We start from the raw sequence: 72,089 nt of genomic DNA on the forward strand, positions 1-72,089 counted from the left end.
CCATTCTACCCTAGGTGAAGGAGGACAGTAAAGAGCTGCGGAAAGCACCATTTCCAACATTCACCATCTCTAGACATTGTTAGCACACACCTGACCTTGCCTCCCTTACTGTCTACGCTTCAGGAAGGAGAACTGTAAGGAGCCTCAGAAAGCACCATTTCCAACATTCACCATCTGTAGACATTACTAGCGCATAGCTGTACATGTCTCCCATCCTTTCTACCCAAGGTGAATGAGGACTGTAAGGAGCTGCGGAAAGCACCATTTCCAACATTCACCATCTCTAGACATAGTTAGGGCACACCTGACCCTGCCTCCCTTACTTTCTACGCTCGATGAAGAAGAACAGGAAGGAGCCTCAGAAAGCACCATTTCCAAAATTCACCATCTGTAGACATTACTAGCGCACAGCTGTACATGTCACCCTTCCTTTCTACCCTAGGTGAAGGAGGACTGTAAGGAGCCTCAGAAAGCACAATTTCCAACATTCACAATCTGTAGACATTACTAGCGCAAAGCTGTGCATGTCTCCCTTCCTTTCTACCCTAAGTGAAGGTGGACTGTAAGGAGCCTCAGCAAGCACCATTTCCAACATTCACAATCTCTAGGCATAGTTAGTGCACACCTGACCTTGCCTCCCTTACCTTCTACGTTTGATGAAGAAGAACTGTAAGGAGCCTCAGAAAGCACTATTTCCAACATTCACCCTCTGTAGACATTACTAGCGCACAGATGTACATGTCTCCCTTCCTTTCTACCCTAGGTGAAGGAGGACTGTAAGGAGCCTCAGAAAGCACCATTTCCAACATTCACCATATGTAGACATTACTAGCACACAGCTGTAATGTCTCCCTTCCTTTCTACCCTAGGTGAAGGAGGACTGTAAGGAGCTTCAGAAAGCACCATTTCCAACATTCACTATCTGTAGACATTACTAACGCACAGCTGTACATGTCTCCCTTCCTTTCTACCCTAGGTGAACGAGGACTGTAAGGAGCCTCAGAAAGCACCAATTCCTACATTCACAATCTGTAGACATTACTAGCGCACAGCTGTACATGTCTCCCTTCCTTTCTACCCTAGGTGAAGGAGGACTGTAAGGAGCCTCAGGAAGCACCATTCCCAACATTCACCATCTTTAGACATTACTAGTGCACAGCTGTACATGTGTCCCTTCCTTTCTACCCTAGGTGAAGGAGGACTGTAAGGAGCCTCAGAAAGCACCATTTCCAACATTCACCATATGTAGACATTACTAGCACACAGCTGTAATGTCTCCCTTCCTTTCTACCCTAGGTGAAGGAGGACTGAAAAGAGCTGCGGAAAGCACCATTTCCAACATTCACCATCTCTAGGCATAGTTAGAGCACACCTGACCTTGCCTCCCTTACCTTCTACGCTTGATGAAGAAGAACTGTAAGGAACCTCAGAAAGCACCATTTCCTACATTCACCATCTGCAGACATAGTTAGCGCACACCTGACCTTCCCTCCCTGACTTTCTATGCTTGATGAAGAAGAACTGTAAGGAGCCTCAGAAAGCACCATTTCCAACAATCACCATGTGTAGACATTACTAGTGCACAGCTGTACATGTCACCCTTCCTTTCTACCCTAGGTGAAGGAGGACTGTAGGGAGCCTCAGAAGCACCTATTCCAACATTCACCATCTTTAGACATTACTAGTGCACAGCTGTACATTTCTCCCTTCCTTTCTACCCTAGGTGCAGGAGGACTGTAGATAGCCTCAGAAAGCACCACTTCCTACATTCACCTTCTCTAGGCATAGTTAGTGCACACCTCACCTTGCCTCCATTACTTCCTACGCTTTATTAAGAGAACTGTAAGGAGCCTCAGAAAGCACCATTTCCAACATTCACCATCTGCAGACATTACTAGTGCACAGCTGTACATGTCTCCCTTCCTTTCTACCCTAGGTGAAGGAGGACTGTAAGGAGCTGCGGAAAGCATCGTTTCCAACATTCACCATCTGTAGACATAGGTAGCGCACACCTGACCTTGCCTCTCTTACTTTCTACGCTTGATGAAGAAGAACTGTTATGAGCCTCAGAGAGCACCATTTTCAACATTCACCATCTGTAGACATTACTAGCACACAGCTGTACATGTCTCCCTTCCTTTATACCCTAGGTGAAGGAGGACTGTAAGGAGACTCAGAAAGCACTATTTCCAACATTCACCATCTGTAGACATTACTAGCACACAGCTGTACATGTCTCCATTACTTTCTACCCTAGGTGAAGGAGGTCTGTAAGGAACTGTGGAAAGCACCATTTCCAACATTCACCATCTGTAGACATAGTTAGCGCACACCTGACCTTCCTTCCCTTAGTTTCTACGCTTGATGAAGAAGAACTGTAAGGAGCCTCAGAAAGCACCATTTCCAACATTCACCATCTGTAGACATTACTAGCGCACAGCTGTACATGTCTCCCTTCCTTTCTACCCTAGGTGAAGAAGAACTGTAAGGAGCCTCAGAAAGAACCATTTCCAACATTCACCATCTGTAGACATAGTTAGCGCACACTTGACCTTGCCGCCCTTACTTTCTACGCTTGATGAAGAAGAACTGTAAAGAGCCTCAGAATGCACCATTTCCAACATTCACCATCTTTAGACATTACTAGCCCACACCTGACCATGCCTCCCTTACTTTCTACGCTTGATGAAGAAGAACTGTAAGGAGCCTCAGAAAGCACCATTTCCAACATTCACCTTCTGTAGACATAGTTAGCACACACCTGACCTTGCCTCCCTTACTTTCTACGCTTGATGTAGAAGAACTGTAAGGAGCCTCAGAAAGCACCATTTCCAACATTCACCATCTGTAGACATTACTAGCGCACAGCTGTACATGTCTCCCTTCCTTTCTACCCTAGGTGAAGGAGGACTGTAAGGAGCTGCGTAAAGCACCATTTGCAACATTCACCATGTCTAGACATAGTTAGCGCACACCTGACCTCGCCTCCCTTACTTTCTACGCTTGATGAAGAAGATCTGTAAGGAGCTTAAGAAGGCACCATTTGCAACATTCACCATCTGTAGACATTACTAGCGCACAGCTGTACATGTCTCCCTTCCTTTCTACCCTAGGTGAAGGAGGACTGTAAGGAGCTGCAGAAAGCACCATTTCCAACATTCACCATCTTTAGACATTACTAGCCCACACCTGAGCATGCCTCCCTTACTTTCTACGCTTGATGAAGAAGAACTGTAAGGAGCCTCAGAAAGCACCATTTCCAACATCCACCATCTTTAGACATTACTAGCGCACAGCTATACATGTCTCCCTTCCTTTTTTACCCTAGGTGAAGGAGGACTGTAAGGAGCTACAGAAAGCACCATTTACAACATTCACCATCTGTAGACATAGTTAGCGCACACCTGACCATGCGTCCCTTTCTTTCTATGCTTGATGAAGAAGAACTGTAAGGAGCCTCAGAAAGCACCATTTCCAATATTCACCATCTGTAGACATTACTAGCGCACAGATGTACATGTCTCCCTTCCTTTCTACCCTTGGAGAAGGAGGACTGTAAGGAGCTGCGGAAAGCACCATTTCCAACATTCACCATGTCTAGACATATTTAGCGCACACCTGACCTTGCCTCCCTTACTTTCTACGCTTGATGAGGAATAACAAAAGAGCCTCAGAAAGCACCATTTCCAACATTCACCATCTGTAGACATTACAAGCGCACAGCTGTACATGTCTCCCATCCTTTCTACCCTAGTTGAAGGAGGACAGTAAGGAGCTGCGGAAAGCACCATTTCCAACATTCTCCATCTGTAGACATAGTTAGCGCACACCTGACCTTGCCTCCCTTACTTTCTACGCTTGATGAAGAAGAGCTGTAAGGAGCCTCAGAAAGCACCATTTCCAACATTCACCATCTGTAGACATTACTAGCGCACAGCTGTACATGTCTCCCTTACTTTCTACCCTAGGTGAAGGAGGACTGTAAGGAGCCTCAGAAAGCATCATTTCCTACATTCACCCTCTCTAGACATAGTTAGCGCACACCTGACCTTGCCGCCCATACTTTCTACGTTTGATGAAGAAGAGCTGTAAGGAGCCTCAGAAAGCACCATTTCCAACATTCACCATCTGTAGACATTACTAGCGCACAGCTGTACTTGTCTCCCTTACATTCTACCCTATGCGAAGGAGGACTGTAAGGAGCCTCAGATAGCACCATTTCCTACATTCACCTTAACTAGACATAGTTTGCGCACACCTGACCTATCCACTCTTACTTTCTGTGCTTGATGAAGAAGAACTGTAAGGAGCCTCAGAAAGCATCCCTTCCAACATTCACCATCTGTAGGTAGTTCTAGCGCACAGCTGTACATGTCTCCCTTCCTTTCTACCCTAGGTGAAGGAGGACTGTATGGAGCCTCAGAAAGCACCATTTCCAACATTCACCATCTGTGGGCATTACTAGCGCACAGCTGTACATGTCTCTCTTCCTTTCTACCCTAGGTGAAGGAGGACTGTAAGGAGCCTCAGAATGCACCATTTCCAACATTCACCATCTGTAGACATTACTAGTGCTCAGCCGTACACTTCTCCCTTCCTTTCTACCCTAGGTGAAGGAGGACTCTAAGGAACCTCAGAAAGCACCATTTCCAACTTTCACCATCTGTAGGCATTACTAGCGCACAGCTGTACATGTCTACCTTCCTTTCTACCCTAGGTGAAGGAGGACTGTATGGAGCCTTAGAAAGCACCATTTCCTACATTCACCTTCTCTAGACATAGTTAGGGTACACCTGACCTTGCCTCCATTACTTTCTACGCTTGATGAAGAAGAACTGTAGGGAGCCTCAGAAAGCACCATTTCCAACATTCACTATCAGTAGACATTACTAGCATACAGTTCTACATGTCTCCCTTCCTTTCTACGCTAGGTGAAGGATGACTGTAAGGAGCCTCAGAAAGCACCATCTCCAACATTCACCACCTGTAGACATTACTAGCGCACAGCTGTACATGTCTCCCTTCCTTTCTACCCTAGGTGAAGGAGGACTGTAAGGAGCTGCGGAATGCACCATTTATAACATTCACCATCTGTAGACATAGTTAGCGCACACCTGACCTTCCCTCCCTTACTTTCTACGCTTGATGAAGAAGAACTGTAAGGAGCCTCAGAAAGCACCATTTCCAACATTCACCATCTGTAGACATTACTAGCGCACAGCTGTACATGTCTCCCTTCCTTTCTACCCTAGGTGAAGAAGAACTGTAAGGAGCCTCAGAAAGAACCATTTCCAACATTCACCATCTGTAGACATAGTTAGCGCACACTTGACCTTGCCGCCCTTACTTTCTACGCTTGATGAAGAAGAACTGTAAGGAGCCTCAGAAAGCACCATTTCCAACATTCACCATCCGTAGACATTACTAGCGCACAGCTGTACATGTCTCCCTTCCTTTCTACCCTAGGTGAAGGAGGACTGTAAGTAGCCTCAGAAGGAACCATTTCCTAAATTCACCTTCTCTAGACATGGTTAGCGCACACCTGAACTTGCCTCCCTTACTTTCTACGCTTGATGAAGAAGAACTGTAAGGAGCCTCAGAAAGCACCATTTCCAACATTCACTATCTGTAGACATTACTAGCGCACAGCTGTACATGTCTCCCTTCCTTTCTACCCTAGGTGAAGGAGGACTGTAAGGAGCTGCGTAAAGCACCATTTGCAACATTCACCATGTCTAGACATAGTTAGCGCACACCTGACCTCGCCTCCCTTACTTTCTACGCTTGATGAAGAAGATCTGTAAGGAGCTTAAGAAGGCACCATTTGCAACATTCACCATCTGGAGACATTACTAGCGCACAGCTGTACATGTCTCCCTTCCTTTCTACCCTACGTGAAGGAGGACTGTAAGGAGCTGCAGAAAGCACCATTTCCAACATTCACCATCTTTAGACATTACTAGCCCACACCTGAGCATGCCTCCCTTACTTTCTACGCTTGATGAAGAAGAACTGTAAGGAGCCTCAGAAAGCACCATTTCCAACATCCACCATCTTTAGACATTACTAGCGCACAGCTATACATGTCTCCATTCCTTTTTTACCCTAGGTGAAGGAGGACTGTAAGGAGCTACAGAAAGCACCATTTAGAACATTCACCATCTGTAGACATAGTTAGCGCACACCTGACCATGCGTCCCTTTCTTTCTATGCTTGATGAAGAAGAACTGTAAGGAGCCTCAGAAAGCACCATTTCCAATATTCACCATCTGTAGACATCACTAGCGCACAGCTGTACATGTCTCGCTTCCTTTCTACCCTAGGTGAAGGAGGACTGTAATGAGCTGCGGAAAGCACCATATCCAACATTCACCATCTGTAGACATAGTTAGCGCAAACCAGACCTTGCATCCCTTACTTTCTACGCTTGATGTTGAAGAACTGTAAGGAGCCTCAGAAAGCACCATTTCCTACATTCACCTTCTCTAGACATAGTTAGCGCACACCTGACCTTGCCTCCCTCTCTTCCTACGCTTGATGAAGAAGAACTGTATGGATCCTCAGAAAGCACCATTTCCAATATTCAACATCTGTAGACATTACTAGCGCACAGCTGTACATGTCTCCCTTCCGTTCTACCCTTGGTGAAGGAGGACTGTAAGGAGCTGCGGAAAGCACCATTTCCAACATTCACCATGTCTAGACATAGTTAGCGCACACCTGACCTTGCATCCCTTACTTTCTACGCTTGATGAAGAAGATCTGTAAGGAGCTTAAGAAAGCACCATTTGCAACATTCACCATTTGTAGACATTACTAGCGCACAGCTGTAAATGTCTCCCTTCATTTCTACCCTAGGTGACAGAGGACTATAAGGAGCTGCAGAAACCACCATTTTCAACATTCACCATCTTTAGACATTACTGGCCCACACCTGACCATGCCTCCCTTACTTTCTACGCTTGATGAAGAAGAACTGTATGGAGCCTCAGAAAGCACCATTTCCAATATTCACCTTCTGTCGACATTACTAGCGCACAGCTGTACATGTCTCCCTTGCTCTGCCTCAGAAAGCAACATATCTTACATTCACCTTCTCTAGACATAGTTAGCGCACACCTGACCTTGCCTCCCTTACTTTCTACGCTTGATGAGGAATAACAAAAGAGCCTCAGAAAGCATCATTTCCAACATTCACCATCTGTAGACATTACAAGCGCACAGCTGTAAATGTCTCCCTTCCTTTCTACCCTAGTTGAAGGAGGACAGTAAGGAGCTGCGGATAGCACCATTTCCAACATTCTCCATCTGTAGACATAGTTAGCGCACACCTGACCTTACCGCCCATACTTTCTACGTTTGATGAAGAAGAGCTGTAAGGAGCCTCAGAAAGCACCATTTCCAACATTCACCATCTGAAGACATTACTAGCGCACAGCTGTACATGTCTCCCTTACTTTCTACCCTAGGTGAAGGAGGACTGTAAGGAGCCTCAGAAAGCATCATTTCCTACATTCACCCTCTCTAGACATAGTTAGCGCACACCTGACCTTACCGCCCATACTTTCTACGTTTGATGAAGAAGAGCTGTAAGGAGCCTCAGAAAGCACCATTTCCAACATTCACCATCTGTAGACATTACTAGTGCTCAGCCGTACACTTCTCCCTTCCTTTCTACCCTAGGTGAAGGAGGACTGTAAGGAACCTCAGAAAGCACCATTTCAAACATTCACCATCTGTAGACATTACTAGCGCACAGCTGTACATGTCTACCTTCCTTTCTACCCTAGGTGAAGGAGGACTGTATGGAGCCTCAGAAAGCACCATTTCCTACATTCACCTTCTCTAGACATAGTTAGGGTACACCTGACCTTGCCTCCATTACTTTCTACGCTTGATGAAGAAGAACTGTAAGGAGCCTCAGAAAGCACCATTTCCAACATTCACTATCAGTAGACATTACTAGCATACAGTTCTACATGTCTCCCTTCCTTTCTACGCTAGGTGAAGGATGACTGTAAGGAGCCTCAGAAAGCACCATCTCCAACATTCACCACCTGTAGACATTACTAGCGCACAGCTGTACATGTCTCCCTTCCTTTCTACCCTAGGTGAAGGAGGACTGTAAGGAGCTGCGGAATGCACCATTTATAACATTTACCACCTGTAGACATAGTTAGTGCACACCTGACTTCGCCTCCCTTACTTTCAACGCTTGATGAAGACGAACTGTAAGGAGCCTCAGAAAGCACCATTTCCAACATTCACCATCTGTAGACATTACTAGCGCACAGCTGTACATGTCTAGCTTCCTTTCTACCCTAGGTGGAGGAGGACTGTAAGGAGCCTCAGAAAGCACCATTTCCCTCATTCACCTTCTCTAGGCATAATTAGCGCACACCTGACCTTGCCTCCCTTACTTTCTACGCTTGTTGAAGATCAACTGTAAGGAGCCTCAGAAAGCACAATTTTCAACATTCACCATCAGTAGACCATACTAGCGCACAGCTGTACATGTCTCGCTTCCTTTCTACCCTAGGTGAAGGAGGACTGCAAGGAGCCTCAGAAAGCACGATTTCCTACATTCACCTTCCCTAGACATAGTTAGCGCACATCTGACTTTACCTCCCTTACTCTCTACGCTTGATGAAGAAGAACTGTAAGGAGCCTCTGAAAGCACCATTTCTAACATTCACCATCTGTAGACAATACTAGCGCACAGTTGTACATGTATCCCTTCCTTTCTACCCTAGGTGAAGGAGGACTGTAAGGAGCAGCGGAAAGCACCATTTCCAACATTCACCATCTCTAGACATAGTTGGCACACACCTGACATTGCCTCCCTTACATTCTACGCTTGATGAAGAAGAACTGTTAGGAGCCTCAGAAAGCACAATTTTCAACATTCACCATCTGTAGGCATTACTAGCGCACAGCTGTACATGTCTCCCTTCCTTTCTACCCTTGGTGAAGGAGGACTGTAAGGAGCCTCAGAAAGCACCATTTCCTACATTCACCTTCTCTAGACATACTTAGCGCACACCTGACCTTGCCTCACTTACTTTCTACGCTTGATGAAGAAGAACTGTAACGAGCCTCAGTAAGCACCATTTCCAACATTCACCATCTCTAGACATAGTTAGCTTACACCTGACATTGCCTCCCTTACTTTCTACGCTTGATGAAGAACAACTGTAAGGAGCCTCAGAAAGCACCATTTCCAACATTCGCCATTTGTAGACATTACTAGCGCACAGATGTACATGTCTCCCTTCCTTTCTACCCTAGGTGAAGGAGGACAGTAAAGAGCTGTGGAAAGCACCATTTCCAACATTCACCATCTCTAGACATAGTTAGGGCACACCTGACCTTGCTTCCCCTACTTTCTACACTTGATGAAGAAGAACTGTAAGGAGCCTCAGAAAGCACCATTTCCAACATTCACCACCTGTAGGCTTTACTCGCGCGCAGCTGTACATGTCTCCCTTCCGTTCTACCCTATGTGAAGGAGGACTGAAAAGAGCTGCGGAAAGCACCATTTCCAACATTCACCATCTCTAGGCATAGTTAGCGCACACCTGACCTTGACTCCCTTACCTTCTACGCTTGATGAAGAAGAACTGTAAGGAACCTCAGAAAGCACCATATCCAACATTCACCATCTGTAGACATTACTAGTGCACAGCTGCACACGTCGCCCTTCTTTTCTACCCTAGGTGAAGGAGGACTGTAAGAAGCTGCGGGAAGCACCATTTCCAACATTCACCATCTCTAGACATAGTTAGCGCACACCACACTTTGCCTCCATTACTTGCTACGCTTTATTAAGAGAACTGTAGGAAGCCTCAGAAAGCACCATTTCCTACATTCACCATCTGCAGACATAGTTAGCGCACACCTGACCTTTCCTCCCTGACTTTCTATGCTTGATGAAGAAGAACTGTAAGGAGCCTCAGATAGCACCATTTCCAACAATCACCATCTGTAGACATTACTAGCGCACAGCTGTACATGTCACCCTTCCTTTCTACCCTAGGTGAAGGAGGACTGTAGGGAGCCTCAGAAGCACCATTTCCAACATTCACCATCTTTAGACATTACTAGTGCACAGCTGTACATTTCTCCCTTCCTTTCTACCCTAGGTGCAGGAGGACTGTAGATAGCCTCAGAAAGCACCATTTCCTACATTCACCTTCTCTAGGCATAGTTAGCGCACACCTCACCTTGCGTCCATTACTTCCTACGCTTTATTAAGAGAACTGTAAGGAGCCTCAGAAAGCACCATTTCCAACATTCACCATCTGCAGACATTACTAGTGCACAGCTGTACATGTCTCCCTTCCTTTCTACCCTAGGTGAAGGAGGACTCTAAGGAGCTGCGGAAAGCATCATTTCCAACATTCACCATCTCTAGACATAGTTAGCGCACATCACACTTTGCCTCCATTACTTTCTACGCTTTATTAAGAGAACAGTAGGAAGCCTCAGAAAGCACCATTTCCTACATTCACCATCTGTAGACATAGTTGGCGCACACCTGACCTTCCCTCCCTTACTTTCTACGCTTGATGAAGAAGAACTGTAAGGAGCCTCAGAAAGCACCATTTCCAACATTCACCATCTGTAGACATTACTAGCGCACAGCTGTACATGTCTCCCTTCCTTTCTACCCTAGGTGAAGGAGGACTGTAAGGAGCCTCAGAAAGCACCATTTCCAACATTCACCATCTGTAGACATAGTTAGTACACACTTGACCTTGCCGCCCTTACCTTCTACGCTTGATGAAGAAGAACTGTAAGGAGACTCAGAATGCACCATTTCCAACATTCACCATCTGTAGACATTACTAGCGCACAGCTGTACATGTCTCCCTTCCTTTCTACCCTAGGTGATGGAGGACTGTAAGAAGCCTCAGAAAGCACCATTTCCAACTTTCACCATCTGTAGACATTACTAGCGCACAGCTGAACATGTCTCAGTTCCTTTAAACCCTAGGTGAAGGAGGACTGTAAGGAGCTGCGGAAAGCACCATTTACAACATTCACCATCTCTAGACATAGCGCACACCTGACCTTGCCTCCCTTACTTTCTACGCTTGATGAAGAAGAACTCTAAGGAGCCTCAGAAACCACAATTAGCAACATTCACCATCTGTAGACATTACTAGCACACATCTGTACATGTCTCCCTTCCGTTCTAAAATAGTTGGAGGAGGACTGTAAGGTGCCTCAGAAAGCACCATTTCCTACATTCACCTTCTCTAGACATACTTAGCGCACACCTGACCTTGCCTCACTTACTTTCTACGCTTGATGAAGAAGAACTGTAACGAGCCTCAGTAAGCACCATTTCCAACATTCACCATCTCTAGACATAGTTAGCTTACACCTGACATTGCCTCCCTTACTTTCTACGCTTGATGAAGAACAACTGTAAGGAGCCTCAGAAAGCACCATTTCCAACATTCGCCATTTGTAGACATTACTAGCGCACAGATGTACATGTCTCCCTTCCTTTCTACCCTAGGTGAAGGAGGACAGTAAAGAGCTGTGGAAAGCACCACTTCCAACATTCACCATCTCTAGACATAGTTAGGGCACACCTGACCTTGCTTCCCCTACTTTCTACACTTGATGAAGAAGAACTGTAAGGAGCCTCAGAAAGCACCATGTCCAACATTCACCATCTGCAGACATAGTTAGCGCACATGTGACCATGTCTCCCTTACTTTCTACCCTAGTTGAAGGAGAGCAGTAAGGAGCTCAGAAGGTACCATTTCCAACATTCACCATCTGTAGACATAGTTAGCGCACACCTGACCATGCGTCCCATTCTTTCTATGCTTGATGAAGAAGAACTGTAAGGAGCCTCAGAAAGCACCATTTCCAATATTCACCATCGGTAGATATTACTAGCGCACAGCTGTACATGTCTCGCTTCCTTTCTACCCTACGTGAAGGAGGACTGTAATGAGCTGCGGAAAGCACCATATCCAACATTCACCATCTGTAGACAAAGTTGACGCAAACCAGACCTTGCATCCCTTACTTTCTACGCTTGATGTTGAAGAACTGTAAGGAGCCTCAGAAAGCACCATTTCCAACATTCACGATCTGTAGACATTCCTAGCGAACAGCTGTACATGTCTCCCTTCCTTTCTACCCTAGGTCAAGGAGGACTGTAAGGAGACTCAGAAAGCACCATTTCCTACATCCACCTTCTCTAGACATAGTTAGCGCACACCTGACCTTGCCTCCCTCTCTTCCTACGCTTGATGAAGAAGAACTGCATGGATCCTCAGAAAGCACCATTTCCAATATTCAACATCTGTAGACATTACTAGCGCACAGCTGTACATGTCTCCCTTCCTTTCTACCCTAGGTGAAGGAGGACTGTAAGGAGCTGCGGAAAGCACCATTTTCAACATTCACCATCTTTAGACATTACTAGCCCACACCTGACCATGCCTCCCTTACTTTCTACGCTTGATGAAGAAGACCTGTAAGGAGCCTCAGAAAGCACCATTTCCAATATTCACCATCTGCACACAATACTAGCGCACAGCTGTAGATGTCTCCCTTCCTTTCTACCCTACGTGAAGGAGGACTGTAAGAACCCTCAGAAAACACCATTTCCTACATTCACATTCTCTAGACATAGTTAGCGCACACCTGCCCTCTCCTCCCTTACTTTCTACGCTTGACGAAGAAGAACTATAAGGAGCCTCAGGAAGCACCATTTCCAATATTCACCACCTGTAGACATTACTAGCGCACAGCTGTAGATGTCTCCCTTCCTTTCTACCCTACGTGAAGGAGGACTGTAAGAACCCTCAGAAAACACCATTTCCTACATTCACATTCTCTAGACATAGTTAGCGCACACCTGCCCTCTCCTCCCTTACTTTCTACGCTTGATGAAGAAGAACTATAAGGAGCCTCAGAAAGCACCATTTCCAACATTCACCTTCTCTAGCCATAGTTAACGCCCACTTGACCTTGCCTCCCTAACATTCTACACTTGATGAAGAAGAACTGTAAGGAGCCTTAGAAAGCACCATATCCAACATTCACCATGTGTACACATTACTAGCGCACAGGTGTACATGTCTCCATTCCTTTTTTACCCTTGGTGAAGGAGGACTGTAAGGAGCTGCAGAAAGCACCATTTACAACATTCACCATCTGTAGACATAGTTAGCGCACACCTGACCATGCGTCCCTTTCTTTCTATGCTTGATGAAAAAGAACTGTAAGGAGCCTCAGAAAGCACCATTTCCAATATTCACCTTCTGTAGAAATTACTAGCGCACAGCTGTACATGTCTCCCTTGCTCAGCCTCAGAAAGCAACATATCTTACATTCACCTTCTCTAGACATAGTTAGCGCACACCTAGCCTTGCCTCCCTTACTTTCTACACTTGATGAAAAGGAACTGTAAGGGGCCTCAGAAAGCAACATATCCAACATTCACCATCTGGAGACATTTTAGTGCACAGCTGTACATGTCTCCCTTCCTTTCTACCCTAGGTGGAGGAGGACTGTAAGGAGCCTCAGAAAGCACCATTTCCAACCTTCACCATCTGTAGACATAGTTAGCGCACACCTGACCTTGCCTCCCTTACTTTCTACGCTTGATGAGGAATAACAAAAGAGCCTCAGAAAGCACCATTTCCAACATTCACCATCTGTAGACATTACAAGCGCACAGCTGTACATGTCTCCCTTCCTTTCTACCCTAGTTGAAGGAGGACAGTAAGGAGCTGCGGAAAGCACCATTTCCAACATTCACCATCTGTAGACATAGTTAGCGCACACCTGACCTTGCCTCCCTTACTTTCTACGCTTGATGAAGAAGAGCTGTAAGGAGCCTCAGAAAGCACCATTTCCAACATTCAGCATCTGTAGACATTACTAGCGCACAGCTGTACATGTCTCCCTTACTTTCTACCCTAGGTGAAGGAGGACTGTAAGGAGCCTCAGAAAGCATCATTTCCTACATTCACCCTCTCTAGACATAGTTAGCGCACACCTGACCTTACCGCCCATACTTTCTACGTTTGATGAAGAAGAGCTGTAAGGAGCCTCAGAAAGCACCATTTCCAACATTCACCATCTGTAGACATTACTAGCGCACAGCTGTACTTGTCTCCCTTACATTCTACCCTATGTGAAGGAGGACTGTAAGGAGCCTCAGATAGCACCATTTCCTACATTCACCTTAACTAGACATAGTTTGCGCACACCTGACCTATCCACTCTTACTTTCTATGCTTGATGAAGAAGAACTGTAAGGAGCCTCAGAAAGCATCCTTTCCAACATTCACCATCTGTAGGCAGTTCTAGCGCACAGCTGTACATGTCTCCCTTCCTTTCTACCCTAGGTGAAGGAGGACTGTGTGGAGCCTCAGAAAGCACCATTTCCAACATTCCTCATCTGTGGACATTACTAGCGCACAGCTGTACATGTCTCCCTTCCTTTCTACCCTAGGTGAAGGAGGACTGTAAGGAGCCTCAGAATGCACCATTTCCAACATTCACCATCTGTAGACATTACTAGTGCTCAGCCGTACACTTCTCCCTTCCTTTCTACCCTAGGTGAAAGAGGACTGTAAGGAACCTCAGAAAGCACCATTTCCAACATTCACCATCTGTAGACATTACTAGCGCACAGCTGTACATGTCTACCTTCCTTTCTACCCTAGGTGAAGGAGGACTGTATGAAGCCTCAGAAAGCACCATTTCCTACATTCACCTTCTCTAGACATAGTTAGCGCACACGTGCCCTCGCCTCCCTCACTTTCTACTCTTGATGAAGAAGAACTGTAAGGAGCTTCAGAAAGCACCATTTCCAAAATTCGCCATCTGTAGACATAGTTAGCGCACACCTGACCTTGCCACCCTTACTTTCTACGCTTGATAAAGAAGAACTGTAAGGAGCCTCAGAATGCACCTTTTCCAACATTCACCATCTGTAGAAATTACTAGCGCACAGCTGTACGTGTCTCCCTTCCTCTCTACCCTACGTGAAGGAGGACTGTAAGGAGCCTCAGAAAGCACGATTTTCTACATTTACCTTCTCTAGACATAGTTAGGGTACACCTGACCTTGCCTCCATTACTTTCTACGCTTGATGGAAAAGAACTGTAAGGAGCCTCAGAAAGCACCATTTCCAACATTCACTATCAGTAGACAGTACTAGCACCCAGTTCTACATGTCTCCCTTCCTTTCTACGCTAGGTGAAGGATGACTGTAAGGAGCCTCAGAAAGCACCATCTCCAACATTCACCATTAGACATTACTAGCGCACAGCTGTACATGTCTCCCTTCCTTTCTACCCTAGGTGAAGGAGGACTGTAAGGAGCTTCAGAAAGCACCATTTCCAACATTCACCATCTGTAGACATTACTAGCGCACAGCTGTACATGTCTAGCTTCCTTTCTACCCTAGGTGGAGGAGGACTGTAAGGAGCCTCAGAAAGCACCATTTCCCTCATTCACCTTCTCTAGGCATAATTAGCGCACACCTGACCTTGCCTCCCTTACTTTCTACGCTTGATGAAGATCAACCGTAAGGAGCCTCAGAAAGCACAATTTTCAACATTCACCATCAGTAGACCATACTAGCGCACAGCTGTACATGTCTCACTTCCTTTCTACCCTAGGTGAAGGAGGACTGCAAGGAGCTTCAGAAAGCACGATTTCCTACATTCACCTTCTCTAGACATAGTTAGCGCACACCTGACTTTACCTCCCTTACTCTCTACGCTTGATGAAGAAGAACTGTAAGGAGCCTCTGAAAGCACCATTTCTAACATTCACCATCTGTAGACAAGACTAGCGCCAGTTGTACATGTATCCCTTCCTTTCCACCCTAGGTGAATGAGGACTGTAAGGAGCTGCGGAAAGCACCATTTCCAACATTCGCCATCTCTAGACATAGTTAGGGCACACCTGACCTTGCTTCCCCTACTTTCTACACTTGATGAAGATGAACTGTAAGGAGCCTCAGAAAGCACCATTTCCAACATTCACCATCTGTAGACATTACTCGCGCACAGCTGTACATGTCTCCCTTCCCTTCTACCCTATGTGAAGGAGGACTGTAAGGAGCTGCGGAAAGTGCCATTTCCAACATTCACCTTCTGTAGACATAGTTAGCGCACGCCTGACCTTGCCTCCCTTACTTTCTACGCTCGATGAAGAAGAACAGGAAGGAGCCTCAGAAAGCACCATTTCCAAAATTCACCATCTGTAGACATTACTAGCGCACAGCTGTACATGTCACCCTTCCTTTCTACCCTAGGTGAAGGAGGACTGTAAGGAGCCTCAGCAAGCACCATTTCCAACATTCACAATCTCTAGGCATAGTTAGCGCACACCTGACCTTGCCTCCCTTACCTTCTACGTTTGATGAAGAAGAACTGTAAGGAGCCTCAGAAAGCACTATTTCCAACATTCACCCTCTGTAGACATTACTAGTGCACAGATGTACATGTCTCCCTTCCTTTCTACCCTAGGTGAAGGAGGACTGTAAGGAGCCTCAGAAAGCACCATTTCCAACATTCACCATATGTAGACATTACTAGCACACAGCTGTAATGTCTCCCTTCCTTTCTACCCTAGGTGAAGGAGGACTGTAAGGAGCTTCAGAAAGCACCATTTCCAACATTCACTATCTGTAGACATTACTAACGCACAGCTGTACATGTCTCCCTTCCTTTCTACCCTAGGTGAACGAGGACTGTAAGGAGCCTCAGAAAGCACCAATTCCTACATTCACAATCTGTAGACATTACTAGCGCACAGCTGTACATGTCTCCCTTCCTTTCTACCCTAGGTGAAGGAGGACTGTAAGGAGCCTCAGAAAGCACCATTTCCAACATTCACCATACGTAGACATTACTAGCACACAGCTGTAATGTCTCCCTTCCTTTCTACCCTAGGTGAAGGAGGACTGAAAAGAGCTGCGGAAAGCACCATTTCTAACATTCACCATCTCTAGGCATAGTTAGCGCACACCTGACCTTGCCTCCCTTACCTTCTACGCTTGATGAAGAAGAACTTTAAGGAACCTCAGAAAGCACCATATCCAACATTCACCATCTGTAGACATTACTAGTGCACAGCTGCACACGTCGCCCTTCTTTTCTACCCTAGGTGAAGGAGGACTGTAAGAAGCTGCGGGAAGCACCATTTCCAACATTCACCATCTCTAGACATAGTTAGCGCACACCACACTTTGCCTCCATTACTTTCTACGCTTTATTAAGAGAACTGTAGGAAGCCTCAGAAAGCACCATTTCCTACATTCACCATCTGCAGACATAGTTAGCGCACACCTGACCTTCCCTCCCTGACTTTCTATGCTTGATGAAGAAGAACTGTAAGGAGCCACAGAAAACACCATTTCCAACAATCACCATCTGTAGACATTACTAGCGCACAGCTGTACATGTCACCCTTCCTTTCTACCCTAGGTGAAGGAGGACTGTAGGGAGCCTCAGAAGCACCATTTCCAACATTCACCATCTTTAGACATTACTAGTGCACAGCTGTACATTTCTCCCTTCCTTTCTACCCTAGGTGCAGGAGGACTGTAGATAGCCTCAGAAAGCACCATTTCCTACATTCACCTTCTCTAGGCATATTTAGCGCACACCTCACCTTGCCTCCATTACTTCCTACGCTTTATTAAGAGAACTGTAAGGAGCCTCAGAAACCACCATTTCCAACATTCACCATCTGCAGACATTACTAGTGCACAGCTGTACATGTCTCCCTTACTTTCTACCCTAGGTGAAGGAGGACTGTAAGGAACTGTGGAAAGCACCATTTCCAACATTCACCATCTGTAGACATAGTTAGCGCACACCTGACCTTCCCTCCCTTACTTTCTACGCTTGATGAAGAAGAACTGTAAGGAGCCTCAGAAAGCACCATTTCCAACATTCAAAATCTGTAGACATTACCAGCGCACAGCTGTACATGTCTCCCTTCCTTTCTACCCTAGGTGAAGAAGAACTGTAAGGAGCCTCAGAAAGAACCATTTCCTACATTCACCATCTGTAGACATAGTTAGCGCACACTTGACCTTGCCGCCCTTACTCTCTACGCTTGATGAAGAAGAACTGTAAGGAGCCTCAGAAAGCACCATTTCCAACATTCACCATCTGTAGACATTACTAGCGCACAGCTGTACATGTCTCCCTTCCCTTCTACCCTAGGTGAAGGAGGACTGTAAGGAGCCTCAGAAAGCACCATTTCCAACATTCACCATCTGTAGACATAGTTAGCACACACTTGACCTTGCCGCCATTACCTTCTACGCTTGATGAAGAAGAACTGTAAGGAGACTCAGAATGCACCATTTCCAACATTCACCATCTGTAGATATTACTAGCGCACAGCTGTACATGTCTCCCTTCCTTTCTCCCCTTGGTGAAGGAGGACTGTAAGGAGCCTCAGAAAGCACCATTTCCAACATTCACCTTCTGTAGACATAGTTAGCACACACCTGACCTTGCCTCCCTTACTTTCTACGCTTGATGACGAAGAACTGTAAGGAGCCTCAGAAAGCACCATTTCAAACATTCACCATCTGTAGACACAGCTGTACATATCTGGCTTCCTGACTACCAAAGGTGGAGGAGGACTGTAAGGAGCTGCGGAAAGCACCATTTCCAACATTCACCTACTGTAGACATAGTTAGTCCACTCCTGACCCTGCCTCCCTTACTTTCTACGCTTGATGAAGAAGAACTGTAAGGAGCCTCAGAAACGACAATTAGCAACATTCACCATCTGTAGACATTACTAGCACACAGCTGTACATGTCTCCCTTCCGTTCTAACCTAGTTGAAGGAGGACTGTAAGGTGCCTCTGAAAGCACCATTTCCTCCAATCACCATCTCTAGGCATAATTAGCGCACACCTGACCATGCCTCCCTTACTTTCTATGCTTGATGAAGAAGAACAGTAAGGAGCCTCAGAAAGCACCATGTCCAACATTCACCATCTGCAGACATTACTAGCGCACAGCCGTACATGTCTCCCTTCCTGGTTACCCTAGGTGAAGGAGGACTGTAAGGAGCTGCGGAAAGCACCATTTCCAACATTCACCATATGTAGACATAGTTAGCGCACATCTGACCATGTCTCCCTTACTTTCTACCCGTGATGAAAAAGAACTGTAAGGAGCCTCAGAAAGCACCATTTCCAACATTCACCATATGTAGACATAGTTAGCGCACATTTGACCATGTCTCCCTTACTATCTACCCATGATGAAGAAGAACTGTAAGGAGCCTCAGAAAGCTCCATTTCTAACATTCACCATCTGGAGACATAGTTAGTGCACATGTGACCATATCTCCCTTACTTTCTACCCTAGGTGAAGGAGAGCAGTAAGGAGCTCAGAAGGTACCATTTCCAATATTCACCATCTGTAGACATAGTTACCGCACAGCTGTACATGTCTCCCTTACTTTCTACCCGTGATGAAAAAGAACTGTAAGGAGCCTCACAAACCACCATTTCCTACATTCACCATCTGTAGACATATTTGGCGTACAGCTGTACACGTCTCCCTTACTCTCTACCCGAGGTGAAGGAGAACAGTAAGGAGCTCAGAAGGCACCATTTCCAACATCCACCATCTGTGGACATAAATAGCACACATCTGACCATGTCTCCCTTACTTTCTACCCTTGATGAAGAAGAACTGTAAGGAGCCTCAGAAAGCACCATTACCAACATTCACCATCTGTAGACATTACTAGCGCACAGCTGTACATGTCTCCCTTTCTTGTTACCCCAGGTGAAGGAGGACTGTAAGGAGCCTCAGAAAGCACCATTTCCAACATTCACCATCTGTAGACATTACTAGCACTCAGCTGTACATGTCTCCCTTACTTTCTACTCTAGGTGAAGGAGGACTGTAAGGAGCTGCGGAAAGCACCATTTCCAACATTCACCACCTGTAGACATAGTTAGCGCACACCTGACCTTCCCTCCCTTACTTTCTACGCTTGATGAAGAAGAACTGTAAGGAGCCTCAGAAAGCACCATTTCCAACATTCACCATCTGTAGACATTACTAGCGCACAGTTGTACATGTCGCCCTTCCTTTCTACCCTAGGTGAAGAAGAACTGTAAGGAGCCTCAGAAAGCACCATTTTCAACATTCACCATCTGTAGACATAGTTAGCACACACCTGACCTTGCCTCCCTTACTTTCTACGCTTGATGTAGAAGAACTGTAAGGGGCCTCAGAGAGCACCATTTCCAACATTCACCATCTGTAGACATTACTAGCGCACAGCTGAACATGTCTCCCTTCCTTTCTACCCTAGGTGAAGGAGGACTGTAAGGACCTGCGGAAAGCACCATTTCCAACATTCACCATCCGTAGACATTACTAGCGCACACCTGACCTTGCCTCCCTTACTTTCTATGCTTGATAAAGAAGAACTGTAAGGAGTCTCAGAAAGCACCATTGCCATTATGCACCATCTGTAGACATTACTAGCGCACAGCTGTACATGTCTCCCTTCCTTTCTACCCTAGGTGAAGGAGGACTGTAAGGAGCTGCGGAAAGCACCATTTACAACATTCACCATCTCTAGACATAGCGCACACCTGACCTTGCCTCCCTTACTTTCTACGCTTGATGAATAAGAACTGTAAGGAGCCTCAGAAACCACAATTAGCAACATTCACCATCTGTAGACATTACTAGCACACAGCTGTACATGTCTCCCTTCCTTTCTACCCTAGTTGAAGGAGGACTGTAAGGTGCCTCAGGAAGCACCATTTCCTACATTCACCATCCCTAGGCATAGTTAGCGCACACCTGACCATGCCTCCCTTACTTTCTATGCTTGTTGAAGAAGAACAGTAAGGTGCCTCAGAAAGCACCATGTCCAACATTCACTATCTGTAGACATTACTAGCACACAGCTGTACATGTCTCCCTTACTTTCTACCCTAGGTGAAGGAGGACTGTATGGAGCTGCGGAAAGCACCATTTCCAACATTCAACATCTGTAGACATAGTTAGCGCACAACTGTACACGTCTCCCTTACTCTACACTATAGGTGAAGGAGAACAGTAAGGAGCTCAGAAGGCACCATTTCCAATATTCACCATCTGTAGACATAGTTAGCGGACATCTGACCCTGTCTCCCTTACTTTCTTGCCTTGATGAAGAAGAACAGTAAGGAGCCTCAGAAAGCACCATTTCCAACATTCACCATCTGTAGACATAGTTAGCACACATCTGATCGTGTGTCCCTTACTTTCTACCCTTGATGAAGGCGAACTGTAAGGAGCCTCAGAAAGCACCATTTCCAACATTCACCATCTGTAGACATTACTAGCGCACATCTGACCATGTCTCCCTTACTCTTTACCCTTGATGAAGAAGAACTGTAAGAAGCCTCAGAAAGCATCATTTCCAACATTCACCATCTGTAGACATAGTTAGCGCACATCTAACCATGTCTCCCTTACTTTCTACCCTTGATGAAGAAGAACTGTAAGGACCCTCAGAAAGCACCATTTCCAACATTCACCATCTGTAGACATAGTTAGCGTACAGCTGTACATGTCTCCTTTACTCTCTACCCTCGGTGAAGGAAAATTGTAGGGAGCTGCAGAAAGCACCATTTTCTACATTCACCATCTTTAGACGTAGTTGGCGCACACCTGGCCTTGCCTCCCTTACTTTCTACCCTCGGTGAAGGAGGACTATAAGGAGCTGTGGAAAGCACCATTTCCAACTTTCACCATCTCTAGACATAGTTAGCACACACCTGACCTTGCCTCCTTTAGTTGCTACGCTTGATGAAGAAGAACTGTAAAGAGCCTCAGAAAGCACCATTTAAAATAATCACCATCTGTAGACATAGTTAGCGCACAGCTGTACATGTCTCCCTTGTCTTCTACCCTAGGTTAAGGAGGACTGTAAGGAGCTGCAGAAAGCACCATTTCCAACATTCACCATCTGTAGACATAGTTAGCGCACAGCTGTAGATGTCACTCTTACTTTATACCCTCGGTGAAGGAGAACTGTAGGGAGCTGCAGAAAGCACCATTTCCTACATTCGCCATCTTTAGACATAGTTAGTGCACACCTGACCTTGCCTACCTTCCATTCTACCCTTGATGAAGAAGAACTGTAAGGAGCCTCAGAAAACACCATTTCCAGCATTCACCATCTGTAGACATAGTTAGTGCACATCTGACCGTGTGTCCCTTACATTCTACCCTTGATGAAGAAGAACTGTAAGGAGCCACAGAAAACACCATTTCCAACATTCACCATATGTAGACATAGTTAGCGCACACCTGACCTTGCCTCCCTTACTTTCTACGCTTGATGAAGAAGAACTGTAAGGAGCCTTAGGAAGCACCATTTCCAACATTCACCATCTGTAGGAATTACTAGCGCACAGCTGTACATGTCTCCCTTCATTTCTACCCTAGGTGAAGGAGGACTGTAAGGAGCTGCGGAAAGCACCTTTTCCTACATTCACCATCTGTAGACATAGTTTGCGCACATCTGACCGTGTCTCCCATACTTTCTACCCTTGGTGAAGCAGAACTGTAAGGAGCCTCAGAAAGCACCATTTCCAACATTCACCATCTGTAGACATAGTTAGCGCACATCTGTCCATGTCTCCCATACTTTCTACCCTTGATGAAGAAGAACTGTAAGGATCCTCAGAAAGCACCATTTCCAACATTCACCATCTGTAGACACAGTTAGCGCACGCTGTACATGTCTCCCTTACTTTCTACCCTCGGTGAAGGAGAACTGTAGGGAGCTGCAGAAAGCACCATTTCCAACATTCACCATCAGTAGACATTACTAGCGCACAGCTGAACATGTCTCCCTTCCTTTCAACCCTAGGTGAAGGAGGACTGTAAGGAGTTGTGGAAAGCACTATTTCCAACATTCACCATCTGCAGACATAGTTAGCGTACAGCTGTACACATCTCCCTTACTCTCTACCCTAGGTAAAGGAGAACAGTAAGGAGCTCAGAAGGCACCATTTCCTACATTCAACATCTTTAGACATAGATGGCGTACAGCTGTGCACGTCTCCCTTACTCTCTACCCTCGGTGAAGGAGAACTGTAGGGAGCTGCAGAAAGCACCATTTCCTACATTCAACATCTTTAGACATAGTTAGCGCACACCAGATCTTGCCTCTCTTACTTTTTACGCTTGATGAAGAAGAACAGTAAGAAGCCTCAGAAAGCACCATTTCCAACATTCACCATCTGTAGACATTACTAGCGCACAGCTGTACATGTCTCCCTTCCACTATACCCTAGGTGAAGGAGGACTGTAAGGAGCTGGGACAGCACCATTTCCAACAATCACCATCTGTAGACATAGTTAGCACATATCTGACGATGACTCCCTTACACTCTAACCTTGATCAAGAAGAACTGTAAGGAGCCTCAGAAAGCACCATTTCCAACATTCAATATGTGTAAACATTACTAGCGCACAGCTGTATTTGTTTCTCTTCCTTTCTACCCTAGGTGAAGGAGGACTGTAAGGAGCTGCAGAAATCACCATTTCCAACAATCACCAGCTGTAGACTGGTTATCACACATCTGACCATGACTCGCCTACTTTCTAACCTTGATGAAAAAGAACTGTAAGGAGACTCAGATTGCACCACTTCCAACAATCAGCACCTGTACACATAGTTAGCGTACATATTTACACGTCTCCCTTACATTCTACCCTTGGTGAAGGAGAACAGTAAGGCGCTCAGAATGCACCATTTCCAATATTCACCATCCGTAGACATAGCAAGCGCACAGCTGTACATGTTTCCCTTACTTTCTATCCTCGGTGAAGGAGAACTGTAGGGAGCTGCAGAGAGCACCATTTCCTACATTCACCATCTGTAGACATTACTAGCACACAGCTGTACTTGTCTCCCTTCCTTTCTACCCTAGGTGAAGGAGGAATGTAAGGAGCCTCAGAAAGCACCAGTTCCAACATTCACAATCTGTAGACATTACTAGCGCGCAGCTGTACATGTCTCTCTTCCTTTCTACCCTAGGTGAAGGAGGACTGTACGGAGCCTCAGAAAGCACAATTTCCGACATTCACCATCTGTAGACATAGTTAGCGTACACCTGACCTTGCCTCCCTTACATTCTACGCTTGATGAAGAAGAACTGTAAGGAGCCTCAGAAAGCACCATTTCCAACATTCACCATCTGTAGACATAGTTAGCGTACAGCAGTGCACGTCTCCCTTACTCTCTACCCTAGGTGAAGGAGAACAGTAAGGAGCTCAGAAAGCACCATTTTCAATGTTCACCATCTGTAGTCATAGTTAGCGCACAGCTGTAAATGTCTCCCTTACTTTCTACCCACGGTGAAGGAGAACTGTAGGGATCAGCAGAAAGCACCATTTCCTACATTCGCCATCTTTAGACATAGTCAGCGCACACCTGACCTTGCCTACCTTACATTCTACCCTTGATGAAGAAGAACTGTAAGGAGCCTCTGAAAACACCATTTCCAACATTCACCATCTGTAGACATAGTTAGCGTACAGATATACACGTCTAACTTCCTTCCTACCCTAGGTGAAGGAGGACTGTAAGGGGCTGCGGAAAGCACCTTTTCCTACATTCACCATCTGTAGACATAGTTAGCGCACATCTGACCATGTCTCCCTTACTTTCTACCCTTGATGAAGAAGAACTGTAAGGAGCCTCAGAAAGCACCATTTCCAACATTCACCATCTGTAGACATAGTTAGCGCACATCTGACCATGTCTCCCTTACTTTCTACCCTTGATGAAGAAGAACTGTAAGGAGCCTCAGAAAGCACCATTTCCAATATTCACCATCTGTTGACGTAGTTAGCGCACAGCTGTACACGTCTCCCATACTTCCTACCCTCGGTGAAGGAGAACTGTAGGGAGCTGCAGAAAGCACCATTTCCTACATTCACCATCTTTAGACATAGTTAGCGCACAACTGTCCTTGCCTCCCTTACTTTCTACGCTTGATGAAGAAGAACTGTAAGGAGCCTCAGAAAGCACCATTTCCAACATTCAATATGTGCAAATATTACTAGCGCACAGCTGTATTTGTTTCTCTTCCTTTCTACCCTAGGTGAAGGAGGACTGTAAGGAGCCTCAGAAAGCACCATTTCCAATATTCACCATCTGTAGACATAGTTAGCACACATCTGTCCATGTCTCCCTTACTTTGTACACTTGATGAAGAAGAACTGTAAGGAGCCTCAGAAAGCACCATTTCCAACATTCACCATCTGTAGACATAGTTAGCGTACAGCTGTACACGTCTCCCTTACTCTCTACCCTAGGAGAAGGAGAACAGTATTGAGCTCAGAAGGCACCATTTCCAATATTCACCATCTGTAGACATAGTTAGCGCACAGCTGTACATGTCCCCCTTCGTTTCTACCCTAGGTGGAGGACTGTAAGGAGCTGTGGAAAGCACCACATCCAACTTTCACCATCTCTAGACATAGTTAGCGTACACCTGACCTTGCCTCCCTTACATTCTACGCTTGATGAAGAAGAACTGTAAGGAGCCTCAGAAAGCACCATTTCCAACATTCACCATCTGTAGACATAGTTAGCGTACAGCAAATGCACGTCTCCCTTACTCTCTACCCTAGGTGAAGGAAAACAGTAAGGAGCTCAGAAAGCACCATTTTCAATTTTCACCATCTGTAGTCATAGTTAGCGCACAGCTGTAAATGTCTCCCTTACTTTATACCCACGGTGAAGGAGAACTGTAGGCATCAGCAGAAAGCACCATTTCCTACATTCGCCATCTTTAGACATAGTCAGCGCACACCTGACCTTGCCTACCTTACATTCTACCCTTGATGAAGAAGAACTGTAAGGAGCCTCAGAAAACACCATTTCCAACATTCACCATCTGTAGACGTAGTTAGCGGACATCTGACCTTGTCTCCCTTACTTTCTACTCTGATGAAGAAGAACTGTAAGGAGCCTCAGAAAGCACCATTACCAACATACACCATCTGTAGACATAGTTAGCGTACATATGTACACGTCCCCCTTCCTTCCTACCCTAGGTAAAGGAGGACTGTAAGGGGCTGCGGAAAGCACCTTTTCCTACATTCACGATCTGTAGACATAGTTAGCGCACATCTGACCATGTATCCCTTACTTTCTACCCTTGATGAAGAAGAACTGTAAGGAGCCTCAGAAGGCACCATTTCCAACATTAACCATCTGTGGACATTACTAGCGCATAGCTGTACACGTCTCCCTTCCTTTCTACCCTAGGTGAAGGAGGACTGTAAGGGGCTGCGGAAAGCACCTTTTCCTACATTCACGATCTGTAGACATAGTTAGCGCACATCTGACCTTGTCTCCCTTACTTTCTACCCTTGATGAAGAAGAACTGTAAGGAGCCTCAGAAAGCACCATTTCCAACATTCACCATCTGTAGACATAGTTAGCCCACATCTGTACATGTCTCCCTTACTTTCTACCCTCGGTGAAGGAGAGCTAAAGGGAGCTGCAGAAAGCACCATTTCCTACATTCACCATCTTTAGACATAGTTGGCGCACACCTGACCTTGCCTCCCTTACTTTCTGCGCTTGATGAAGAAGAATTGTAAGGAGCCTCAGAAAGCACCATTTCCAACATTCACCATCTGTAGACATAGTTAGCGTACAGCTGGACACGTCTCCCTTACTCTACACCCTAGGTGAAGGAGAACAGTAAGGAGCTCAGAAGGCACCATTTCCAATATTCACCAACTGTTGACGTAGTTAGCGCACAGCTGTACACGTCTCCCATACTTTCTACCCTCGGTGAAGGAGAACTGTAGCGAGCTGCAGAAAGCACCATTTCCTACATTCACCATCTTTAGACATAGTTAGCGCACAACTGACCTTGCCTCCCTTACTTTCTACGCTTGATGAAGAAGAACTGTAAGGAGCCTCAGACAGCACCATTTCCAACATTCACCATCTGTAGACATTACTACCGCACAGCTGTACATGTCTCTCTTCGTTTCTACCCTAGGTGAAGGAGGACTGTAAGGAGCTGCAGAAAGCACCATTTCCAACAGTCACCAGCTTTAGACATAGTTATCACACATCTGACCATGACTTGCTTACTTTCTAACCATGATGAAGAAGAAATGTAAGGAGCCTTAGAAAGCACCTTTTCCAACATTCACCATTTGTAGACATAGTTAGCGCACAGCTGTACATGTCATCCTTACTTTCTACCCTAGGTGAAGGAGGACTGTAAGGAGCTGCGGAAAGCACCATTCCCTAAATTCACCATCTGTAGACATAGTTAGCGCACATCTGACCATGTCTCCCTTACATTCTACCCTTGATGAAGAAGAACTGTAAGGAGGCTCAGAAAGCACCATTTCCAACATTCACAATCTGTAGACATTACTAGCGCACAGCTGTACATGTCTCTCTTCCTTTTTTATCCTAGGTGAAGGAGGACTGTAAGGGGCCTCAGAAAGCACAATTTCCGACATTCACCATCTGTAGACATAGTTAGCGTACAACTGTACACGTCTGCCTTACTCTCTACCTTAGGTGAAGTAGAACAGTAAGGAGCTCAGAAGGCACCGTTTCCAACATTCACCATCTTTAGACATAGTTAGCGCACACCTGACCTTGCCTCCCTTACTTTCTACGCTTGATGAAGAAGAACTGTAAGGAGGCTCAGAGAGCACCATTTCCAACATGCACAATCTGTAGACATTACTAGCGCACAGCTGTACATGTCTCTCTTCCTTTCTATCCTAGGTGAAGGAGGACTGTAAGGAGCCTCAGAAAGCACAATTTCCGACATTCACTATCTGTAGACATAGTTAGCGCACATCTGACCTTGTCTCCCTTACTTTCTACCCATGATGAAGAAGAACTGTAAGGAACCTCAGGAAGCACCATTTCCATCATTCACCATCTGTAGAAATAGTTAGCGCACACCTGACCTTGCCTCCCTTACTTTCTACGCTTGATGAAGAAGAACTGTAAGGAGCCTCAGAAAGCACCATTTCCAACGTTCAGCATCTGTAGACATAGTTAGCGTACAGCAGTGCACGTCTCCCTTACTCTCTACCCTAGGTGAAGGAGAACAGTAAGGAGCTCAGCAAGCACCATTTTCAATATTCACCATCTGTAGTCATAGTTAGCGCACAGCTGTAAATGTCTCCCTTACTTTCTACCCACGGTGAAGGAGAACTGTAGGGATCAGCAGAAAGCACCATTTCCTACATTCGCCATCCTTAGACATAGTCAGTGCACACCTGACCTTGCCTACCTTACATTCTTCCCTAGATGAAGAAGAACTGTAAGGAGCCTCAGAAAGCACCATTTCCAACATTCACAATCTGTGGACATTACTAGCGCACAGCTGTACATGTCTCTCTTCCTTTCTACCCAAGGTGAAGGAGGACTGTAAGGAGCCTCAGAAAGCACCATTTCCAACATTCACCATCTGTAGACATAGTTAGCGTACATATGTACACGTCTCCCTTACTCTCTACCCTTGGTCAAGGAGAACAGTAAGGAGCTCAGGAGGCACCATTTCCAAAATTCACCATCTGTACACATAGTTAGCGCACATCTGTCCATGTCTCCCTTTCTTTGTACCCTTGATGAAGAAGAACTGTAAGGAGCCTCAGAAAGCACCATTTCCAACATTCACCATCTGTAGACATAGTTAACGCACATCTGACCGTGTGTCCCTTACATTCTTCCGTTGATGAAGAAGAACTGTAAGGAGCCTCAGAAAGCACCATTTCCAACATTCACCATCTGTAGAGATTACTAGCGCACAGCTGTACACGTCTCCCTTCCTTTCTACCCTAAGTGAAGGAGGACTGTAAGGAGCTGCGGAAAGCAGCTTTTCCTATGTTCACCATCTGTAGACATAGTTAGCGCACATTTGACCTTGTCTCCCTTACTATCTACCCTTGATGAAGAAGAACTGTAAGGAGCCTCAGAAAGCACCATTTCCAACATTCACTATCTGTAGACATAGTTAACGCACATCTGACCGTGTGTCCCTTACATTCTTCCGTTGATGAAGAAGAACTGTAAGGAGCCTGAGAATGCATCATTTCCAACATTCACCATCTGTAGACAATACTAGCGCACAGCTGCACATGTCTCCCTTCCTTTCTACCCTAGGTGAAGGAAGACTGTAAGGAGCCTCAGAAAGCACAATTTCCGACATTCACCATCTGTAGACATAGTTAGCGCACATCTGACCATGTCTCCCTTACTTTCTACCCTTGTTGAACAAGAACTGTAAGGAGCCTCAGAAGGCACCATTTCCAATATTCACCATCTGTACACATAGTTAGCGCACAGCTGTACATGTCTCCTTTACGTTCTACCCCCGGTGGAGGAGAACTGTAGGGAGCTCAAGAAAGCACCATTTCTTACATTCACCATCTTAAGACACAGTTAGTGCACACCTGCCCTTGCCACCCTTACTTTTTACGCTTGATGAAGAAGAACTGTAAGGAGCCTCATAAGCACCATTTCCAACATTCACCATCTGTAGACATAGTTAGCACACTTATGACAATGTCTCCCTTTCGCTCTACCCTAGGTGAAGGAGAACAGTAAGGAGCTCAGAAGGCACCATTTTCAATATTCACCAACTGTAGACATAGTTAGCGCACAGCTGTCCATGTCCCCATTCCTTTCTACCCTAAGTGGAGGACTGTAAGAAGCTGTGGAAAGCACCATATCCAACTTTCACCATCTCTAGACATAGTTAGCGTACACCTGACCTTGCCTCCCTTACTTACTACGCTTGATGAAGAAGAACTGTAAGGAGCCTCAGAAAGCACCATTTCCAACATTCATTATCTGTAGACATAGTTAGCACACATCTGATCGTGTGTCCCTAACATTCTTCCCTTGTTGAAGAAGAACTGTAAGGAGCCTCAGAAAGCATCATTTCCTACATTCACCATCTATAGACATTACTGGCGCACAGCTGTACATGTCTCCCTTCCTTTCTACCCTAGGTGAAGGAGGACTGTAAGGAGCTGCGGAAAGCACCATTTCCAACATCCACCATCTGTAGACATAGTTAGCGAACATATGTACACGTCTCCCTTACTCTCTACCCTTGGTCAAGGAGAACAGTAAGGAGCTTAGGAGGCACCATTTCCAAAATTCACCATCTGTACACATAGTTAGCGCACAGCTGTACATGTCTCCTTTACGTTCTACCCCCGGTGGAGGAGAACTGTAGGGAGCTGCAGAAAGCACCATTTCTTACATTCACCATCTTTAGACACAGTTAGTGCACACCTGCCCTTGCCACCCTTACTTTTTACGCTTGATGAAGAAGAACTGTAAGGAGCCTCATAAGCACCATTTCCAACATTCACCATCTGTAGACATTACTAGAGCACAGCTGTACACATCTCCCTTTCTTTCTACCCAAGGTGATGGACGCCTGTAAGGAGCTGCGGAAAGCACCTTTTCCTACATTCACCATCTGTAGACATAGTTAGCGCACATCTGACCATGTCTCCCTTCCTTTCTACCATTGATGAAGAAGAACTGTAAAGAGCCTCAGGAACACCATTTCCAACATTCACCATCTGTAGACATAGTTAGCGCACATCTGTCCATGTCTCCCTTACTTTCTACCCTTGATGAAGAAGAACTGTAAGGAGCCTCAGAAAGCACCATTTTTAACATTCACCATCTGTAGACATAGTTAGCGTATAGCTGGACACGTCTCCCTTACTCTCTACCCTAGGTGAAGGAGAACAGTAAGGAGCTCATAAGGCACCATTTCTAATATTCACCATCTGTAGACATAGTTAGCACACAGCTGTACATGTCTCCCTAAATTTCTACCCTCGGTGAAGGAGAACTGTAGGGAGCTGCAGAAAGCACCATTTCGTACGTTCACCATCTGTAGACATAGTTGGCGCACATCTGACCGTGTCTCCCTTACTTTGTACCCTTGATGGAGAAGAACTGTAAGGAGCCTCAGAAAGCACCATTTCCAACATTCACCATCTGTAGACATAGTTAGCGTACAACTGTACACGTCTGCCTTACTCTCTACCGTAGGTGAAGTAGAACAGTAAGGAGCTCAGAAGGCACCATTTCTAACATTCACCATCTGTAGACATAGCTGGCGCACATCTGTCCATGTCTCCCTTACTTTCTACCCTAGGTGAAGGAGAACTGTAGGGAGCTGCAGAAAGCACCGTTTCCTACATTCACCATCTTTAGACATAGTTAGCGCACACCTGACCTTGCCCCCCTTACTTTCTACGCTTGATGAAGAAGAACTGTAAGGAGCCTCAGAAAGCACCATTTCCAACATTCACAATCTGTAGACATTACTAGCTCACAGCTTTACATGTCTCTCTTCCTTTCTACCCTAGGTGAAGGAGGACTGTAAGGAACCTCAGAAAGCACAATTTCCGACATTCACCATCTGTAGACATAGTTAACGCACATCTGACCATGTCTCCCTTACTTTCTACCCTTGATGATGAAGAACTGTAAGGAGCCTCAGAAAGCACCATTTCCAACATCCACCATCTGTAGACCTAGTTAGCACACTTATGACAATGTCTCCCTTTCGCTCTACCCTAGGTGAAGGAGAACAGTAAGGAGCTCAAAAGGCACCAATTCCAATATTCAACAACTGTAGACATACCTAGCGCATAGCTGTACATGTCTACCTTCCTTTCTACCCTAGGTGAAGGAGGACTGTATGTTGCTGCGGAAGGGCACCACTCCCTACATTCACCATCTGTAGACATAGTTAGCGCACATCTGACCATGTCTCCCTTACTTTCTACCCTTGATGAAGAAGAACTGTAAGGAGCCTCAGAAAGCACCATTTCCAACATTCGCCATCTGTAGACATAGTTAGCACACTTATGACGATGTCTCCCTTTCGCTCTACCCTAGGTGAAGGAGAACAGTAAGGAGCTGAAAAGGCACCAATTCCAATATTCAACAACTGTAGACATAGCTAGCGCATAGCTGTACATGTCTCCCTTCCTTTCTACCCTAGGAGAAGGAGGACTGTAAGGAGCTGCGGAAAGCACCATTTAAAACATTCACCATCTGTAGACATAGTTAGCGTACAGCTGTACACGTCTCCCTTACTCTCTACCCTAGGTGAAGGATAACAGTAAGGAGCCCAGAAGGCACCATTTCCAATATTCACCATCTGTAGACATAGTTAGCGCACAGCTGTCCATGTCCCCATTCCTTTCTACCCTAGGTGGAGGACTTTAAGAAGCTGTGGAAAGCACCATATCCAACTTTCACCATCTCTAGACATAGTTAGCGTACACCTGACCTTGCCTCCCTTACTTACTACGCTTGATGAAGATGAACTGTAAGGAGCCTCAGAAAGCACCATTTCAAACATTCACCATCTGTAGACATAGTTAGCACACATCTGACCGTGTGTCCCTAACAATCTTCCCTTGTTGAAGAAGAACTGTAAGGAGCCTCAGGAAGCATCATTTCCTACATTCACCATCTGTAGACATTACTGGCGCACAGCTGTACATGTCTCCCTTCCTTTCTACCCTAGGTGAAGGAGGACTGTAAAGGGCTGCGGAAAGCACCATTTCCAACATTCACCATCTGTAGACATAGTTAGCGCACATCTGTCCATGTCTCCCTTACTTTGTACCCTTGATGAAGAAGAACTGTAAGGATTCTCAGAAAGCACCATTTCCAACATTCACCATCTGTAGACATAGTTAGCGGACATCTGACTCTGTCTCCCTTACTTTTTACCCTTGATGAAGAAGAACTGTAAGGAGCCTCAGAAAGCACCATTTCCAACATTCACCATCTGTAGACATAGTTAGCGTACAGGTGTGCACGTCTCCCTTACTCTCGACCCTAGCTGAAGGAGAACAGTGAGGAACTCAGAAGGCACCATTTCCAATATTCACCATCTGTAGACATAGTTAGCGCACAGCTGTACATGTCTCCCTTACTTTCTACCCTCTATGAAGGAGAACTGTAGGGAGCTGCAGAAAGCACCATTTCCTACATTCCCCATCTTTTGACATGGTTAGCGCACACCTGACCTTGCCTACCTTACATTCTACCCTTGATGAAGAAGAACTGTAAGGAGCCTCAGAAAGCACCATTTCCAACATTCACCATCTGTAGACATAGTTAACGCACATCTGACCGTGTGTCCCTTACATTCTTCCGTTGATGAAGAAGAACTGTAAGGAGCCTCAGAAAGCACCATTTTCAACATTTACCATCTGTAGAGATTACCAGCGCACAGCTGTACACGTCTCCCTTCCTTTCTACCCTAAGTGAAGGAGGACTGTAAGGAGCTGCGGAATGCAGCTTTTCCTACGATCACCATCTGTAGACATATTTAGCGCACATCTGACCATGTCTCCCTTACTTTCTACCCATGATGAGGAAGAACTGTAAGGAGCCTCAGAAAGCACCATTTCCAACATTCACCATCTTTAAACATAGTTAGCGCACACCTGACCTTGCCTCCCTTACTTTCTGCGCTTGATGAAGAAGAACTGTAAGAAGACTCAGAAAGCACCATTTCCAACATTCACCATCTGCAGACATAGTTAGCGTACAGCTGGACGCGTCTCCCTTACCATACACCCTAGCAGAAAGAGAACAGTAAGGAGCTCAGAAGGCACCATTTCCAATATTCACCATCTGTAGACATAGTTAGCGCACAGCTGTACACGTCTCCCATACTTTCTACCCTCGGTGGAGGAGAACTTTAGGGAGCTGCAGAAAGCACCATTTCCTACAATCACCATCTTTAGGCATAGTTAGCGCACACCTGACCTTGCCTCCCTTACTTTCTACGCTTGATTAAGAAGAACTGTAAGGAGCCTCAGAAAGCACCATTTCCAACATTCACCATATGTAGACATTACTAGCGCACAACTGTACATGTTTCTCTTCCTTTCTACCCTAGGTGAAGGAGGACTGTAAGGAGCTGCAGAATGCACCATTTCCAACAATCACCAGCTGTAGACATAGTTATCACACATCTGACCATGACTCGCCTACTTTCTAACCTTGATGAAGAAGAACTGTAAGGAGACTCAGAACGCACCATTTCCAACATTCAGCATCTGTAGACATAGTTAGCGTACATATTTACACGTCTCCCTTACATTTTACCCTTGGTGAAGGAGAACAGTAAGGCGCTCACAATGCACCATTTCCAATATTCACCATCTGTAGACATAGCTAGCGCACAGCTGTACATGTCTCCCTTACTTTCTACCCTCGGTGAAGGAAAACTGTAGGGAGCTGCAGAAACCACCATTTCCTACATTCACCATCTTTAGACACAGTTAGCGCACACCTGACCTTGCCTGCCTTACTTTCTACGCTTGATGTAGAAGAACTGTAAGGAGCCTCAGAAAGCACCATTTCCAACATTCACCATCTGTAGACCTAGTTAGCACACTTATGACAATGTCTCCCTTTTGCTCTACCCTAGGTGAAGGAGAACAGTAAGGAGCTCAGAAGGCACCAATTCCAATAATCAACAACTGTAGACATAGCTAGCGCATAGCTGTACATGTCTCCCTTCCTTTCTACCCTAGGTGAAGGGGGACTGTAAGGAGCTGCGGAAGGGCACCATTCATTACATTCACCATCTGTAGACATAGTTAGCGCACATCTGACCATGTCTCCCTTACTTTCTACCCTTGATGAAGAAGAACTGTAAGGAGCCTCAGAAAGCACCATTTCCAACATTCACCATCTGTAGACATAGTTAGCACACATCTGTCCATGTCTCCCTTACTTTGTACCCTTGATGAAGAAGAACTGTAAGGAGCCTCAGAAAGCACCATTTCCAACATTCACCATCTGTAGACATAGTTAGCGTACAGCTGTACACGTCTCCCTTACTCTCTACCCTAGGCTAAGGAGAACAGTAAGGAGCTCAGAAGGCACCATTTCCAATATTCACCATCTGTAGACATTGTTAGCGCACAGCTGTACATGTCCCCCTTCGTTTCTACGCTAGGTGGAGGACTGTAAGGAGCTGTGGAAAGCACCATATCCAACTTTCACCATCTCCAGACATAGTTAGCGTACACCTGACCTTGCCTCCCTTACATTCTACGCTTGATGAAGAAGAAGAACTGTAAGGAGCCTCAGAAAGCACCATTTCCAACATTCACCATCTGTAGGCATAGTTGGCGTACAGCAGTGCACGTCTCCCTTACTCTCTACCCTAGGTGAAGGAGAACAGTAAGGAGTTCAGAAAGCACCATTTTCAATATTCACCATCTGTAGTCATAGTTAGCGCACAGCTGTACATGTCTCCCTTACTTTCTACCCACGGTGAAGGAGAACTGTAGGGATCTGCAGAAAGCACCATTTCCTACATTTGCCATCATTAGACATAGTTAGCGCACACCTGACCTTGCCTACCTTACATTCTACCCGTGATGAAGAAAACTGTAAGGAGCCTCAGAAAGCACCATTTCCAACATTCACCATCTGTAGACATAGTTAGCGGACATCTGACCTTGTCTCCCTTACTTTCTACTCTGATGAAGAAGAACTGTAAGGAGCCTCAGAAAGCACCATTTCCAACATTCACCATCTGTAGACATAGTTAGCGCACAGCTGTCCATGTCCCCATTCCTTACTACCCTAGGTGGAGGACTGTAAGAAGCTGTTTAAAGCACCATATCCAACTTTCACCATCCTTAGACATAGTTAGCGTACACCTGACCTTGCTTCCCTTACTTTCTATGCTTGATGAAGAAGAACTGTAAGGAGCCTCAGAAAGCACCATTTCCAACATTCACCATCTGTAGACATAGTTAGCACACATCTGACCGTGTGTCCCTAACATTCTTCCCTTGTTGAAGAAGAACTGTAAGGAACCTGAGAAAGCACCATGTCCAACATTCACCATCTGTAGACATAATTAGCGTACAGCTGTACACGTCTCCCTTACTCTTCACCCTAGGTGAAGGTGAACAGTAAGGGGCTCAGAAGGCACCATTTCCAATATTCAATATCTGTAGACATAGTTAGCGCACAGCTGTAGATGTCTCCCTTATTTTCTACCCTAGGTGAAGGAGGACTGTAAGGAGCTGCGGAAAGCACCATATTCAACATTCAGTATCTGTAGACATAGTTAGCACACAGCTGTGCATGTCTCCCTTACTTTCTACCCTCGGTGAAGGAGAACTGTAAGGAGCTGCAGAAAGCACCATTTAAGACATTCACCATGTGTACACATTGTTAGAGTGCACCTGTACACGTGTCCCTTACTTTCTACCCTAGCAGAAGAAAAGCTGTAAGGAGCTGCAGGAAGAACCATTTACAACATTCACCTTCTGTGGACATAGTTAGCGTACAGCTGGACACGTCTCCCTTACTCTGTACCCTAGGTGAAGGAGAACAGGAAGGAGTTCAGAAGGCACCATTTCCAATATTCACCATCTGTAGACATAGTTTGCGCACAGCTGTACATGTCTCCCTTACTTTCTACCCTCGGTGATGGAGGACTGTAAGGAGCTGCGGAAAACACCATTTCCAACATTTACCATCTGTAGACATAGTTAACGCACATCTCACTATGTCTCCATTACTTTCTACCCTTGATGAAGAAGAACTGTAAGCAGCCTCAGAAAGCGCCATTTCCAACATTCACCATCTGTAGACACAGTTAGCGCACATCTGACCATGTCTCCCTTACTTTCTACCCTTGATGAACAAGAACTGTAAGGAGCCTCAGAAAGCACCATTTCCAACATTCACCATCTGTAGACACAGTTAGCGCACATCTGACCATGTCTCCCTTACTTTCTACCCTTGATGAACAAGAACTGTAAGGAGCCTCAGAAAGCACCATTTCCAACATTCACCATCTGTAGACACAGTTAGCGCACATCTGACCATGTCTCCCTTACTTTCTACCCTTGATGAACAAGAACTGTAAGGAGCCTCAGAAAGCACCATTTCCAACATTCACCATCTGTAGACGTAGTTAGCGCAAATCTGACTATGTCTCGCATACTTTCTACCCTTGATGAAGAAGAACTGTAAGGAGCCTCAGAAAGCACCATTTCCAACATTCACAATCTGTAGACATAGTTAGCGTACAGCTGTACACGTCTACCTTACTCACTACCCTAGGTGAAGGAGAACAGTAAGGAGCTCAGAAGGCACCATTTCCAACATTCACCATCTGTAGACACAGTTAGCGCACATCTGACCATGTCTCCCTTATTTTCTAGCCTTGATGAACAAGAACTATAAGGAGCCTCAGAATCCACCATTTCCAACATTCACCATCTGTAGACACAGTTAGCGCACATCTGACCATGTCTCCCTTACTTTCTACCCTTGATGAACAAGAACAGTAAGGAGCCTCAGAAAGCTCCATTTCCAACATTCACCATCTGTAGACACAGTTAGCGCACATCTGACCATGTCTCCCTTACTTTCCACCCTTGATGAACAAGAACTGTAAGGAGCCTCAGAAAGCACCATTTCCAACATTCACCATCTGTAGAAACAGTTAGCGCACATCTGACTATGTCTCCCTTACTTTCTACCCTTGATGAACAAGAACTGTAAGGAGCCTCAGAAAGCACCATTTCCAACATTCACCATCTGTAGACACAGTTAGCGCACATCTGACCATGTCTCCCTTACTTTCTACCCTTGATGAACAAGAACTGTAAGGAGCCTCAGAAAGCACCATTTCCAACATTCACCATCTGTAGACACAGTTAGCGCACATCTGACCATGTCTCCCTTACTTTCTACCCTTGATGAACAAGAACTGTAAGGAGCCTCAGAAAGCACCATTTCCAACATTCACCATCTGTAGACACAGTTAGCGCACATCTGACCATGTCTCCCTTACTTTCTACCCTTGATGAACAAGAACTGTAAGGAGCCTCAGAAAGCACCATTTCCAACATTCACCATCTGTAGACGTAGTTAGCGCACATCTGACTATGTCTCGCATACTTTCTACCCTTGATGAAGAAGAACTGTAAGGAGCCTCAGAAAGCACCATTTCCAACATTCACCATCTGTAGACATAGTTAGCGTACAGCTGTACTTGTCTACCTTACTCACTACCCTAGGTGAAGGAGAACAGTAAGGAGCTCAGAAGGCACCATTTCCAACATTCACCATCTGTAGACACAGTTAGCGCACATCTGACCATGTCTCCCTTACTTTCTACCCTTGATGAACAATAACTGTAAGGAGCCTCAGAAAGCACCATTTCCAACATTCACCATCTGTAGACACTGTTAGCGCACATCTGACCATGTCTCCCTTACTTTCTACCCTTGATGAACAAGAACTGTAAGGAGCCTCAGAAAGCACCATTTCCAACATTCATCATCTGTAGACACAGTTAGCGCACATCTGACCATGTCTCCCTTATTATCTACCCTTCATGAACAAGAACAGTAAGGAGCCTCAGAGAGCATCATTTTTAACATTCACCATCTGTAGACACAGTTAGCGCACATCTGACCATGTCTCCCTTACTTTCCACCCTTGATGAACAAGAACAGTAAGGAGCCTCAGAAAGCACCATTTCCAACATTCACCATCTGTAGACACAGTTAGCGCACATCTGACCATGTCTCCCTTACTTCCTACCCTTGATGAACAAGAACTGTAAGGAGCCTCAGAAAGCACCATTTCCAACATTCACCATCTGTAGACATAGTTAGCGTACAGCTGTACACGTCTACCTTACTCACTACCCTAGGTGCAGGAGAACAGTAAGGAGCTCAGAAGGCACCATTTCCAACATTCACCATCTGTAGACACAGTTAGCGCACATCTGACCATGTCTCTCTTACTTTCTACCCTTGATGAACAAGAACTGTAAGGAGCCTCAGAAAGCACCATTTCCAACATTCACCATCTGTAGACACAGTTAGCGCACATCAGACCATGTCTCCCTTACTTTCTACCCTTGATGAACAAGAACTGTAAGGAGCCTCAGAAAGCACCATTTCTAACATTCACCATCTGTAGACACAGTCAGCGCACTTCTGACCATGTCTCCCTTACTTTCTACCCTTGATGAACAAGAACTGTAAGGAGCCTCAGAAAGCACCATTTCCAACATTCACCATCTGTAGACACAGTTAGCGCACATCTGACCATGTCTCCCTTACTTTCTACCCTTGATGAACAAGAACTGTAAGGAGCCTCAGAAAGCACCATTTCCAACATTCACCATCTGTTGAAACAGTAAGCGCACATCTGACCATGTCTCCCTTACTTTCTACCCTTGATGAACAAGAACTGTAAGAAGCCTCAGAAAGCACCATTTCCAACATTCACCATCTTTAGACATAGTTAGCGTACAGCTGTACACGTCTACCTTACTCACTACCCTAGGTGAAGGAGAACAGTAAGGAGCTCAAAAGGCACCATTTCCAACATTCACCATCTGTAGACACAGTTAGCGCACATCTGACCATGTCTCCCTTACTTTCTACCCTTGATGAAAAAGAACTATAAGGAGACTCAGAAACCACCATTTCCAACATTCACCATCTGTAGACATAGTTAGCGTACAGCTGTACACGTCTACCTTACTCACTACCCTAGGTGAAGGAGAACAGTAAAGAGCTCAGAAGGCACCATTTCCAACATTCACCATCTGTAGACACAGTTAGCGCACATCTGACCATGTCTCCCTTACTTTCTACCCTTGATGAACAAGAACTGTAAGGAGCCTCAGAATCCACCATTTCCAACATTCACCATCTGTAGGCACAGATAGCGCACATCTGACCATGTCTCCCTTACTTTCTACCCTTGATGAACAAGAACTGTAAGGAGCCTCAGAAAGCACCATTACCAACATTCACCATCTGTAGAAACAGTTAGCGCACATCTGACTATGTCTCCCTTACTTTCTACCCTTGATGAACAAGAACTGTAAGGAGCCTCAGAAAGCACCATTTCCAACATTCACCATCTGTAGACACAGTTAGCGCACATCTGACCATGTCTCCCTTACTTTCTACCCTTGATGAACAAGAACTGTAAGGAGCTTCAGAATCCACCATTTCCAACATTCACCATCTGTAGACACAGTTAGCGCACATCTGACCATGTCTTCCTTACTTTCTACCCTTGATGAACAAGAACTGTAAGGAGCCTCAGAAAGCACCATTTCCAACTTTCACCATCTGTAGACACAGTTAGCGCACATCTGACCATGTCTCCCTTACTTTCTACCCTTGATGAACAAGAACTGTATGGAGCCTCAGAAAGCACCATTTCCAACATTCACCATCTGTAGACACAGTTAGCGCACATCTGACCATGTCTCACTTACTTTCTACCCTTGATGAACAAGAACTGTAAGGAGCCTCAGAAAGCACCATTTCCAACATTCACCATCTGTAGACATAGTTAGTGCACAGCTGTACACGTCTACCTTACTCACTACCCTAGGTGAAGGAGAACAATAAGGAGCTCAGAAGGCACCATTTCCAACATTCACCATCTGTAGACACAGTTGGCGCACATCTGACCATGTCTCCCTTACTCTCTACCCTTGATGAACAAGAACTGTAAGGAGCCTCAGAAAGCACCATTTCCAACATTCACCATCTGTAGACACAGTTAGCGCACATCTGACCATGTCTCCCTTACTTTCTTTCCTTGATGAACTAGAACTGTAAGCAGCCTTAGAAAGCACCATTTCCAACATTCACCATCTGTAGACATAGTTAGCGTACAGCTGTACACGTCTACCTTACTCACTACCCCAGGAGAAGGAGAACAGTAGGAAGCTCAGAAGGCACCATTTCCAACATTCACAATCTGTAGACACAGTTAGCGCACATCTGACCATGTCTCCCTTACTTTCTACCCTTGATGAACAAGAACTGTAAGGAGCCTCAGAAAGCACCATTTCCAACATTCACCATCTGTAGACATAGTTAGCGTACAGCTGTACACGTCTACCTTACTCACTACCCTAGGTGAAGGAGAACAGTAAGAAGTTCAGAAGGCACCATTTCCAACATTCACCATCTGTAGACACAGTTAGCGCACATCTGACCATGTCTCCCTTACTTTCTACCCTTGATGAACAAGAACTGTAAGGAGCCTCAGAAAGCACCTTTTCCAACATTCACCATCTGTAGACACAGTTAGCGCACATCTGACCATGTCTCCCTTATTTTCTAGCCTTGATGAACAAGAACTGCAAGTAGCCTCAGAAAGCACCATTTCCAACATTCACCATCTGTAGACACAGTTAGCGCACATCTGACCATGTCTCCCTTACTTTCTACCCTTGATGAACAAGAACAGTAAGGAGCCTCAGAAAGCACCATTTCCAACATTCACCATCTGTAGACACAGTTAGCGCACATCTGACCATGTCTCCCTTACTTTCTACCCTTGATGAACAAGAACTGTAAGGAGCCTCAGAAAGCACCATTTCCAACCTTCACCATCTGTAGACATAGTTAGCGTACAGCTGTACACGTCTACCTTACTCACTACCCTAGGTGAAGGAGAACAGTAAGGAGCTCAGAAGGAACCATTTCCAACATTCACCATCTGTAGACACAGTTAGCGCACATCTGACCATGTCTCCCTTACTTTCTACCCTTGATGAACAAGAACTGTAAGGAGCCTCAGAAAGCACCATTTCCAACATTCACCATCTGTAGACACAGTTAGCGCACATCTGACCATGTCTCACTTACTTTCCACCCTTGATGAACAAGAACTGTAAGGAGCCTCTGAAAGCACCATTTCCAACATTCACCATCTGTAGAAACAGTTTGCGCACATCTGACTATGTCTCCCTTACTTTCTACCCTTGATGAACAAGAACTGTAAGGAGCCTCAGAAAGCACCATTTCCAACATTCACCATCTGTAGACACAGTTAGCGCACATCTGACCATGTCTCCCTTACTTTCTACCCTTGATGAACAAGAACTGTAAGGAGCCTCAGAAAGCACCATTTCCAACATTCACCATCTGTAGACACAGTTAGCGCACATCTGACCATGTCTCCCTTACTTTCTACCCTTGATGAACAAGAACTGTAAGGAGCCTCAGAAAGCACCATTTCCAACATTCACCATCTGTTGAAACAGTAAGCGCACATCTGACCATGTCTCCCTTACTTTCTACCCTTGATGAACAAGAACTGTAAGAAGCCTCAGAAAGCACCATTTCCAACATTCACCATCTTTAGACATAGTTAGCGTACAGCTGTACACGTCTACCTTACTCACTACCCTAGGTGAAGGAGAACAGTAAGGAGCTCAAAAGGCACCATTTCCAACATTCACCATCTGTAGACACAGTTAGCGCACATCTGACCATGTCTCCCTTACTTTCTACCCTTGATGAAAAAGAACTATAAGGAGACTCAGAAACCACCATTTCCAACATTCACCATCTGTAGACATAGTTAGCGTACAGCTGTACACGTCTACCTTACTCACTACCCTAGGTGAAGGAGAACAGTAAAGAGCTCAGAAGGCACCATTTCCAACATTCACCATCTGTAGACACAGTTAGCGCACATCTGACCATGTCTCCCTTACTTTCTACCCTTGATGAACAAGAACTGTAAGGAGCCTCAGAAAGCACCATTTCCAACGTTCACCATCTGTAGACACAGTTAGCGCACATCTGACCATGTCTCCCTTACTTTCTACCCTTGATGAACAAGAACTGTAAGGAGCCTCAGAAAGCACCATTTCCAACATTCACCATCTGTAGACACAGTTAGCGCACATCTGACCATGTCTCCCTTATTTTCTAGCCTTGATGAACAAGAACTGTAAGTAGCCTCAGAAAGCACCATTTCCAACATTCACCATCTGTAGACACAGTTAGCGCACATCTGACCATGTCTCCCTTACTTTCTACCCTTGATGAACAAGAACAGTAAGGAGCCTCAGAAAGCACCATTTCCAACATTCACCATCTGTAGACACAGTTAGCGCACATCTGACCATGTCTCCCTTACTTTCTACCCTTGATGAACAAGAACTGTAAGGAGCCTCAGAAAGCACCATTTCCAACATTCACCATCTGTAGACATAGTTAGCGTACAGCTGTACACGTCTACCTTACTCACTACCCTAGGTGAAGGAGAACAGTAAGGAGCTCAGAAGGAACCATTTCCAACATTCACCATCTGTAGACACAGTTAGCGCACATCTGACCATGTCTCCCTTACTTTCTACCCTTGATGAACAAGAACTGTAAGGAGCCTCAGAAAGCACCATTTCCAAGATTCACCATCTGTAGACACAGTTAGCGCACATCTGACCATGTCTCCCTTACTTTCTACCCTTGATGAACAAGAACTGTAAGGAGCCTCAGAAAGCACCATTTCCAACCTTCACCATCTGTAGACATAGTTAGCGTACAGCTGTACACGTCTACCTTACTCACTACCCTAGGTGAAGGAGAACAGTAAGGAGCTCAGAAGGAACCATTTCCAACATTCACCATCTGTAGACACAGTTAGCGCACATCTGACCATGTCTCCCTTACTTTCTACCCTTGATGAACAAGAACTGTAAGGAGCCTCAGAAAGCACCATTTCCAACATTCACCATCTGTAGACACAGTTAGCGCACATCTGACCATGTCTCACTTACTTTCCACCCTTGATGAACAAGAACTGTAAGGAGCCTCAGAAAGCACCATTTCCAACATTCACCATCTGTAGACACAGTTAGCGCACATCTGACCATGTCTCCCTTACTTTCTACCCTTCATGAACAAGAACTGTAAGGAGCCTCAGAAAGCACCATTTCCAACATTCACCATCTGTAGACACAGTTAGCGCACATCTGACCATGTCTCACTTACTTTCTACCCTTGATGAACAAGAACTGTAAGGAGCCTCAGAAAGCACCATTTCCAACATTCACCGTCTGTAGACATAGTTAACGTACAGCTGTACACGTCTACCTTACTCACTACCCTAGGTGAAGGAGAACAATAAGGAGCTCAGAAGGCACCATTTCCAACATTCACCATCTGTAGACACAGTTAGCGCACATCTGACCATGTCTCCCTTACTTTCTACCCTTGATGAACAAGAACTGTAAGGAGCCTCAGAAAGCACCATTTCCAACATTCACCATCTGTAGACACAGTTAGCGCACATCTGACCATGTCTCCCTTACTTTCTACCCTTGATGAACAAGAACTGTAAGGAGCCTCAGAAAGCACCATTTCCAACATTCACCATCTGTAGACACAGTTAGCGCACATCTGACCATGTCTCCCTTACTTTCTACCCTTGATGAACAAGAACTGTAAGGAGCCTAAGAAAGCACCATTTACAACATTCACCATCTGTAGACACAGTTAGCGCACATCTGACCATGTCTCCCTTACTTTCTTTCCTTGCTGAACTAGAACTGTAAGCAGCCTTAGAAAGCACCATTTCCAACATTCACCATCTGTAGACATAGTTAGCGTACAGCTGTACACGTCTACCTTACTCACTACCCTAGGAGAAGGAGAACAGTAAGAAGCTCAGAAGGCACCATTTCCAACATTCACAATCTGTAGACACAGTTAGCGCACATCTGACCATGTCTCCCTTACTTTCTACCCTTGATGAACAATGACTGTAAGGAGCCTCAGAAAGCACCATTTCCAACATTCACCATCTGTAGACATAGTTAGCGTACAGCTGTACACGCCTACCTTACTATCTACCCTTGATGAACAAGAACTGTAAGGAGCCTCAGAAAGCACCATTTCCAACATTCACCATCTGTAGACATAGTTAGCGTACAGCTGTACACGTCTACCTTACTCACTACCCTAGGTGAAGGAGAACAGTAAGGAGCTCAGAAGGCACCATTTCCAGCATTCACCATCTGTAGACACAGTTAGCGCACATCTGACCATGTCTCCCTTACTTTCTACCCTTGATGAACAAGAACTGTAAGGAGCCTCAGAAAGCACCATTTCCAACATTCACCATCTGTAGACACAGTTAGCGCACAGCTGTACACTTCATCCTTACTCACTACCCTAGGTGAAGGGGAACAGTAAGGAGCTCAGAAGGCAACTGTAAGGACCCTCAGAAAGCACCATTTCCCACATTCACCATCTGTAGACACAGTTAGCGCACATCGGATATGTCTCCCTTACTTTCTACCCTTGATGAACAAGAACAGTAAGGAGCTCAGAAGGCACCATTTCCCACATTCACCATCTGTAGACACAGTTAGCGCACATCTGACCATGTCTCTCTTACTTCCACCCTTGATGAACAAGAACTGTAAGGAGCCTCAGAAAGCACCATTTCCAACATTCACCATCTGTAGACACAGTTAGTGCACATCTGACCATGTCTCCCTTACTTTCTAATCTTGATGAACAAGAACTGAAAGGAGCCTCAGAAAGCACCATTTCCAACATTCACCATCTGTAGACACAGTTAGTGCACATTTGACCATGTCTCCCTTACTTTCTAATCTTGATGAACAAGAACTGTAAGGAGCCTCAGAAAGCATCATTTCCAACATTCATCATCTGTAGACATAGTTAACGTACAGCTGTACACGGCTACCTTACTCACTACCCTAGGTGAAGGAGAACAGTAAGGAGCTCAGAAGGCACCATTTCCAACATTCGCCATCTGTAGACACAGTTAGCGCACATCTGACCATGTCTCCCTTACTTTCTACCCTTGATGAACAAGAACTGTAAGGAGCCTCAGAAGCACCATTTCCAACAATCACCATCTGTAGACACAGTTAATGCACATCTGACCATGTCTCCCTTACTTTCTAATCTTGATGAACAAGAACTGTAAGGAGCCTCAGAAAGCACCATTTCCAACATTCACCATCTGTAGACACAGTTAGCGCACATCTGACCATGTCTCCCTTACTTTCTACACTTGATGAACAAGAACTGTAAGGAGCCTCAGAAAGCACAATTTCCAACATTCACCATCTGTAGACATAGTTAGCGTACAGCTGTACACGTCTACCTTACTCACTACCCTAGGTGAAGGAAGACAGTAAGGAGCTTAGAAGGCACCATTTCCCACATTCACCATCTGTAGACACAGCTAGCGCACATCTGACCATGTCTCACTTACTTTCTACCCTTGATGAACAAGAACTGTAAGGAGGCTCAGAAAGCAACATTTCCAACATTCACCATCTGTAGACACAGTTAGCGCACATCTGACCATGTCTCCCTTACTTTCTACCCTTGATGAACAAGAACTGTAAGGAGCCTCAGAAAGCACCATTTCCAACATTCACCATCTGTAGACACAGTTAGCGCACATCTGACCATGTCTCCCTTACTTTCTACCCTTGATGAACAAGAACTGTAAGGAGCCTCAGAAAGCACCATTTCCAACATTCACCATCTGTAGACACAGTTAGCGCACATCTGACCATGTCTCCCTTACTTTCTACCCTTGATGAGCAAGAACTGTAAGGAGCCTCAGAAAGCACCATTTCCAACATTCACCATCTGTAGACACAGCTAGAGCACATCTGACCATGTCTCCCTTACTTTCTACCCTTGATGAACAAGAACTGTAAGGAGCCGCAGAAAGCACCATTTCCAACATTCATCATCTGTAGACACAGTTAGCGCACATCTGACCATGTCTCCCTTACTTTCTACCCGTGATGAACAAGAACTGTAAGGAGCCTCAGAAAGCACCATTTCCAACATTCACCATCTGTAGACACAGTTAGCGCACATCTGACCATGTCTCCCTTACTTTCTACCCTTGATGAACAAGAACTGTAAGGAGCCTCAGAAAGCACCATTTCCAACATTCACCATCTGTAGACACAGTTAGCGCACATCTGACCATGTCTCCCTTACTTTCTACCCTTGATGAACAAGAACTGTAAGGAGCCTCAGAAAGCAACATTAACAACATTCATCATCTGTAGACATAGTTAGCGTACAGCTGTACACGTCTACCTTACTCACTACCCTAGGTGAAGGAGAACAGTAAGGAGCTCAGAAGGCACAATTTCCAACATTCACCATCTGTAGACACAGTTAGCGCACAACTGACTATGTCTCCCTTACTTTCTACCCTTGATGAACAAGAACTGTAAGGAGCCTCAGAAAGCACCATTTCCAACATTCACCATCTGTAGACACAGTTAGCGCACATCTGACCATGTCTCCCTTACTTTCTACCCTTGATGAACAAGAACTGTAAGGAGCCTCAGAAAGCACCATTTCCAACATTCACCATCTGTAGACACAGTTAGCGCACATCTGACCATGTCTCCCTTACTTTATACCCTTGATGAACAAGAACTCTAAAGAGCCTCAGAAAGCACCATTTCCAACATTCACCATCTGTAGACACAGTTAGCGCACATCTGACCATGTCTCCCTTACTTTCTACCCTTGATGAACAAGAACTGTAAGGAGCCTCAGAAAGCACCATTTCCAACATTCACCATCTGTAGACACAGTTAGCGCACATCTGATCATTTCTCCCTTACTTTCTACCCTTGATGAACAAGAACTGTAAGGAGCCGCAGAAAGCACCATTTCCAACATTCACCATCTGTAGACACAGTTAGCGCACATCTCACCATGTCTCCCTTACTTTCTACCCTTGATGAACAAGAACTGTAAGGAGCCTCAGAAAGCACCATTAACAACATTCATCATCTGTAGACATAGTTAGCGTACAGCTGTACAAGTCTACCTTACTCACTACCCTAGGTGAAGGAGAACAGTAAGGAGCTCAGAAGGCACCATTTCCAACATTCACCATCTGTAGACACAGCTAGCGCACATCTGACCATGTCTCCCTTACTTTCAACCCTTGATGAACAAGAACTGTAAGGAGCCTCAGAAAGCACCATTTCCAACATTCACCATCTGTAGACACAGTTAGCGCACATCTGACCATGTCTCCCTTACTTTCTACCCTTGATGAACAAGAAGTGTAAGGAGCCTCAGAAAGCACCATTTCCAACATTCACCATCTGTAGACACAGTTAGCGCACATCTGACCATGTCTCCCTTACTTTCTACCCTTGATGAACAAGAACTGTAAGGAGCCGCAGAAAGCACCATTTCCAACATTCACCATCTGTAGACACAGTTACCGCACATCTGACCATGTCTCCCTTACTTTCTACCCTTGATGAACAAGAACTGTAAGGAGCCTCAGAAAGCACCATTTCCAACTTTCACCATCTGTAGACACTGTTAGCGCACATCTGACCATGTCTCCCTTACTTTCTACCCTTGATGAACAAGAACTGTAAGGAGCCTCAGAAAGCACCATTTCCAACATTCACCATCTGTAGACACAGTTAGCGCACATCTGACCATGTCTCCCTTACTTTCTACCCTTGATGAACAAGAACTGTAAGGAGCCTCAGAAAGCACCATTTCCAACATTCACCATCTGTAGACACAGTTAGCGTACAGCTGTACACGTCATCCTTACTCACTACCCTAGGTGAAGGAGAACAGTAAGGAGCTCAGAAGGCAACTGTAAGGACCCTCAGAAAGCACCATTTCCAACATTCACCATCTGTAGACACAGTTAGCGCACATCTGACCATGTCTCCCTTACTTTCTACCCTTGATGAACAAGAACTGTAAGGAGCCTCAGAAAGCACCATTTCCAACATTCACCATCTGTAGACACAGTTAGCGTACAGCTGTACAAGTCTACCTTACTCACTACCCTAGGTGAAGGAGAACAGTAAGGAGCTCAGAAGGCACCATTTCCAACATTCACCATCTGTAGACACAGCTAGCGCACATCTGACCATGTCTCCCTTACTTTCTACCCTTGATGAACAAGAACTGTAAGGAGCCTCAGAAAGCACCATTAACAACATTCATCATCTGTAGACATAGTTAGCGTACAGCTGTACAAGTCTACCTTACTCACTACCCTAGGTGAAGGAGAACAGTAAGGAGCTCAGAAGGCACCATTTCCAACATTCACCATCTGTAGACACAGTTAGCGTACATCTGACCATGTCTCCCTTACTTTCTACCCTTGATGAACAAGAACAGTAAGGAGCCTCAGAAAGCACCATTTCCAACATTCACCATCTGTAGACACAGTTAGCGCACATCTGACCATGTCTCCCTTACTTTCTACCCTTGATGAACAAGAAGTGTAAGGAGCCTCAGAAAGCACCATTTCCAACATTCACCATCTGTAGACACAGTTAGCGCACATCTGACCATGTCTCCCTTACTTTCTACCCTTGATGAACAAGAACTGTAAGGAGCCGCAGAAAGCACCATTTCCAACATTCACCATCTGTAGACACAGTTAGCGCACATCTGACCATGTCTCCCTTACTTTCTACCCTTGATGAACAAGAACTGTAAGGACCCTCAGAAAGCACCATTTCCAACTTTCACCATCTGTAGACACTGTTAGCGCACATCTGACCATGTCTCCCTTACTTTCTACCCTTGATGAACAAGAACTGTAAGGAGCCTCAGAAAGCACCATTTCCAACATTCACCATCTGTAGACACAGTTAGCGCACATCTGACCACATCTCCCTTACTTTCTACCCTTGATGAACAAGAACTGTAAGGAGCCTCAGAAAGCACCATTTCCAACATTCACCATCTGTAGACACAGTTAGCGTACAGCTGTACACGTCATCCTTACTCACTACCCTAGGTGAAGGAGAACAGTAAGGAGCTCAGAAGGCAACTGTAAGGACCCTCAGAAAGCACCATTTCCAACATTCACCATCTGTAGACACAGTTAGCGCACATCTGACCATGTCTCCCTTACTTTCTACCCTTGATGAACAAGAACTGTAAGGAGCCTCAGAAAGCACCATTTCCAACATTCACCATCTGTAGACACAGTTAGCGCACATCTGACCATGTCTCTCTTACTTTTTACCCTTGATGAACAAGAACTGTAAGGAGCCTCAGAAAGCACCATTTCCAACATTCACCATCTGTAGACATAGTTAGCGTACAGCTGTACACGTCTACCTTACTCACTACCCTAGGTGAAGGAGAACAGGAAGGAGCTCAGAAGGCACCATTTCCAACATTCACCATCTGTAGACACAGTTAGCGCACATCTGACCATGTCTTCCTTACTTTCTACCCTTGATGAACAAGAACTGAAAGGAGCCTCAGAAAGCACCATTTCAAACATTCACCATTTGTAGACATAGTTAGCGTACAGCTGTACACGTGTACCTTACTCACTACCCTAGGTGAAGGAGAACAGTAAGGAACTCAGAAGGCACCATTTCCAACATTCGCCATCTGTAGACACAGTTTGCGCACATCTGACCATGTCTCCCTTGCTTTCTACCCTTGATGAACAAGAACTGTAAGGAGCCTCAGAAAGCACCATTTCCAACTTTCACCATCTGTAGACACAGTTAGCGCACATCTGACCATGTCTCCCTTACTTTCTACCCTTGATGAACAAGAACTGTAAGGAGCCTCAGAAAGCACCATTTCCAACATTCACCATCTGTAGACACAGTTAGCGTACAGTTGTACACGTCATCCTTACTCACTACCCTAGGTGAAGGAGAACAGTAAGGAGCTCAGAAGGCAACTGTAAGGACCCTCAGAAAGCACCATTTCCAACATTCACCATCTGTAGACACAGTTAGCGCACATCTGGCCATGTCTCCCTTACTTTCTACCCTTGATGAACAAGAACTGTAAGGAGCCTCAGAAAGCACCATTTCCTACATTCACCATCTGTAGACATAGTTAGCGTACAGCTGTACACGTCTACCTTACTCACTACCCTAGGTGAAGGAGAACAGTAAGGAGCTCAGAAGGCACCATTTCCAACATTCACCATCTGTAGACATAGTTAGCGTACAGCTGTACACGTCTACCGTACTCACTACCCTAGGTGAAGGAGAACAGTAAGGAGCTCAGAAGGCACCATTTCCAACATTCACCATCTGTAGACACATTTAGCGCACATCTGACCATGTCTCCCTTACTTTCTACCCTTGATGAACAAGAACTGTAAGGAGCCTCAGAATGCACTATTTCCAACATTCACCACCTGTAGACACAGTTAGCGCACATCTGACCATGTCTCTCTTACTTTCTACCCTTGATGAACAAGAACTGTAAGGAGCCTCAGAAAGCACCATTTCCAACATTCACCATCTGTAGACATAGTTAGCGTACAGCTGTACACGTCTACCTTACTCACTACCCTAGGTGAAGAAGAACAGCAAGGAGCTCAGAAGGCATCATTTCCAACATTCACCATCTGTAGACACAGTTAGTGCACATCTGACCATGTCTCCCTTACTTTCTACCCTTGATGAACAAGAACTGTAAGGAGCCTCAAAAAGCACCATTTCCAACATTCACCATCTGTAGACACAGTTAGCGCACATCTGACCATGTCTCCCTTACTTTCTACCCTTGATGAACAAGAACTGTAAGGAGCCTCAGAAGGCACCATTTCCAACATTTACCATCTGTAGACACAGTTAGCGCACATCTGACCATGTCTCCGTTACTTTCTACCCTTGATGAGCAAGAACTGTAAGGAGCCTCAGAAAGCACCATTTCCAACATTCACTATCTGTAGACACAGTTAGCGCACATCTGACCATGTCTCCCTTACTTTCTACCCTTGATGAACAAGAACTGTAAGGAGCCTCAGAAAGCACCATTTCCAACATTCACCATCTGTGGTCACAGTTAGCGCAGATCTGACCATGTCTCCCTTACTTTCTACCCTTGATGAACAAGAACTGTAAGGAGCCTCAGAAAGCACCATTTCCAACATTCACCATCTGTAGACACAGTTAGCGCACATCTGACCATGTCTCCCTTACTTTCTACCCTTGATGAACAAGAACTGAAAGGAGCCTCAGAAAGCACCATTTCAAACATTCACCATTTGTAGACATAGTTAGCGTACAGCTGTACACGTCTACCTTACTCACTACCCTAGGTGAAGGAGAACACTAAGGAGCTCAGAAGGCACCATTTCCAACATTCGCCATCTGTAGACACAGTTAGCGCACATCTGACCATGTCTCCCTTACTTTCTACCCTTGATGAACAAGAACTGTAAGGAGCCTCAGAAAGCACCATTTCACACATTCACCATCTGTAGACATAGTTAGCGTACAGCTGTACACATCTACCTTACTCACTACCCTAGGTGAAGGAGAACAGTAAGGAGCTCAGAACGCACCATTTCCAACATTCACCATCTGTAGACACAGTTAGAGCACATCAGACCATGTCTCCCTTACTTTCTACCCTTGATGAACAAGAACTGTAAGGAGCCTCAGAAAGCACCATTTCCAACATTCACCATCTGTAGACACAGTTAGTGCACATCTGACCATGTCTCCCTTACTTTCCAATCCTTATGAACAAGAACTGTAAGGAGCCTCAGAAAGCACCATTTCCAACATTCACCATCTGTAGACACAGTTAGCGCACATCTGATCATTTCTCCCTTACTTTCTACCCTTGATGAACAAGAACTGTAAGGAGCCTCAGAAAGCACTATTTCCAACATTCACCATCTGTAGACACAGATAGCGCACATTGACCATGTCTCCCTTACTTTCTACCCTTGATGAACAAGAACTGTAAGGAGCCTCAGAAAGCACCATTTCCAACATTCCCCATCTGTAGACACAGTTAGCGCACATCTGACCATGTCTCCCTTACTTTCTACCCTTGATGAACAAGAACTGTAAGGAGCCTCAGAAAGCACCATTTCCAACATTCACCATCTGTAGACACAGTTAGCGCACATTTGACCATGTCTCCCTTACTTTCTACCCTTGATGAACAAGAAGAGTAAGGAGCCTCAGAAAGCACCATTTCCAACATTCACCATCTGTAGACACAGTTAGCGCACATCTGAATATGTCTCCCTTACTTTCTACCCTTGATGAGCAAGAACTGTAAGGAGCCTCAGAAAGCACCATTCCCAACATTCACCATCTGTAGACACAGTTAGCGCACATCTGACCATATCTCCCTTACTTTCTACCCTTGATGAACAAGAACTGTAAGGAGCCGCAGAAAGCACCATTTCCAACATTCACCATCTGTAGACACAGTTAGCGCACATCTGACCATGTCTCCCTTACTTTCTACCCTTGATGAACAAGAACTGTAAGGAGCCTCAGAATGCACAATTTCCAACATTCACCATCTGTAGATACTGTTAGCGCACATCTGACCATGTCTCCCTTACTTTCTACCCTTGATGAACAAGAACTGTAAGGAGCCTCAGAAAGCACCATTTCCAACATTCACCATCTGTAGACACAGTTAGCGCACATCTGACCATGTCTCCCTTACTTTCTACCCTTGATGAACAAGAACTGTAAGGAGCCTCAGAAAGCACCATTTCCAACATTCACCATCTGTAGACACAGTTAGCGTACAGCTGTACACGTCATCCTTACTCACTACCCTAGGTGAAGGAGAACAGCAAGGAGCTCAGAAGGCAACTGTAAGTACCCTCAGAAAGCACCATTTCCAACATTCACCATCTGTAGACACAGTTAGCGCACATCTGACCATGTCTCCCTTACTTTCTACCCTTGATGAACAAGAACTGTAAGGAGCCTCAGAAAGCACCATTTCCAACATTCACCATCTGTAGGCACAGTTAGCGCACATCTGACCATGTCTCTCTTACTTTCTACACTTGATGAACAAGAACATTAAGGAGCCTCAGAAAGCACCATTTCCAACATTCACCATCTGTAGACATAGTTAGCGTACAGCTGTACACGTCTATCTTACTCACTACCCTAGGTGAAGGAGAACAGGAAGGAGCTCAGAAGGCACCATTTCCAACATTCACCATCTGTAGACACAGTTAGCGCACATCTGACCATGTCTTCCTTACTTTCTACCCTTGATGAACAAGAACTGAAAGGAGCCTCAGAATGCACCATTTCAAACATTCACCATTTGTAGACATAGTTAGCGTACAGCTGTACACGTCTACCTTACTCACTACCCTAGGTGAAGGAGAACAGTAAGGAGCTCAGAAGGCACCATTTCCAACATTCGCCATCTGTAGACACAGTTAGCGCACATCTGACCATGTCTCCCTTGCTTCCTACCCTTGATGAACAAGAACTGTAAGGAGCCTCAGAAAGCACCATTTCCAACATTCACCATCTGTAGACATAGTTAGCGTACAGCAGTACACATCTACCTTACTCACTACCCTAGGTGAAGGAGAACAGTAAGGAGCTCAGAAAGCACCATTTCCAACATTCACCATCTGTCGACACAGTTAGCGCACATCTGACCATGTCTCCCTTACTTTCTACCCTTGATGAACAAGAACTGTAAGGAGCCTCAGAAAGCACCACTTCCAACATTCACCATCTGTAGACACAGTTAGCGCACATCTGACCATGTCTCCCTTACTTTCTACCCTTGATGAACAAGAACTGTAAGGAGCCTCAGAAAGCACCATTTCCAACATTCACCATCTGTAGACACAGTTAGCGCACATCTGACCATGTCTCCCTTACTTTCTACCCTTGATGAACAAGAACTGTAAGGAGCCTCAGAAAGCACCATTTCCAACTTTCACCATCTGTAGACAGAGTTAGCGCACATCTGACCATGTCTCCCTTACTTTCTACCCTTGATGAACAAGAACTGTAAGGAGCCTCAGAAAGCACCATTTCCAACTTTCACCATCTGTAGACACAGTTAGCGCACATCTTTCCATGTCTCCCTTACTTTCTACCCTTGATGAACAAGTACTGTAAGGAGCCTCAGCAAGCACCATTTCCAACATTCACCATCTGTAGACACAGTTAGCGCACATCTGACCATGTCTCCCTTACTTTCTACCCTTGATGAACAAGAACTGTAAGGAGCCTCAGAAAGCACCATCTCCAACATTCACCATCTGTAGACACAGTTAGCGCACATCTGACCATGTCTCCCTTACTTTCTACCCTTGATGAACAAGAACTGTAAGGAGCCTCAGAAAGCACCATTTCCAACATTCACCATCTGTAGACACAGTTAGCGCACATCTGACCATGTCTCCCTTACTTTCTACATTTGATGAACAAGAACTGTAAGGAGCCTCAGAAAGCACCATTTCCAACATTCACCATCTGTAGACACAGTTAGCGCACATCTGACCATGTCTCCCTTACTTTCTACCCTTGATGAACAAGAACTGTAAGGAGCCTCAGAAAGCACCATTTCCAACGTTCATCATATGTAGACATAGTTAGCGTACAGCTGTACACGTCTACCTTACTCACTACCCTAGGTGAAGGAGAACAGTAAGGAGCTCAGAAGGCACCATTTCCAACATTCACCATCTGTAGACACAGTTAGCGCACATCTGACCATGTCTCCCTTACTTTCTACCCTTGATGAACAAGAACTGTAAGGAGCCTCAGAAAGCACCATTTCCAACATTCACCATCTGTAGACACAGTTAGCGCACATCTGACCATGTCTCCCTTACTTTCTACCCTTGATGAACAGGAACTGTAAGGAGCCTCAGAAAGCACCATTTCCAACATTCATCATATGTAGACATAGTTAGCGTACAGCTGTACACGTCTACCTTACTCACTACCCTAGGTGAAGGAGAACAGTAAGGAGCTCAGAAGGCACCATTTCCAACATTCACCATCTGTAGACACAGTTAGCGCACATCTGACCATGTCTCCCTTCCTTTCTACCCTTGATGAACAAGAACTGTAAGGAGCCTCAGAAAGCACCATTTCCAACATTCACCATCTGTAGACACAGTTAGCGCACATCTGACCATGTCTCCCTTACTTTCTACCCTTGATGAACAAGAACTGTAAGGAGCCTCAGAAAGCACCATTTCCAACATTCACCATCTGTAGACACAGTTAGCGCACATCTGACCATGTCTCCCTTACTTTCTACCCTTGATGAACAGGAACTGTAAGGAGCCTCAGAAAGCACCATTTCCAACATTCACCATCTGTAGACATAGCTAGCGTACAGCTGTACACGTCTACCTTACTCACTACCCTAGGTGAAAGAGAACAGTAAGGAGCTCAGAAGGCACCATTTCCAACATTCACCATCTGTAGACACAGTTAGCGCACATCTGACCATGTCTCCCTTACTTTCTACCCTTGATGAACAAGAACTGTAAGGAGCCTCAGAAAGCACCATTTCCAACATTCACCATCTGTAGACACAGTTAGCGCACATATGACCATGTGTCCCTTACTTTCTACCCTTGATGAACAAGAACTGTAAGGAGCCTCAGAAAGCACCATTTCCAACATTCACCATCTGTAGACACAGTTAGCGCACATCTGACCATGTCTCCCTTACTTTCTACCCTTGATTAACAAGAACTGTAAGGAGCCTCAGAAAGCACCATCTACAACATTCACCATCAGTAGACACAGTTAGCGCACATCAGACCATGTCTCCCTTACTTTCTACTCTTGATGAACAAGAACTGTAAGGAGCCTCAGAAAGCACCATTTCCAACATTCACCATCTGTAGACATAGTTAGCGTACAGCTGTACACGTCTACCTTACTCACTACCCTAGGTGAAGAGAACAGTAAGGAGCTTAGAAGGCACCATGTCCAACATACACCGTATGTAGACACAGTTAGCGCACATCTGACCATGTCTCCCTTACTTTCTACCCTTGATGAACAAGAACTGTAAGGAGCCTCAAAAAGCACCATTTCCAACATTCACCATCTGTAGACACAGTTAGCGCACATCTGACCATGTCTACCTTTCTTTCTACCCTTGATGAACAAGAACTGTAAGGAGCCTCAGAAAGCACCATTTCCAACATTCACCATCTGTAGACACAGTTAGCGCACACCTGACCATGTCTCCCTTACTTTCTACCCTTGATGAACAAGAACTGTAAGGAGCCTCAGAAAGCACCATTTCCAACATTCACCATCTGTAGACACAGTTAGCGCACATCTGACCATGTCTCCCTTACTTTCTACCCTTGATGAACAAGAACTGTAAGGAGCCTCAGAAAGCACCATTTCCAACATTCACCATCTGTAGACACAGTTAGCGCACATCTGACCATGTCTCCCTTACTTTCTTCCCTTGATGAACAAGAACTGTAAGGAGCCTCAGAAAGCACCATTTCCAACATTCACCATCTGTAGACACAGTTAGCGCACTTCTGACCATGTCTCCCTTACTTTCTACCCTTGATGTACAAGAATTGTAAGGAGCCTCAGAAAGCACAATCTCCAACATTCACCAACTGTAGACACAGTTAGCGCACATCTGACCATGGCTCCCTTACTTTCTACCCTTGATGAACAAGAACTGTAAGGAGCCTCAGAAAGCACCATTTCGTACATTCACCATCTGTAGACATAGTTAGCGTACAGCTGTACACGTCTACCTTACTCACTACCCTAGGTGAAGGAGAACAGTAAGGAGCTCAGAAGGACCATTTCAAACATACACCGTATGTAGACACAGTTAGCGCACATCTGACCATGTCTCCCTTACTTTCTACCCTTGATGAACAAGAACTGTAAGGAGCCTCAGAAAGCACCATTTCCAACATTCACCATCTGCAGACACAGTTAGCGCACATCTGACCATGTCTCCCTTACTTTCTACCCTTGATGAACAAGAACTGTAAGGAGCCTCAGAAAGCACCGTTTCCAACATTCACCATCTGTAGACACAGTTAGCGCACATCTGACCATGTCTCCCTTACTTTCTACCCTTGATGAACAAGAACTGTAAGGAGCCTCAGAAAGCACCATTTCCAACATCCACCATCTGTAGACACAGTTATAGCACATCTGACCATGTCTCCCTTACTTTCTACCCTTGATAAACAAGAACTGTAAGGAGCCTCAGAAAGCACCATTCCCAACATTCACCATCTGTAGACACAGTTAGCGCACATCTGACCATGTCTCCCTTACTTTCTACCCTTGATGAACAAGAACTGTAAGGAGCATCAGAAAGCACAATTTCCAACATTCACCATCTGTAGACATAGTTAGCGTACAGCTGTACACGTCTACCTTACTCACTACCCTAGGTGAAGGAGAACAGTAAGGAGCTCAGAAGGACCATTTCAAACATACACCGTATGTAGACACAGTTAGCGCACATCTGACCATGTCTCCCTTACTTTCTACCCTTGATGAACAAGAACTGTAAGGAGCCTCAGAAAGCACCATTTCCAACATTCACCATCTGTAGACACAGTTAGCGCACATCTTTCCATGTCTCCCTTACTTTCTACCCTTGATGAACAAGAACTGTAAGGAGCCTCAGCAAGCACCATTTCCAACATTCACCATCTGTAGACACAGTTAGCGCACATCTGACCATGTCTCCCTTACTTTCTACCCTTGATGAACAAGAACTGTAAGGAGCCTCAGAAAGCACCATCTCCAACATTCACCATCTGTAGACACAGTTAGCGCACATCTGACCATGTCTCCCTTACTTTCTACCCTTGATGAACAAGAACTGTAAGGAGCCTCAGAAAGCACCATTTCCAACATTCACCATCTGTAGACACAGTTAGCGCACATCTGACCATGTCTCCCTTACTTTCTACATTTGATGAACAAGAACTGTAAGGAGCCTCAGAAAGCACCATTTCCAACGTTCATCATATGTAGACATAGTTAGCGTACAGCTGTACACGTCTACCTTACTCACTACCCTAGGTGAAGGAGAACAGTAAGGAGCTCAGAAGGCACCATTTCCAACATTCACCATCTGTAGACACAGTTAGCGCACATCTGACCATGTCTCCCTTACTTTCTACCCTTGATGAACAAGAACTGTAAGGAGCCTCAGAAAGCACCATTTCCAACATTCACCATCTGTAGACACAGTTAGCGCACATCTGACCATGTCTCCCTTACTTTCTACCCTTGATGAACAAGAACTGTAAGGAGCCTCAGAAAGCACCATTTCCAACATTCATCATATGTAGACATAGTTAGCGTACAGCTGTACACGTCTACCTTACTCACTACCCTAGGTGAAGGAGAACAGTAAGGAGCTCAGAAGGCACCATTTCCAACATTCACCATCTGTAGACACAGTTAGCGCACATCTGACCATGTCTCGCTTACTTTCTACCCTTGATGAACAAGAACTGTAAGGAGCCTCAGAAAGCACCATTTCCAACATTCACCATCTGTAGACACAGTTGGCGCACATCTGACCATGTCTCCCTTACTTTCTACCCTTGATGAACAAGAACTGTAAGGAGCCTCAGAAAGCACCATTTCCAACATTCATCATATGTAGACATAGTTAGCGTACAGCTGTACACGTCTACCTTACTCACTACCCTAGGTGAAGGAGAACAGTAAGGAGCTCAGAAGGCACCATTTCCAACATTCACCATCTGTAGACACAGTTAGCGCACATCTGACCATGTCTCCCTTACTTTCTACCCTTGATGAACAAGAACTGTAAGGAGCCTCAGAAAGCACCATTTCCAACATTCACCATCTGTAGACACAGTTAGCGCACATCTGACCATGTCTCCCTTACTTTCTACCCTTGATGAACAAGAACTGTAAGGAGCCTCAGAAAGCACCATTTCCAACATTCACCATCTGTAGACACAGTTAGTGCACATCTGACCATGTCTCCCTTACTTTCTACCCTTGATGAACAGGAACAGTAAGGAGCCTCAGAAAGCACCATTTCCAACATTCACCATCTGTAGACATAGCTAGCGTACAGCTGTACACGTCTACCTTACTCACTACCCTAGGTGAAGGAGAACAGTAAGGAGCTCAGAAGGCACCATTTCCAACATTCACCATCTGTAGACACAGTTAGCGCACATCTGACCATGTCTCCCTTACTTTCTACCCTTGATGAACAAGAACTGTAAGGAGCCTCAGAAAGCACCATTTCCAACATTCACCATCTGTAGACACAGTTAGCGCACATCTGACCATGTGTCCCTTACTTTCTACCCTTGATGAACAAGAACTGTAAGGAGCCTCAGAAAGCACCATTTCCAACATTCACCATCTGTAGACACAGTTAGCGCACATCTGACCATGTCTCCCTTACTTTCTACCCTTGATTAACAAGAACTGTAAGGAGCCTCAGAAAGCACCATCTACAACATTCACCATCAGTAGACACAGTTAGCGCACATCAGACCATGTCTCCCTTACTTTCTACCCTTGATGAACAAGAACTGTAAGGAGCCTCAGAAAGCACCATTTCCAACATTCACCATCTGTAGACATAGTTAGCGTACAGCTGTACACGTCTACCTTACTCACTACCCTAGGTGAAGAGAACAGTAAGGAGCTTAGAAGGCACCATGTCCAACATACACCGTATGTAGACACAGTTAGCGCACATCTGACCATGTCTCCCTTACTTTCTACCCTTGATGAACAAGAACTGTAAGGAGCCTCAAAAAGCACCATTTCCAACATTCACCATCTGTAGACACAGTTAGCGCACATCTGACCATGTCTACCTTTCTTTCTACCCTTGATGAACAAGAACTGTAAGGAGCCTCAGAAAGCACCATTTCCAACATTCACCATCTGTAGACACAGTTAGCGCACACCTGAACATGTCTCCCTTACTTTCTACCCTTGATGAACAAGAACTGTAAGGAGCCTCAGAAAGCACCATTTCCAACATTCACCATCTGTAGACACAGTTAGCGCACATCTGACCATGTCTCCCTTACTTTCTACCCTTGATGAACAAGAAGTGTAAGGAGCCTCAGAAAGCACCATTTCCAACATTCACCATCTGTAGACACAGTTAGCGCACATCTGACCATGTCTCCCTTACTTTCTTCCCTTGATGAACAAGAACTGTAAGGAGCCTCAGAAAGCACCATTTCCAACATTCACCATCTGTAGACACAGTTAGCGCACTTCTGACCATGTCTCCCTTACTTTCTACCCTTGATGTACAAGAATTGTAAGGAGCCTCAGAAAGCACAATCTCCAACATTCACCAACTGTAGACATAGTTAGCGCACATCTGACCATGGCTCCCTTACTTTCTACCCTTGATGAACAAGAACTGTAAGGAGCCTCAGAAAGCACCATTTCGTACATTCACCATCTGTAGACATAGTTAGCGTACAGCTGTACACGTCTACCTTACTCACTACCCTAGGTGAAGGAGAACAGTAAGGAGCTCAGAAGGACCATTTCAAACATACACCGTATGTAGACACAGTTAGCGCACATCTGACCATGTCTCCCTTACTTTCTACCCTTGATGAACAAGAACTGTAAGGAGCCTCAGAAAGCACCATTTCCAACATTCACCATCTGCAGACACAGTTAGCGCACATCTGACCATGTCTCCCTTACTTTCTACCCTTGATGAACAAGAACTGTAAGGAGCCTCAGAAAGCACCAACTCCAACATTCACCATCTGTAAACACAGTTAGCGCACATCTGACCATGTCTCCCTTACTTTCTACCCTTGATGAACAAGAACTGTAAGGAGCCTCAGAAAGCACCAACTCCAACATTCACCATCTGTAAACACAGTTAGCGCACATCTGACCATGTCTCCCTTAATTTCTACCCTTGATGAACAAGAACTCTAAGGAGCCTCAGAAAGCACCATTTCCAACATTCACCATCTGTAGACACAGTTAGCGCACATCTGACCATGTCTCCCTTACTTTGTACCCTTGATGAACAAGAACTGTAAGGAGCCTCAGAAAGCACCATTTCCAACATTCACCATCTGTAGACATAGTTAGCGTACAGCTGTACACGTCTACCTTACTCACTACCCTAGGTGAAGGAGAACAGTAAGGAGCTCAGAAGGACCATTTCAAACATACACCGTATGTAGACACAGTTAGCGCACATCTGACCATGTCTCCCTTACTTTCTACCCTTGATGAACAAGAACTGTAAGGTGCCTCAGGAAGCACCATTTCCAACATTCACCATCTGTAGACACAGTTAGCGCACATCTGACCATGTCTCCCTTACTTTCTACCCTTGATGAACAAGAACTGTAAGGAGCCTCAGAATGCACCGTTTCCAACATTCACCATCTGTAGACACAGTTAGCGCACATGTGACCATGTCTTCCTTACTTTCTACCCTTGATGAACAAGAACTGTAAGGAGCCTCAGAAAGCACCATTTCCAACATCCACCATCTGTAGACACAGTTAGCGCACATCTGACCATGTCTCCCTTACTTTCTACCCTTGATGAACAAGAACTGTAAGGAGCCTCAGAAAGCACCATTTCCAACATTCACCATCTGTAGACACAGTTAGCGCACATCTGACCATGTCTCCCTTACTTTCTACCCTTGATGAACAAGAACTGTAAGGAGCCTCAGAAAGCACAATTTCCAAGATTCACCATCTGTAGACATAGTTAGCGTACAGCTGTACACGTCTACCTTACTCACTACCCTAGGTGAAGGAGAACAGTAAGGAGCTCAGAAGGCACCATTTCCAACATTCACCATCTGTAGACACAGTTAGCGCACATCTGACCATGTCTCAATTTCTTTCTACCCTTGATGAACAAGAACTGTAAGGAGCCTCAGAAAGCACCATTTCCAACATTCACCATCTGTAGACACAGTTACCGCACATCTGACCATGTCTCCCTTACATTCTACCCTTGATGAACAAGAACTGTAAGGAGCCTCAGAAAGCACCATTTCCAACATTCACCATCTGTAGACACAGTTAGCGCACATCTGACCATGTCTCCCTTACTTTCTACCCTTGATGAACAAGAACTGTAAGGAGCCTCAGAAAGCACCATTTCCAACATTCACCATCTGTAGACACAGTTAGCGCACATCTGACCATGTCTCCCTTACTTTCTACCCTTGATGAACAAGAACTGTAAGGAGCCTCAGAAAGCCCCATTTCCAACATTCACCATCTGTAGACACAGTTAGCGCACATTTGACCATGTCACCCTTACTTTCTACCCTTGATGAACAAGAACTGTAAGTAGCCTCAGAAAGCACCATTTCCAACATTCACCATCTGTAGACATAGTTAGCGTACAGCTGTACACGTCCACCTTACTCACTACCCTAGGTGAAGGGGAACAGTCAGGAGCACAGAAGGCACCATTTCCAACATTCACCATCTGTAGACACAGTTAGCGCACATCTGACCATGTGTCCCTTTCTTTCTACCCTTGATGAACAAGAACTGTAAGGAGCCTCAGAAAGCACCATTTCCAACATTCACCATCTGTAGACACAGTTAGCGCACATCTGACCATGTCTTCCTTACTTTCTACCCTTGATGAACAAGAACTGTAAGGAGCCTCAGAAAGCACCATTTCCAACATTCACCATCTGTAGACACAGTTAGCGCAAATCTGACCATGTCTCCCTTACTTTCTACCCTTGATGAACAAGAACTGTAAGGAGCCTCAGAAAGCACCATCTCCAACATTCACCATCTGTAGACACAGTTAGCGCACATCTGACCATGTCTCCCTTACTTTCTACCCTTGATGAACAAGAACTGTAAGGAGCCTCAGAAAGCACCATTTCCAACATTCACCATCTGTAGACATAGTTAGCGTACAGCTGTACACGTCTACCTTACTCACTACCCTAGGTGAAGGAGAACAGTAAGGAGCTCAGAAGGCACCATTTCCAACATACACCGTATGTAGACACAGTTAGCGCACATCTGACCATGTCTCCCTTACTTTGTACCCTTGATGAACAAGAACTGTAAGGAGCCTCAGAAAGCACCATTTCCAACATTCACCATCTGTAAACACAGTTAGCGCACATCTGACCATGTCTCACTTACTTTCTACCCTTGATGAACAAGAACTGCAAGGAGCCTCAGAAAGCACCATTTCCAACATTCACCATCTGTAGACACAGTTAGCGCACATCTGACCATGTCTCCCTTACTTTCTACCCTTGATGAACAAGAACTGTAAGGAACCTCAGAAACACCATTACCAACATTCACCATCTGTAGACACAGTTAGCGCACATCTGACCATGTCTCCCTTACTTTCTACCCTTGATGAACAAGAACTGTAAGGAGCCTCAGAAAGCACCATTTCCAACATTCACCATCAGTAGACACAGTTAGCGCACATCTGACCATGTCTCCCTTACTTTCTACCCTTGATGAACAAGAACTGTAAGGAGCCTCAGAAAGCACCATTTCCAACATTCACCATCTGTAGACACAGTTAGCGCACATCTGACCATGTCATCCTTACTTTCTACCCTTGATGAACAAGAACTGTAAGGAGCCTCAGAAAGCACCATTTCCAACATTCACCATCTGTAGACACAGTTAGCGCACATCTGACCATGTCTCCCTTACTTTCTACCCTTGATGAACAAGAACTGTAAGGAGCCTCAGAAAGCACCATCTCCAACATTCACCATCTGTAGACACAGTTTGCGCACATCTGACCATGTCTCCCTTACTTTCTACCCTTGATGAACAAGAACTGTAAGGAGCCTCAGAGAGCACCATTTCCAACATTCACCATCTGTAGACATAGTTAGCGTACAGCTGTACACGTCTACCTTACTCACTACCCTAGGTGAAGGAGAACAGTAAGGAGCTCAGAAGGCACCATTTCCAACATACACCATATGTAGACACAGTTAGCGCACATCTGACCATGTCTCACTTACTTTCTACCCTTGATGAACAAGAACTGTAAGGAGCCTCAGAAAGCACCGCTTCCAACATTCACCATCTGTAGACACAGTTAGCGCACATCTGACCATGTCTTCCTTACTTTCTACCCTTGATGAACCAGAACTGTAGGGAGCCTCAGAAAGCACCATTTCCAACATTCACCATCTGTAGACATAGTTAGCCTACAGCTGTAGACGTCTACCTTACTCACTACCCTAGGTGAAGGAGAACAGTCAGGAGATCAGAAGGCACCATTTCCAACATTCACCATCTGTAGACACAGTTAGCGCACATCTGACAATGTGTCCCTTTCTTTCTACCCTTGATGAACATGAACTGTAAGGAGCCTCAGAAAGCACCATTTCCAACATTCACCATCTGTAGACACAGTTAGCGCACATTTGACCATGTCTTCCTTACTTTCTACCCTTGATGAACAAGAACTGTAAGGAGCCTCAGAAAGCACCATGTCCAACATTCACCATCTGTAGACACAGTTAGCGCACATCTGACCATGTCTCCCTTACTTTCTCTCCTTGATGAACAGGAACTGTAAGGAGCCTCAGAAAGCACCATTTGCAACATTCACCATCTGTAGACATAGTTAGCGTACAGCTGTACACGTCTACCTTACTCACTACCCTAGGTGAAGGAGAACAGTAAGGAGCTCAGAAGGCACCATTTCCAACATTCACCTTCTGTAGACACAGTTAGCGCACATCTGACCATGTCTCCCTTACTTTCTACCCTTGATGAACAAGAACTGTAAGGAGCCTCAGAAAGCACCATTTCCAACATTCACCATCTGTAGACACAGTTAGCGCACATCTGACCATGTCTCCCTTACTTTCTACCCTTGATGAACAAGAACTGTAAGGAGCCTCAGAAAGCACCATTTCCAACATTCACCATCTGTAGACACAGTTAGCGCACATCTGACCATGTCTCCCTTACTTTCTACCCTTGATGAACAAGAACTGTAAGGAGCCTCAGAAAGCACCATCTCCAACATTCACCATCTGTAGACACAGTTAGCGCACATCTGACCATGTCTCCCTTACTTTCTACCCTTGATGAACAAGAACTGTAAGGAGCCTCAGAGAGCACCATTTCCAACATTCACCATCTGTAGACATAGTTAGCGTACACCTGTACACGTCTACCTTACTCACTACCCTAGGTGAAGGAGAACAGTAAGGAGCTCAGAAGGCACCATTTCCACCATACACCGCATGTAGACACAGTTAGCGCACATCTGACCATGTCTCCCTTACTTTCTACCCTTGATGAACAAGAACTGTAAGGAGCCTCAGAAAGCACCATTTCCAACATTCACCATCTGTAGACACAGTTAGCGCACATGTGACCATGTCTCACTTTCTACCCTTGATGAACAAGAACTGTAAGGAGCCTCAGAAAGCACCATATCCAACATTCACCATCTGTAGACACAGTTAGCGCACATCTGACCATGTCTTCCTTACTTTCTACCCTTGATGAACCAGAACTGTAGGGAGCCTCAGAAAGCATCATTTCCAACATTCACCATCTGTAGACATAGTTAGCGTACAGCTGTACACGTCTACCTTACTCACTACCCTAGGTGAAGGAGAACAGTAAGGAGCTCAGAAGGACCATTTCAAACATACACCGTATGTAGACACAGTTAGCGCACATCTGACCATGTCTCCCTTACTTTCTACCCTTGATGAACAAGAACTGTAAGGTGCCTCAGAAAGCACCATTTCCAACATTCACCATCTGTAGACACAGTTAGCGCACATCTGACCATGTCTCCCTTACTTTCTACCCTTGATGAACAAGAACTGTAAGGAGCCTCAGAATGCACCGTTTCAAACATTCACCATCTGTAGACACAGTTAGCGCACATGTGACCATGTCTTCCTTACTTTCTACCCTTGATGAACAAGAACTGTAAGGAGCCTCAGAAAGCACCATTTCCAACATCCACCATCTGTAGACACAGTTGGCGCACATCTGACCATGTCTCCCTTACTTTCTACCCTTGATGAACAAGAACTGTAAGGAGCCTCAGAAAGCACCATTTCCAACATTCACCATCTGTAGACACAATTAGCGCACATCTGACCATGTCTCCCTTACTTTCTACCCTTGATGAACAAGAACTGTAAGGAGCCTCAGAAAGCACAATTTCCAAGATTCACCATCTGTAGACATAGGTAGCGTACAGCTGTACACGTCTACCTTACTCACTACCCTAGGTGAAGGAGAACAGTAAGGAGCTCAGAAGGCACCATTTCCAACATTCACCATCTGTAGACACAGTTAGCGCACATCTGACCATGTCTCAATTTCTTTCTACCCTTGATGAACAAGAACTGTAAGGAGCCTCAGAAAGCACCATTTCCAACATTCACCATCTGTAGACACAGTTACCGCACATCTGACCATGTCTCCCTTACATTCTACCCTTGATGAACAAGAACTGTAAGGAGCCTCAGAAAGCACCATTTCCAACATTCACCATCTGTAGACACAGTTAGCGCACATCTGACCATGTCTCCCTTACTTTCTACCCTTGATGAACAAGAACTGTAAGGAGCCTCAGAAAGCACCATTTCCAACATTCACCATCTGTAGACACAGTTAGCGCACATCTGACCATGTCTCCCTTACTTTGTACCCTTGATGAACAAGAACTGTAAGGAGCCTCAGAAAGCACCATTTCCAACATTCACCATCTGTAGACATGGTTAGCGTACAGCTGTACACGTCTACCTTACTCACTACCCTAGGTGAAGGAGAACAGTAAGGAGCTCAGAAGGCACCATTTCCAACATTCACCTTCTGTAGACACAGTTATCGCACATCTGACCATGTCTCCCTTACTTTCTACCCTTGATGAACAAGAACTGTAAGGAGCCTCAGAAAGCACCATTTCCAACATTCACCATCTGTAGACACAGTTAGCGCACATTTGACCATGTCCCCCTTACTTTCTACCCTTGATGAACAAGAACTGTAAGGAGCCTCAGAAAGCACCATTTCCAACATTCACCATCTGTAGACACAGTTAGCGCACATCTGACCATGTCTCACTTACTTTCTACCCTTGGTGAACAAGAACTGTAAGGAGCCTCAGAAACACCATTACCAACATTCACCATCTGTAGACACAGTTAGCGCACATCTGACCATGTCTCACTTACTTTCTACCCTTGGTGAACAAGAACTGTAAGGAGCCTCAGAAACACCATTACCAACATTCACCAACTGTAGACACAGTTAGCGCATATCTGACCATGTCTCCCTTACTTTCTACCCTTGATGAACAAGAACTGTAAGGAGCCTCAGAAAGCACCATTTCCAACATTCACCATCTGTAGACACAGTTAGCGCACATCTGACCATGTCTCCCTTACTTTCTACCCTTGATGAACAAGAACTGTAAGGAGCCTCAGAAAGCACCATTTCCAACATTCACCATCTGTAGACACAGTTAGCGCACATCTGACCATGTCTTCCTTACTTTCTACCCTTGATGAACCAGAACTGTAGGGAGCCTCAGAAAGCACCATTTCCAACATTCACCATCTGTAGACATAGTTAGCGTACAGCTGTACACGTCTACCTTACTCACTACCCTAGGTGAAGGGGAACAGTCAGGAGCACAGAAGGCACCATTTCCAACATTCACCATCTGTAGACACAGTTAGCGCACATCTGACCATGTCTTCCTTTCTTTCTACCCTTGATGAACAAGAACTGTAAGGAGCCTCAGAAAGCACCATTTCCAACATTCACCATCTGTAGACACAGTTAGCGCACATCTGACCACGTCTCCCTTACTTTCTACCCTTGATGAACAAGAACTGTAAGGAGCCTCAGAAAGCACCATCTCCAACATTCACCATCTGCAGACACAGTTAGCGCACATCTGACCATGTCTCCCTTACTTTCTACCCTTGATGAACAAGAACTGTAAGGAGCCTCAGAAAGCACCATCTCCAACATTCACCATCTGCAGACACAGTTAGCGCACATCTGACCATGTCTCCCTTACTTTCTACCCTTGATGAACAAGAACTGTAAGGAGCCTCAGAGAGCACCATTTCCAACATTCACCATCTGTAGACATAGTTAGCGTACAGCTGTACACGTTTACCTTACTCACTACCCTAGGTGAAGGAGAACAGTAAGGAGCTCAGAAGGCACCATTTCCAACATACACCGTATGTAGACACAGTTAGCGAACATCTGACCATGTCTCCCTTACTTTCTACCCTTGATGAACAAGAACTGTAAGGAGCCTCAGAAAGCACCATTTCCAACATTCACCATCTGTAAACACAGTTAGCGCACATCTGACCATGTGTCACTTACTTTCTACCCTTGATGAACAAGAACTGTAAGGAGCCTCAGAAAGCACCATTTCCAACATTCACCATCTGTAGACACAGTTAGCGCACATCTGACCATGTCTCCCTTACTTTCTACCCTTGATGAACAAGAACTGTAAGGAGCATCAGAAACACCATTACCAACATTCACCATCTGTAGACACAGTTAGCGCACATCTGACCATGTCTCCCTTACTTTCTACCCTCGATGAACAAGAACTGTAAGGAGCCTCAGAAAGCACCATTTCCAACATTCACCATCTGTAGACACAGTTAGCGCACATCTGACCATGTCTCCCTTACTTTCTACCCTTGATGAACAAGAACTGTAAGGAGCCTCAGAAAGCACCATTTCCAACATTCACCATCTGTAGACACAGTTAGCGCACATCTGACCATGTCTTCCTTACTTTCTACCCTTGATGAACAAGAACTGTAAGGAGCCTCAGAAAGCACCATTTATAACATTCACCATCTGTAGACACAGTTAGCGCACATCTGACCATGTCTCCCTTACTTTCTCTCCTTGATGAACAGGAACTGTAAGGAGCCTCAGAAAGCACCATTTCCAACATTCACCATCTGTAGACATAGTTAGCGTACAGCTGTACACGTCTACCTTACTCACTACCCTAGGTGAAGGAGAACAGTAAGGAGCTCAGAAGGCACCATTTCCAACATTCACCTTCTGTAGACACAGTTAGCGCACATCTGACCATGTCTCCCTTACTTTCTACCCTTGATGAACAAGAACTGTAAGGAGCCTCAGAAAGCACCATTTCCAACATTCACCATCTGTAGACACAGTTAGCGCACATCTGACCATGTCTCACTTACTTTCTACCCTTGATGAACAAGAACTGTAAGGAGCTTCAGAAAGCACCACTTCCAACATTCACCATCTGTAGACACAGTTAGCGCACATCTGACCATGTCTTCCTTACTTTCTACCCTTGATGAACCAGAACTGTAGGGAGCCTCAGAAAGCACCATTTCCAACATTCCCCATCTGTAGACATAGTTAGCCTACAGCTGTAGACGTCTACCTTACTCACTACCCTAGGTGAAGGAGAACAGTCAGGAGCTCAGAAGGCACCATTTCCAACATTCACCATCTGTAGACACAGTTAGCGCACATCTGACAATGTGTCCCTTTCTTTCTACCCTTGATGAACATGAACTGTAAGGAGCCTCAGAAAGCACCATTTCCAACATTCACCATCTGTAGACACAGTTAGCGCACATTTGACCATGTCTTCCTTACTTTCTACCCTTGATGAACAAGAACTGTAAGGAGCCTCAGAAAGCACCATGTCCAACATTCACCATCTGTAGACACAGTTAGCGCACATCTGACCATGTCTCCCTTACTTTCTCTCCTTGATGAACAGGAACTGTAAGGAGCCTCAGAAAGCACCATTTGCAACATTCACCATCTGTAGACATAGTTAGCGTACAGCTGTACACGTCTACCTTACTCACTACCCTAGGTGAAGGAGAACAGTAAGGAGCTCAGAAGGCACCATTTCCAACATTCACCTTCTGTAGACACAGTTAGCGCACATCTGACCATGTCTCCCTTACTTTCTACCCTAGATGAACAAGAACTGTAAGGAGCCTCAGAAAGCACCATTTCCAACATTCACCATCTGTAGACACAGTTAGCTCACATCTGACCATGTCTCCCTTACTTTCTACCCTTGATGAACAAGAACTGTAAGGAGCCTCAGAAAGCACCATTTCCAACATTCACCATCTGTAGACACAGTTAGCGCACATCTGACCATGTCTCCCTTACTTTCTACCCTTGATGAACAGGAACTGTAAGGAGCCTCAGAAAGCACCATTTCCAACATTCACCATCTGTAGACACAGTTAGCGCACATCTGACCATGTCTCCCTTACTTTCTACCCTTGATGAACAAGAACTGTAAGGAGCCTCAGAAAGCACCATTCCCAACATTCACCATCTGTAGACATAGTTAGCGTACAGCTGTACACGTCTACCTTACTCACTGCCCTAGGTGAAGGAGAACAGTAAGGAGCTCAGAATTCACCATTTCCAACATTCACCATCTGTAGACACAGTTAGCGCACATCTGACCATGTCTCCCTTTCTTTCTACCCTTGATGAACAAGAACTGTAAGGAGCCTCAGAAAGCACTATTTCCAACATTCACCATCTGTAGACACAGTTAGCGCACATCTGCCCATGTCTCCCTTACTTTCTACCCTTGATGAACAAGAACTGTAAGGAGCCTCAGAAAGCACCATTTCCAACATTCACCATCTGTAGACACAGTTAGCGCACATCTGACCATGTCTCCCTTACTTTCTACCCTTGATGAACAAGAACTGTAAGGAGCCTCAGAAAGCACCATTTCCAACATTCACCATCTGTAGACATAGTTAGTGTACAGCTGTACACGTCTACCTTACTCACTACCCTAGGTGAAGGAGAACAGTAAGGAGCTCAGAAGGCACCATTTCCAACATTCACCATCTGTAGACACAGTTAGCGCACATCTGACCATGTCTCCCTTACTTTCTACCCTTGATGAACAAGAACTGTAAGGATCCTCAGAAGGCACCATTTCCAACATTCACCATCTGTAGACACAGTTAGCGCACATCTGACCATGTCTCCCTTACTTTCTACCCTTGATGAACAAGAACTGTAAGGAGCCTCAGAAAGCACCATCTCCAACATTCACCATCTGCAGACACAGTTAGCGCACATTTGACCATGTCTCCCTTACTTTCTACCCTTGATGAACAAGAACTGTAAGGATCCTCAGAAAGCACCATTTCCAACATTCACCATCGGTAGACATAGTTAGCGTACAGCTGTACACGTCTACCTTACTCACTACCCTAGGTGAAGGAGAACAGTAAGGAGCTCAGAAGGCACCATTTCCAACATTCACCATCTGTAGACACAGTTAGCGCA

The sequence above is a fragment of the Schistocerca piceifrons genome, unplaced genomic scaffold (assembly GCF_021461385.2).
Source record: "Schistocerca piceifrons isolate TAMUIC-IGC-003096 unplaced genomic scaffold, iqSchPice1.1 HiC_scaffold_2295, whole genome shotgun sequence".
In the NCBI taxonomy this organism is placed as follows: Eukaryota; Metazoa; Arthropoda; class Insecta; order Orthoptera; family Acrididae; genus Schistocerca; species Schistocerca piceifrons.